General features: G+C 46.0%; 4 protein-coding genes, 2 long non-coding RNA genes and 1 other non-coding gene across 22 annotated transcripts; 1 reads left to right on the top strand and 6 right to left on the bottom strand.

Moving 5' to 3' along the window:
* Positions 1-16,494: 16,494 nt before the first annotated feature.
* On the bottom strand, positions 16,495-19,126 carry LOC123179938 (uncharacterized). Its single transcript, XR_006490624.1, has 9 exons — positions 18,817-19,126; positions 18,424-18,699; positions 18,163-18,341; positions 18,004-18,074; positions 17,808-17,891; positions 17,555-17,710; positions 17,351-17,437; positions 17,138-17,266; positions 16,495-17,038 (listed from the first exon to the last, which is right to left on the bottom strand). It is a non-coding gene; the product is annotated as an uncharacterized lncRNA (long non-coding RNA).
* Positions 19,127-20,557: 1,431 nt separating this feature from the next.
* Positions 20,558-24,693, bottom strand: LOC123156977 (putative disease resistance protein RGA4). The gene is made up of 2 exons (XM_044575186.1): positions 24,616-24,693; positions 20,558-23,629 (listed from the first exon to the last, which is right to left on the bottom strand). Exons 1-2 carry the CDS (start codon positions 24,691-24,693, stop codon positions 20,558-20,560), a joined length of 3,150 nt encoding a protein of 1,049 aa, XP_044431121.1.
* A 2,560-nt stretch (positions 24,694-27,253) lies between these two features.
* On the bottom strand, positions 27,254-28,017 carry LOC123179937 (uncharacterized). The gene is made up of 2 exons (XR_006490623.1): positions 27,759-28,017; positions 27,254-27,572 (listed from the first exon to the last, which is right to left on the bottom strand). It is a non-coding gene; the product is annotated as an uncharacterized lncRNA (long non-coding RNA).
* A 5,718-nt stretch (positions 28,018-33,735) lies between these two features.
* On the bottom strand, positions 33,736-48,384 carry LOC123179935 (cysteine-rich receptor-like protein kinase 19). Of its 7 annotated transcripts, none has more exons than XM_044591855.1 (12): positions 48,139-48,384; positions 38,388-38,478; positions 37,814-38,252; positions 36,667-36,762; positions 36,405-36,454; positions 36,129-36,190; positions 35,950-36,047; positions 35,506-35,764; positions 35,159-35,390; positions 34,965-35,091; positions 34,604-34,867; positions 33,736-34,070 (listed from the first exon to the last, which is right to left on the bottom strand). In XM_044591855.1, the coding sequence occupies exons 3-11, from the start codon at positions 38,225-38,227 to the stop codon at positions 34,625-34,627; spliced, it is 1,581 nt and encodes a 526-aa protein (XP_044447790.1). In that variant the 5' UTR covers positions 38,228-38,252; positions 38,388-38,478; positions 48,139-48,384; the 3' UTR covers positions 33,736-34,070; positions 34,604-34,624. The 7 variants fall into 7 exon arrangements, 5 of the variants coding, with proteins under 5 accessions (XP_044447790.1, XP_044447789.1, XP_044447792.1 ...); XM_044591854.1 differs by having other exon boundaries at positions 38,409-38,478; XR_006490621.1 differs by lacking the exon at positions 48,139-48,384 and having other exon boundaries at positions 34,604-34,887; positions 38,409-38,767.
* On the top strand, positions 40,557-47,952 carry LOC123179933 (putative disease resistance protein RGA3). Of its 10 annotated transcripts, XM_044591845.1 has the most exons (16): positions 40,557-43,869; positions 43,965-44,063; positions 44,226-44,310; positions 44,413-44,476; positions 44,568-44,687; positions 44,792-44,942; positions 45,033-45,102; positions 45,214-45,352; positions 45,462-45,571; positions 45,704-45,901; positions 46,085-46,212; positions 46,309-46,388; positions 46,480-46,699; positions 46,780-47,047; positions 47,143-47,206; positions 47,298-47,952. In XM_044591845.1, the coding sequence occupies exon 1, from the start codon at positions 40,654-40,656 to the stop codon at positions 43,861-43,863; it is 3,210 nt and encodes a 1,069-aa protein (XP_044447780.1). In that variant the 5' UTR covers positions 40,557-40,653; the 3' UTR covers positions 43,864-43,869; positions 43,965-44,063; positions 44,226-44,310; positions 44,413-44,476; positions 44,568-44,687; positions 44,792-44,942; positions 45,033-45,102; positions 45,214-45,352; positions 45,462-45,571; positions 45,704-45,901; positions 46,085-46,212; positions 46,309-46,388; positions 46,480-46,699; positions 46,780-47,047; positions 47,143-47,206; positions 47,298-47,952. The 10 variants fall into 10 exon arrangements, with proteins under 10 accessions (XP_044447780.1, XP_044447779.1, XP_044447784.1 ...); XM_044591844.1 differs by having other exon boundaries at positions 44,810-44,942; positions 47,143-47,952; XM_044591849.1 differs by having other exon boundaries at positions 44,810-44,942; positions 45,033-45,106; positions 47,143-47,952.
* Positions 48,385-51,563: 3,179 nt separating the features above from the next.
* On the bottom strand, positions 51,564-51,645 carry TRNAS-UGA (transfer RNA serine (anticodon UGA)). The gene has a single exon. It is a non-coding gene; the product is annotated as a tRNA-Ser (tRNA).
* Positions 51,646-62,291: 10,646 nt separating this feature from the next.
* On the bottom strand, positions 62,292-64,013 carry LOC123162885 (uncharacterized acetyltransferase At3g50280). Its single transcript, XM_044580644.1, has one exon. It carries the CDS (start codon positions 63,959-63,961, stop codon positions 62,531-62,533), a length of 1,431 nt encoding a protein of 476 aa, XP_044436579.1. The 5' UTR covers positions 63,962-64,013; the 3' UTR covers positions 62,292-62,530.
* Positions 64,014-69,824: the final 5,811 nt, after the last annotated feature.

The following is a 69,824-nucleotide window of genomic DNA, read 5'->3' as shown; positions in this document are numbered from 1 at the left end:
TGACACCGTGCGGCGTCGGCAACAGCGGCAGCATCTCGCTCCTGGGCGGCGTCGGGAGCAGCGGCGGCATCTCGCTCCTCGGTGGCGACGGGAGCAGCGGCGGGAGAAGAGCTGCTGCCGCCATTGCTGACGGCTGTTCCTGGATCAGCCGCGACGCCTACGCGCGAGAGGGAGATGTCGATCGGTAGATCCCTTCCCCTTGTTCGATGGAGACGACGATGCGAAGGCCTGGGGCACGTATTTATTGCTGCCCGCTGTGCATGTGTCCTCGTTCCCGACCCGGATCGGGCCTGTCCGAATCCGATGGGTAGGCTAGGAGAAATGATCGAACACACGCGCCAGACCGGAAAAATACACTATTTATTTTGTCGTATCCAATCCGCACTCGGTACTTTGCGATTGGTGATGGATATTTGGTGATACGTACGTACATGTGGAATGGACCCATTCTACCTATAAAACCTCTTTTTTTCTGCGAAGAGAGCCTGAAGCTCATAGTTTTTCCGAAAAATTTCCAATCTATTCATCTTCAATCATGGTAGTACAACGAACACCAGAAAATAATAAAAATTACATCAAGATCCATAGACCACGCACCTAGCAATGACTATAAGCACTGAGGCGAGCCAAAGGCGCGCCGCCATCATCGCCCCTCCCTCGCTGGAGCCGGACAAACCTTGTTGTAGAAAACAGTCGGAAAGTCGTCGTGCTAAGGCCCCATAGGACCAGCGCAGCAGAACATCAACCGCTGTTGAAGGGTAGTATATATCATAAGGATCCAACCTGAAGACGCATGAACATAGACAAACTACGAAAGGATCCGAGCAAATCCACCGGAGACACACTTTCACACGTCCACTGACGATACTAGACGCAACACCGAAACGGGGACTAGGCGGGGAGAACCTTATTCCATCTTCAGAAAGCCGCCGTCGTCTCGTCTTCCTGAACAGGACACAAACCCTAACAAAACTTGAAGGAACATCTAAAGACGGGACACTCCCACCGGCAAGGCCGGGATCTATATCCACCACGCCACCATGGGCCTAAGGCCACCGGAGACGAGGCGGAGCCGACGGGAGACAGAGGAAACCTAGCCTTTTTTTTCAATCACCACCTACAGTACCCCTAATAACAAGAAAAAAATAACAAGTATTAAGGAGGACACCACCCGCAGGATGGGCTGATGGCGCGTCGCCAACACCGTCGTCGCTCCACAGCCAGAGCCAAGCCAAGCATGTATGAACCGCCAGATGGTAAGTCATTGGACTGGAAGTTCACGAGCCGGCCTCGGAGGACCAGCATCCCAAAGAAGGAGACGCCGCTGCATCTGGACCATCACAAACGCATGCATATCCGGGATGCTTCTCACCGGCAACAGAGCCCGTGTTGATGAAGTGGGGAAGAAGCACGGGAGTCAGAATCCTCTACCCGACCACCATCGCCGCCACGCTTCCTGGCCAAGGAACCCTAACCTCGCTGCTCCGCTGGAGCGGCGGGAATCTACCTCCACGAGCCCCACGACCCCGCTGGAAGAGGCAGGAGCTCGGGAACACACATCGCTAGAACGGCGTTGTCACCTACTCCAGAACGATGGCGCGACACACCCATATCCACACCATATATGCACACCAGAGCAGAGATCTGGGGTTCCCCCACTCCAACCCTCCCTGAGCGGCCGTCATTGGGAGAGCGAATGCACGGTTCTGCCGGCGGCTGTAGGAAAAACGAAAGCGTCTCTCTAATCGCCTCAGGGGAAAGTGGTAACCAAGCGAATTGACAAAAAAATATGATATACTTTGTAATAATCTAAATGCTCTTATATTTCTTTACGGAGGAGTACCTATTAAACCTGAAACTACATAGTATTACCCTTCCTTTTTTTGAACAGATTGCATGCGTGGCTAGGAAACCACGTGAGTTTGGGTCAAAGAATACATGGTGCCACATGAAGAACGAAATATTTGTAAACAGAGATTAAAGTTGTTGTATTTTTCTTACAAAAAGTATATTGTTTCTATAAGAAAAGTGACGAAAAACATATTAAATGACCTTGCAAAGCAGTTGGAAGACTATGCGTTCACCACGGGCGACTCCACGGGCGACCGGGGAGGTGACCGCCGGGGCGCGGCCTTACGCCGCGGCGGCTCGCCCGTGCGTTGGCGGCCGTTTCTGGGGGCCTCACCACCGTCGCTGACTCCATCGGATCTGATTTGTGAGTTCGTTCACTCTGGTTATGACGAAGACGAGGTGGCCACAACTGTCGACAAGGTCTTGCCGGTGGATGATCCGGCGAGGGTTGGGCTTCACGCGGACGAGAGGAAGGAGATGGTCAGACGCGTTGTTCACCGGAGAACGGCGGCGACGACGATCAGGCCTTGGAAGGGCCCCCTACCTAAGGTACGTCTTCCGAACCTCACGCTTTTCGATCTAATTCGTCCGGATTCATGGACTGTGGTTAAGAGGAAGAGGCCGGAGCGCCGGAAGGTGGCCGGCTCTCTGCCGGCGGCGGCTGCGGCGACCGTGCCGTCGATCTTCACGATCGGGATCCGGGCGGCTGGTGAAGATCGTTTGAATTTGCTTCTGGGCCGAGTTGGGCCGGTTTCCTCAGTCTCTAAGTCGCAACTGGTTGGGCCGGAGATAGCTGGGTATGAGGCCCAGGCTATACCGAATCCCACCAATTTTGCGTCTGTCGATACATGCAGGGAAGTGATCGATTCTTGCCCTACGTACAATATCGCGCCTGGAGCTAGGGTTCGTCGGAACGGGACGCCGGGGTTCCCTTCTTGCTGTCCTGGTCGTGCGCATCGGAATCTACCCCTTGGTGCCATGGCGGGCCGAGGGTCTGGATTGCCCCCTGCGAAGAAACCCCAGACGGCTGTTGCAAGGGCCCGGTCTGGGGTTGAGCCGCCGCCGCCTGCGGGTGCATGCCGTGGTGCTGCCGGCGCAGGGCTTGGCGCGACCGGTGTTGGGCTTGCTGCTGCCGGCGCTGGGCGGGGCACCGCCGCTCCTACTGCTGCTACGGGGCGGGGTGGCGGCAACGTTGGGGCTCGGCCCCCTGTGCCAGCGGTGGCCAGGCCGCCCGTGGTGCCGGCGGGCGGAGGAGGGCTGGCTGGACCCAGGCCGACGGGGCCGACGCCATCCGTGACTACTGCTGTGGGTCGGGGTGTAGCCAGCGGTCCGAGGCCGGCTGTGGTCAACCCGACACCTGCCGGCGGTCAGCCTCATGCCACGCCACCGCCGCACTACGTCATGCGGCCGGCTCAAAATCGTTCGGGCCCATCGCAGACGAGGCAGAACTCGACCGCTAGAGAGTCCTTTGATCCGCCCCGAGGTCAGTGGGGGGACGATGGTTATGATGCGTATGAAGATGGACAACACCGTGGCTCCTCATCCACGGGAGGCGGTCGTGGATATGTCTGGCAGAGTGATGGGTCTGCTGAGAGACAGTTTCTCGGCCCTCCAGGTGGATTTGTCGAGGGAGCCTCCGGCCCAGATCACCGGTAAAGAGGTGTCTACCGTGGTCACCGTGGCGGTCCGGGTGGTGGTCGTGGGAGGTACCGCAGACAGCCTCCGCCACCGGCAGTGGTTGACCATGCAGCGTCAGCTGCGGTGACCGATCCCGTTATGTCGACTGACCTTCCTAGCCAGGCGATGGATGTTGTGACAGCACTGGCCAACGTGGAGGTTCCTGCGACTGGGGCTGCTGCTGAGGCAGCCGACGGGACTGATTCAGAGAGAGCGTCCAAGTGGGTGCGAAAGAAGGAAAAGATGTTATGCTATCGTTGTGGTGAGAAGGGTCACTTCATTGCTGAGTGTGTGGCGGAGCTGTGCGAGTCGTGTGGTAAGCCAGTACATGCCACGGGGGATTGCCCGTTTCTGCGTGATCAGGCTCCGGCTCTTACAATGTATGGAGTATATTGTGCTGAGTTGATGTTCTTTGAGTCCCCGGCTACCCAGGGTGAGGTGACTGAGGCTCAGATTGTCCAGAGACTTCAGGAGCTGGCTCCAGGTGACTTCCAGTGGGAGTTGGTCAGTCTTGAGGCCAATGTTTTTAAGGTTGACTTCCCAACTGTGGATGATTTACAGAGATTGCTGAGCTTTGGCTTGTGCAGAGTTCCTGGCACTAAATGCATTCTGGAGTTTCACGAGTGGAAGAAGGTGGAGCCTAAGGGCAAGCCCCTTACTCAGGTTTGGTTGCGATTTTCCGGGGCCCCCCTCTAAGCCGTTACAGGATGTTTGAGTTGTGGCTAATATGGGCATCATGGTTGGGAAAACTGATAAAGTGGATATGGCTTTTACCCGTGCTCATGGGGTGGCCCGACTTCTAGTGATAGCGTTCTGGACATTGAGTTCGTCCCTGATGTGGTAAACTAGACTTACAGGGGAGAGGTTTTTCCTCTCGAGATCGAGTTTGAGGATGCAGATCTGTTTGCTGAGGCGATAAATGGGACTGATGTGGATATGCACGAGGGCGACGACAGTGCGAGTGCTAAGGGGGCACCGACTGATGAGGCTAGTCGAGAGGGGTCTAACAGATCAGGCCCTGTTGTTCAGCTGCCCGGGGATGGGGCCGGGGTTGAGCCGGCATCATCCCCCTCGGTGCCTATGACTTCTCTGTGATTTGGGTCTTTTGAGCCAGCCTCTGCTCCTCCCAGACTTTGGAGTGACCGGGTAGATTCTGATGATGTGTTTGAGCGCACGCTTCCTATGTTGGAGTTTGATGCTGCTGACAGGCCCATGATCGGAGGCTTGGTGAGGACGCCCTCGGCGTTGACATTTGCTGGGGGTGGGGAGGTGGAGCCTGTGGTGGCTTCTCTTTCCCCCGCCCTCCCAGCGGTCGAGTTCACGGAGCTGACGATGGAGTCAGAGGTTGTGCTTGGGGGAGGGACTCCGGGCAGGTGGCCTCGACCTCTTCCCTTCCTATCCTGGCGCCGGCGGCGCCGGCGCCGATGACGTCAGCTGGCTGTGGGGGAGGTGGCCCGAGGCAGGTGGCCTCGGCCCCTTCTTCTCCGGCGGTGTCTATGACGGCCACGTCTCCAGTGGCGATGGGGGGGGGGGTCTGGGGCAGGTGGCTACGGTCCTCCCTTCGTCTTCGGCGGTCAGGATGGCTGCATCTCCTTCGACACCGGTGCTACCTATGAGGGTTGGGGCGGGAGGAGGGCTCGGGCAGGAGGCCCCCACACTTCTCTCTCCCGACTTACCTGTGGCCCAGGGCTTCGGGTTGGGACACTCGTCCGTGGGCCATGGGAGCCTACTGCCACCTCCTCCGGTAACTTTGGTTGACCCTTTACAGGATACAGCGCGAGGTTTTACTCGGGAGTAGGTCATTGCTTTTGGTGGGATCCCTAACCCGGTCTCTGCGGGGAGACGGATGAGTGCTCGCATCCAGGAGCACCCGGAGGTTGATGACATCCAGCAGAGGTGCGGTATGAGGGCGGCCAAGCTTCGTGACGCTGAGGTCACTACTGGTATGTCCGTCAACATATCTAATTATTGCATTTTTCTAATGAGGAGATTATAAATAATGCAAACCAATTAGGAGTTTCGCTAGGGACTAATGATAGTGAAATTTCCAACTCTGTGAATGATCTCTTAGATTTGGAAGCGGAGCGTGCTTTAGAAACTATTCGAAATCTAGCAGCGGTGAAACCCATGAATGATGCTGAGATTGATGCGTTGGGGGTCAGAGTGCTCGATAATCTGTGTGCGGATCTTGCACCATCCAATCCTGAGTCTGAGGAAGAAGATGTAACCCTAGAGAATGCAGTAGTTAGACCCGCTGAGCCCGGTTATGAGGACCGGGTGGAAGATCATAGTAAACCCAAACGCAAGTGGAAGCGGAAGATTTATCCCGTTTCTGCAGTTCGTAGGAGTGCTAGGATTCGGACTACCAAAAAATTTCATGATGAATTATGAAAGGAATCTTTTGGAATAGCAGAGGTCTGAAAGACTTGGCTAAAAGAAGGTTTCTTGCTGAGGCGTCCCTGGAGCATAAATTAGATTTTATTGCTCTCTCGGAAACTGGTAGAGATAATTTTGCGCCCAGTTTCTTAGCACTCTTTCGGGTGGTGTTGATTTTGATTGGCATTGCCTTCCTCCGCGAGGAAGATCGGGTGGGATCTTGCTTGGAGTGAGATGCGATTCGCTAGAAGTCCGAACTGTAGTGATGGGTGACTTCGCGGTTAAGTTTCGAGTCAGGTCTAAAGCTGATGGTTTTAACTGGGCTCTTGTGGCGGTATAGGGTGCCGCACAGCCCGAGCTTAAACCGGAGTTTTTGGCGGACCTTGTTCGAATTTGTGGATCCGAGCAGCTCCCAATTTTAGTTGGGGGCGATTTCAATATCATTAGGAGGAGAGAGGAAAAGAATAATGATAATTTTGACGGCAGATGGTCGTTTATGTTCAACACCATTATTGAAAGCTTGGATCTGAGAGAGATAGAGCTTTCCGGTAGAAAGTTTACCTGGGCTAATGCTATGCCAAACCCGACATATGAGAAGCTTGATCGAGTTCTCGCGAGCGTTGAGTGGGAACAGAAGTTCCCTCTCGTACGGTTCAGGCTCTCTCGCGCGAAATCTCTGATCACACACCTTTATTCGTGGACTCAGGTGAGCCAAACCACGTGGGAAACAAAAACACCTTTTCTTTCGAGATGGCCTGGTTTGAACGAGAAGGATTCTTGGATCTGATTGCCAGGGAATGGGCTAAGGATGCAGGAGGTAGGACTTCTGTTGAGCGTTGGCAGAATAAGATTAGGCATTTGAGAAGTTTCTTACGGGGTTGGGCTAAGCATCTTAGTGGAATTTATAAGGTTGAAAAGGAAAGGCTCCTTTCTCTTATTTAGACCCTAGACTTAAAGGTTGAATCCACGATTTTGCAAGCCGCTGAGTTTTAGGTTAAACTAGATGTGGAGATAAGGTTGAAGGAACTTCTCCGCGAAGAAGAATTGAAGTGGGCATTGCGGGCTAAGGTCCGCAAAGTTGTCCAGGGGGACGCGAACACTCAATTCTTTCACTTGATTGCTAATGGTAAGCACAGAAAGAAGAGAATCTTTCAGCTTGAACAAGATGAAGGAACGATTTTAGGACAGGACAACCTGAAACTTTACATAACCGAGTATTATAAGCAGTTATTTGGACCTCCGGAGGATAGTTGTGTGTCCCTCGCTGAGTCCAGGACTGAGGATGTGCCTCAACTAACTGCCACTGATAATGATATTTTGGTAGCCCCGTTCTCGGAGAAGGAGGTGTTTGATTCTATAGCACAAATGAAAAATAATAAGGCTCCCGGGCCTGATGGTTTCCCGGCTGAGTTTTACAAAAAGTGTTGGCATATTATTAAGGGGGATTTGTTACCAATGTTTCATGATCTTTTCTCTGGACAGCTTCAATTATTTCACTTAAATTTTGGAATAATAACACTGCTTCCTAAGAAAACGGATGCTGTGAGAATAGAGCAGTTCAGGCCGATCTGCCTTCTCAATGTTAGTTTCAAAATTTTCACCAAGGTTGGGACAAATAGGCTCACACAGATTGCGCATTCTGTGGTGCAGCATTCCCAAACTGCTTTCATGCCGGTCAAAAACATCGTAGAAGGGGTGGTCGTCCTTCATGAAACGCTCCATGAAATCCATTCAAAAACGTTAGATGGAGTTGTTTTTAAGGTGGATTTCGAGAAAGCGTACGATAAAGTCAAATGGCCATTCCTCCAACAGGCATTGCGTATGAAAGGTTTTGATGAAGCCTGGCGCCGCCAGGTTGAATCGTTTACGCAAAAAGGGAGTGTTGGAATTAAAGTGAATGACGATATCGGTCATTACTTCCAGACACATAAAGGCCTGAGACAAGGGGATCCGATGTCCCCCATCCTGTTTAACATTGTGGTTGATATGTTAGCAATTATGATAGGAAGGGCTAAGGAGGCTGGTCAAGTAGGTGGCTTGGTACCTCATCTTGTTGATGGAGGTGTGTCCATCCTTCAGTACGCTGATGATACAATCATCTTTATGGAGCATGACTTGGCCAAAGCGAGAAATATGAAGCTGGTGTTATGCCTTTTTGAACAATTGACCGGGTTAAAGATTAATTTTCACAAAGCGAGTTATTCTGCTTTGGTAGAGCCAATGACGAACAAGAGGCTTATAGGCAATTGTTTGGGTGCGATTTGGGGGCTTTACCTTTCACTTACTTAGGTATACCAATCCACCACCGTAAGCTGACAAACAGAGAATGGAAGTGCATCAAGGACCGATTTCAAAAGAAACTAAGTTGCTGGAAGGGCAAGCTCATGTCATACGGAGGCCGATTAATCCTGATAAACTCGGTTCTCACGAGCATGCCTATGTTTCTCTTGTCGTTCTTCGAAGTCCCAGTTGGAGTCAGGAAAAGACTGGACTTTTATCGATCGCGATTCTTTTGGCAGGGTGATGAATTAAAAAGAAAATACCGTCTAGCTAAATGGGATATCATCTGTAGACCGAAAGACCAAGGGGGTCTTGGTATTAAGAATCTTGAAGTCAAGAACAGATGCCTTCTCAGTAAGTGGCTGTGGAAGTTATCGAGTGAGACTGGTGCCACTTGGGCACAAATCCTACGTAGCAAGTATCTTGAGACCAAAACTTTGTCTCAGGTGACAGTAAGGCCGACTGACTCGCCTTTCTGGAAAGGGCTTATGAAAGTCAAACAATCCCTGTTTAATAGGACAAAGTTTATTATTGGTAACTGTGCTAGTACGCGATTCTGGGAGGATACTTGGCTCGGAGAGACACCCTTAGCCATTCAATACCCGTCCTTGTATCGTATTGTTCAACGACGCGAGGTGTTCGTTGCAACGGTATTTCAATCTATCCCCCTTAATATTCAGTTCAGAAGGGCGCTAGCGGGCAATCGTTGGGAAGTGTGGCTCCGTCTAGTAAGTAGACTGATGGAGGTTCAGCTTTCTCAACAACCCGATGAATTACGCTGGAAGCTTACTAGGTCTGGAGTTTTTACAGTTAAATCAATGTATATTGATGTTATCAATTCGAGCTTCATTCCTAGATCCAAACATGTTTAGGCTGTCAAAGTTCCATTGAAAATAAAAGTGTTTATGTGGTTTCTCCATAAACAAGTTATTTTAACCGAGGACAACTTGACAAAGCGTAATTGGACAGGTCCTACTAGGTGTAGTTTCTGTGATCGGGATGAGACGATCAAACACCTTTTTCTTGATTGCCCGCTAGCCAAAGTTCTATGGTGGACGGTCCATATTGCTTCCAATATTACTCAACCGAATTCTGTCAACACGTTATTTGGGACGTGGCTTAACGGGATAGAGCCCGACTTAGCGAGACATATTCGCGTAGGAGTCTGCGCCTTGCTGTGGGCTATCTAGAATTGCAGAAATGATTTGGTTTTTAACAAGACAACACGCATTCATTTTTTGCAGGTTATTTTCCGAGCCACGGCGTTGATCCGTTCGTGGTCGCTACTCACTCCAACGGAGGCCAGGGAGCATTTGGTTACTAGATCTATCCGCTGGGAGATGGTAGCTCGGGATATCTTCAACCGGTTTGAATGGCGGTCATGTAATAGGATAGGCAATTAGTTTACCTATCTCTCTTTTTTGCCAGCCGATTGTGGCGTCTTTTTTTTGGCTAGTTTGTATTCTAGCTCTTCTAGCTCTGCGTGAGCTCCTTTTATTGTCTTTTGGAGACTTTTAGACTTTTAGACCTGTTTGGAACCTATTTATTTGCTTAATAAGAGGGTCGTATGCATCGTTCTGATGCAGAGGCCGGGGAATCCCCCCTTTTCGAAAAAAAAGAAAAAAAATAAGAAAAGTGACACTTGCGAGAAACAATGAAAGGAAAGATAAAGGGGAAACGATTAACACCGGCCGACTGGCTATAATTTCAGTCGGCCGCCTCGTCGCAACGCACGCATCCAGTAGGTCCCACAAGTGCAAGCCTCGTGTTACCCTTTCGCTCGTCTACCTTATCTCTTTCTTCTTCCCCCATCACCCCCTTTTTGCCAAAAGAAAACACACGTCTGTCAATCACTAGGCGGCGGCGTGCACAAGTTCATTTCTTGAGGCTTTCCCATGGCGGAGTACGATGAGGAGCGCATGGCCATTGTGGCCGCGAAGATACTTCTCAGCCTCTAGAGCAGGAAGTTGGTGCGGTGACCAGAGTGGTTCCACGACAGTCCAACAACCTCGGCGCGGCGGTAACGTATCTCTAGCGGCCAGAGGAGGAGCCCCCCCTCCCCCCCAAGATGCTGGAACCGGCAAGTCAGGAACCTAGAGACGGCGGCTACTACCAAGAACCGCCGATACTATAAGCGGTGTTGGGACTGGCGTCGGCGACCCATTTTCTTTGCTGGGACTGACCAGATTTTTGGCTGCGATCCAACGACGGCGATCCATTTGTTTTGTTGGAACCATGCATTGTTTTTGCCGGAATCATGTTTCTTTGCTAGAACCATGCATTTTGGTTTGTTGGTCATGCTATTGCTTTTTTGAGAAACAATTTTTTTTCCTGGAACTATGAGTTGTTTTTGTTGGAACCATACTTTTTGTTTGTTCTAACCATGCATTTTTTGTTTTGTTGGGTGCCATTGCTTTGGGTTCCTTGGGGCAAAATCACAACGATGCGAGGAGGAAGAACCCGTGGCATGAATCTAACGACTATGAGGCGTTGCATTGGAGATTAGACGCGTGGTGCACGATCGACCGAAATAAAATGGAAGAAGATACCTTCAAAGCAAAGTTGGTCAAACGGGCCGTGATAGCTAGGCCGACCCGGTAGCACACCGCACGATTACGATGGGCAAGGCTGTGCCGTGCCGAGCCAGCCCATTTGGCCAGCTCTGCTTCAAAGTGCGCCGCCCTGCTCTGTTGCAACTCCGGGACCTCCTATAGGGCGTGTGGACCGCTGGGAGAAGCGGTAGTGCGCACCCCTCGCTCCCCCAGCGCGCCCGTATGGGCCGGCCCATGTCCGAGCGCCCTATTTTTTTTCTTTTTTCCTTTCTTTTCGGGTTTTTGGTTTTCATTTAAATAGTTCGCGATTAAAAAGTTCCAAAACTTAAGATGCGCATTTTGAACAAAAAAAGAGGAATCATGAAAATGTTCAAGAATTCAAAAAATGTTCACGAATTTAAAATTTGTTCATCAAATTTTAAAAATGTTCATAGTTTTAAAAAAATCACGATTTAAAGAAAACTTTTGCAAATTCAAAAATTGTTCACGGTTGAAGGAATGTTCATGAGTTTGAAAAATGTTCATGGTTGAAGGAACGTTCATGAATTTGAAAATTGTTCACTGTTTTGCAAAATTGTTCATAAATTTCAAAAAATGTTCATGATTTAAAAAAATCAAAAATTCAAAAAAATTCATAAATTTTAAAATTGTCATAGTTTCAGAAAATGTACAAGATTTCAGAAAAAAAACTTGTGCAAATTCAAAAAATGTTCACGGTTGAAGGAATGTTTACAAATTTGATTTTCTTTCACTATTTCGAAAAATTGTTCATGAATTTCAAAAAAACACGATATTCAGAAAATGATCATGATTTTGAAAAATGTTTTTGAAATTTATCAAAAATATTTTCACAATTTCGAAAAATGTTCATGATTTGAGAGAATGTTGGCAATTTTGAAACATGTTCACGAATTTAAAATATTTTCGCAAATTGAGGAAACGAAAATGAAAAAAAAGAAAGAAAAAGAAAACAGAAAAATACACATAAAAGAAAAATAATGAGGACGCGCAGGGAGCCGGGGGGTGCGTGCTATGGCGCTTGGGGCGCCCTATGCGCCATATATCAGTAGGTGAAATGAACATGGATTAGATTCAAGTGGAGGCAACATGTGGTGCACATCGAAAGTACTACTAATCCAAACTAGATCAAGTTTGGATTAGTAGTACTTCCTAGTTTGGATTAGTAGTACTTTCGACATGCACCACATGTTGCCTTCACTTGAATCTACTCCACGTTTATTTCACCCACTGTTATATATCATAACTAATCATGATCATAAAATTATATGATGACAGTACTGTATATAAAACCACAATGAAAATAAGTTATATTTTTAAAAATACAGGAAAAGTTAGCAGCAACGCTTTTCTGAAGAAGTGCTACTGCTACTTAGTACTATCAGTAGCGCTTACTATAGAAAATCGCTACTGCTACTAGTTAGCTGTAGCGCCTTAGTGGTAGCGCTTGCACAAGCGCTACTACTAGTTTAAAAACAAGCGCTACTACTAGGGTTTTCCTAGTAGTGCACGAAGAAAGAAATATTTGTAAACAGAGATTAAAGTTGATGTATTTTTCTTTAAAAAGTATATTGTTTCTATAAGATAAGTGACACTTGCCAGAAACAAGGAAAAAGAAAGATAAAGGGAAACGATTAACACCGGCCGACCGCTTCGTCGCAACGCACGTGTCCAGTAGATCCTACTCATGGAAGCCTCGTGTTACCTTATCCTTTCCCCCGTCTGCCTTATCTCTTTCTTCTTCCCCCATCACCCCCTTTCCGCCAAAAGAAAACACACCTCCATCTATCACTAGGCTGCAGTGTGCGCAAGTTTGTTTCTTGAGGCTTTCCCCATGGCGGAGTACGATGAGGAGCGCATGGCCATTGTGGCCGCCAAGATACTTCTCAGCCTCCAGAGCAGGAAGTTGGTGCAGTGACTCGAGTGGTTCTGCAGCAGTCCAATGACAGCGGCCGCTCTACTCCAAGTTTCGTGGTCGCAACTTCTGAGTTGTAGGATATCCCCTCGATGTTGGAACTGGCAAGTCCGGAACCTAGAGACGGCGGCTCCTACCAGCAACCGCGATACTGTCAGCGGTGCTGGGAATGGCATCGACGACCCTTTTTCTTTGCTGGGGCCGACCAGATTTTTTGCTGCGATCCAACGATGGCGATCCATTTGTTTTGCTCCATTTGTTTTGCTGGAACCATGTATTGTTTTTGCTGGAATCATGCTTTTTTGTTAGAACCATGCATTTTGGTTTGTTGGTCATGCCATTGCTTTTTTGAGAAACCGTGTTTTTTTTGCTGGAACCATGAGTTGTTTTCGTTGGAACCATACTTTTTGCTTGTTGTAACCATGCATTTTTGGTTTTTTTGGGCACCATTGCTTTGCGTTCCTGGGGCAAAATCACAATGATGCGAGGAGGAAGAACCCGTGGCCTAAATCTAACGGCTATGAGACGTTGCATTAGAGATTAGGCGTGTGGGGCTGCGACCGACCGAAATAAAAGGGAAGAATACCTTCAAAGCAAAGTTGGTCAAACGGGCCGTGATAGCTAGGCCGACCCGGTAGCACGCCGCACGATTACGATGGGCTAGGCCGTGCCGTGCCGAGCCAGCCCATTTGGCCAGCTCTACTTCAAAGTGCGCCGCCCTGCTCTGTTGCAACTCCGAGACCTCCTATAGGGCGTGTGGAGCGCTGGGAGAAGCGGTAGCGCGCACCCCTCGCTCCCCCAGCGCGCCCGTATGGGCCGACCCATGTCCGAGCGCCCCATTTTTTTTCTTTTTTCCTTTTTCTTTTCGGGTTTTTGGTTTTCTATTTAAATAAAGTTCGCGATTAAAAAGTTCCAAAACTTAAAAGATGCGCATTTTGAAAAAAAAGAGGAATCATGAAAATGTTCAAGAATTCAAAAAATGTTCACGAATTTAAAATTTGTTCATCAAATTTTAAAAATGTTCATAGTTTTCAAAAAACAAAAATCATGATTTAAAGACAACTTTTGCAAATTCAAAAATTGTTCAAGGTTGAAGGAATGTTCATGAATTTGAAAAATGTCCATGGTTGAAGGAACGTTCATGAATTTCAAAATTGTTCACTGTTTTGAAAAATTGTTCATAAATTTCAAAAAATGTTCATGATTTCAAAAAAATCATTCAAAAAATTTCATAAATTTTAAATTGTTCATAGTTTCAGAAAATGTACAAGATTTCAGAAAAAAACTTGTGCAAATTCAAAAAGTGTTCAAGGTTGAAGGAATGTTTACGAATTTGATTTGCTTTCACTATTGCGAAAAAAATTCATGAATTTCAAAAAATGTTCACGATATTCAGAAAATGATCATGATTTCGAAAAAAGTTTTTGAATTTATCAAAAATATTTTCACAATTTCGAAAAATGTTCATGATTTTAGAGAATGTTGGCAATTTTGAAACATGTTCATGAATTTAAAATATTTTCGCAAATTGAGGAAACGAAAATGAAAAAAAAAGAAAGAAAAAGAAAAAGAAAACAGAAAAATAAAGAAGACGCGCAGGGAGGGGGGGGGCGTGTTATGGCGCTTGGGGGCGCCCTATGCGCCATATATTGGTAGGGGAAATGAACATGGATTAGATTCCAGTGGAGGCAACATGTGGTGCACATCGAAAGTACTACTAATCCAAATTAGATCAAGTTTGGATTAGTAGTACTTTCTAGTTTGGATTAGTAGTACTTTCGACATGCACCACATGTTGCCTCCACTTGAATCTACTCCACGTTTATTTCACTCACTGTTATATATAATAATTAATCATGATCATAAAATCATATGATGAAAGTACTGCATATAAAACCACAACGAAAATAAGCTGTATTTTTAAAAATACAAGAAAAGTTAGCAGCAACGCTTTTCTGAAGAAGCGTTACTGCTACTTAGTACTATCAATAGCGCTTACTATAGAAAAGCGCTACTGCTAACTAGGTATAGCAGTAGCGCTTCCTTTCCAGCGCTACTGCTACTAGTTAGCTGTAGCGCCTTAGTGGTAGCGCTTGCACAAGGCTACTACTAGCTTAAAAACAAGCACTACTACTAAGGTTTTCCCTAGTAGTGCACGAAGAAAGAAATATTTGTAAACATAGATTAAAGTTGATGTATTTTTCTTTAAGAAGTATATTGTTTCTATAAGATAAGTGACACTTGCCAGAAAAGGAAAAAGAAAGATAAAGGGAAACGATTAACACCGGCCGACCGCTTCGTCGCAACGCACGTGTCCAGTAGATCCTACTCATGGAAGCCTCGTGTTACCTTATCCTTTCCCCCGTCTGCCTTATCTCTTTCTTCTTCCCCCATCACCCCCTTTCCGCCAAAAGAAAACACACCTCCATCCATCACTAGGCTGCAGTGTGCGCAAGTTTGTTTCTTGAGGCTTTCCCCATGGCGGAGTACGATGAGGAGCGCATGGCCATTGTGGCCGCCAAGATACTTCTCAGCCTCCAGAGCAGGAAGTTGGTGCAGTGACTCGAGTGGTTCTGCAGCAGTCCAATGACAGCGGCAGCTCTACTCCAAGTTTCGTGGTCGCAACATCTGAGTTGTAGGATATCCCCTCGATGTTGGAACTGGCAAGTCCGGAACCTAGAGACGGCGGCTCCTACCAGCAACCGCAATACTGTCAGCGGTGCTGGGAATGGCATCGACGACCCTTTTTCTTTGCTAGGGCCGACCAGATTTTTTGCTGCGATCCAACGATGGCGATCCATTTGTTTTGCTGGAACCACGTATTGTTTTTGCTGGAATCATGTTTTTTTTGTTAGAACCATGCATTTTGGTTTGTTGGTCATGCCATTGCTTTTTTGAGAAACCGTGTTTTTTTTGCTGGAACCATGAGTTGTTTTCGCTGGAACCATACTTTTTGCTTGTTGTAACCATGCATTTTTGGTTTTTTTGGGCACCATTGCTTTGCGTTCCTGGGGCAAAATCACAACGATGCGAGGAGGAAGAACCCGTGGCCTAAATCTAACGGCTATGAGACGTTGCATTAGAGATTAGGTGTGTGGGGCTGCGACAAACCGAAATAAAAGGGAAGAAGATACCTTCAAAGCAAAGCTGGCCAAACGGGCCGTGATAACTAGGCCGACCCGATAGCACGCCTACACGGCACGTGCTAAACGGGCCAGGCCCGGCACGCCAGGGGCCGTGCCTGGGCCTGAAGGCTGAGCACGCGGGGCGGCACGACACAGCCCGCTTATTTATTTTATTCTTATTTAGAATTTTTTAAATATACATGGCCAAAAAAAAATAGATCAATAGGTCAAAAACAGCCTAGCAGGCCGGCAGCCTAACAGGCCTGGCGTGCTTCTGGGCCGTCCCTGGGCTAGTGGGGGCAGCACGTGTTCCGGCACAGCATGGCCCGGCTAATAATCATGCCACGGCGGGCCGGGCCGTGCCAGGCACGATTACGATGGGCTGGGCCGTGCCGAGCCAGCCCATTTGGCCAGCTCTGAAACTCCACCATCCCCATCGACCTCCAAATGAATCCATCTCCCTCCCATTCATCGCCGCCGAAAAAGGTTCTAGTCGCGGCTGCGGGGGAGCTCCGGGGCTGAGGCCGCCGTGGGGCGAAAAGGAAATGTGGTGGAGGCGGCCGGCGATGGCGAGGTCCGGGCGGTTCTGCGTGCAGGGCTATACGGCGCCCAGCTCTTGGCTGCCGGCACCGGGTAGATCTGGAACCAAGCAGCGCTCCGGCAGTTCCTCCCAGTCTCAGGTCAGTCTAGTTTGGATCAGAAAGAGATTTGGCACAAAACATAAGAGACCCCTGTATATCTGCTCAATTTGCAATTTTAAGAAGGCCTAGCTGTCTAGGGACTGGGGACATCAGATTGAGGCCTGCCCTCTTATAGTAGAGTACAACAATCAAATGAGCGAGCCTTACAATTTCTCCCACCCATTCACTCATTACATTCTTCATTAAGTGTTGAATATGAAACAAGGCGCAACCGAATTTGACTAGAAATAACTGGGGGAACATCAACACATCGTCAACATTGCGCCCTTGGGGATTTTTATCTACACCTCTGTGCTCTGCTGAATGCATCACCATCAACTGGTCGAGATGGCTGAGGAAGCTCTTACAGCGAGGGCTGCAGCGGTGCAGCTGACAGTAGATCATCCTGACTGTCTGTGCTCAACTGGATCGGTGGCGAACAAGACAACATTGAGCGTGGACTGTGCCACCGACTGTCGATAACAGTCATGGTAAGCCTTCGAATCATCCTCTGAACCCCTCTGTGTAGGTGTTTGTCTGACAGGGAGCAAACTGAAGGAACACCTGAAGGACGATCATTGCCAATAATATCGCACAAAAACTAAGTGCCAAACAACAAAAGCATATTCAGGAAGCTAATTATCATGCCAAAACCATACGTACCTGCAGACTGGAGTCACAAAAGCAGAACTGGATACCGTTCTGATCTTCAGAATGTCTGGAGAATCGCACAATCTTAGGGACAGCCGCTCCTTGCAGAGGCACTTGATTTAATGATTGATTTCTCTGAACCTTTTAAATAGTGGCCACTGAAATCAATATTCCAAAAAAGTGGTGGCAGAATTTCTGAGAAGATAGCTGCAACTCAATACATACTTCTGTAGTGGATGTTGCCTGCTGGTGGAACATATATTCTGTGGCAGGACTGGACCCCCATAGTTTCAGGAACCATCCGCTTTAATCCTACAAGAATAAATCAGTAAGACACGCAAGAAATCCAAGGTTCAAACAACTCAGCTAGGGACTGTATAAAGGGTAATTAACACAAATGCAGAAAGAATCTCACGGTAGAAGAATTACATTTGTAGCACCATGTAGAAGATCTACACCATTAGCTAATATAGCTGCTCTACTACATGTATTCTATAATCTGGGGCTTGAGGTTGAGGGCGAATTTTGCTGCTTTAGATGTGCACATGACAAAACACAGAAGGATAATAGCAACGCCTGGCAGCCCTGTCAGCATTCAGAAGCGATGAAAAAGTAAGCACAGGCCACAGGGGCATAAAGAAGCAAGCACATTATTTTTCAACCAAAAAGCTGGGTTACTAACATGGTAGAAACTGAGAGTTGGTCGTATTTGCTGTCGTCGCATGTTCCATGTTTTTTTCACAAAGTGAAAGGTCTGCTTCCAGTTCTGAAAGAAGAATACAAAATGTACCACCTTAAAGAAAGGGTGCTGTAGAATAGATATTCACCAGGAGTCATGCAACCGAAAGTAAAGTTTAGAAAATATAATAGATATTCACCATTCTAAGTGTAATACACCATTCTGAAAGTAAGGGTGCTGTAGCCCAGGACAGAACAGAAAGCTACCAAGCTGTCGAAGACATCAATAGTTCTTGTTAGAAAAGGAAGCTGAATTGGATTAATATTTCTGTACTTCAGATAGCAGGATTGGATTGTACCAGGGAGCTTGTCTTTAGTCCTATCAAATAGCGTCTGGCTGAGGATCTTTCTTGGCTTTGTAAGCGCGAGCAGGAGCCCGGATATGTGCACATGGGAAGGTGCAAACACCAACAGGAATCCTCTGTGTAGGTGTTTGTCGACATGGAGCAAACTGAAAGGAACACCTGAAGGACGATCACTGCCATATGGCACAAAAAGGTCAGTGCCAAACAACAAAAGCATATTCTGGAAGCTAATGATCAAGTGAAAACCATACATACCTGCAGACTGGAGTCACAATAGCAGAACTGGATACCATTCTGATCTTCAGAATATCTGGAGAATCGTACAATCTTAAAGATCGCTGCTCCTGATAGGCGTGAGTAAGGTGACACCAGATGCCAACAATCTCAATCACAATCTCTGAAAATTTTCAAATCAATGCCAACAAGTGGCGGCAGAACTTCTGAGAACATATCTGCCACTTAATACATACTTTTGCATTGCCTGCTGGCGGAACATATCTTCTGTAGCAGGAGAAAGCATCCACTTTAATCCTACAAGAACAATTTGGTATGAGACCCGAGAAATCTAAGGTTCAAACAACTCAGCGAGCGCCTGTAGGTAGTGCGATTAACACGAATGCAGAAAAAAATTCACAGTAGAAGAATTACATTGGTATCACTCTGTTGAAGAACGAGGCCCATCTGGTGTCACCTCAGGCTTCAAATTGAGCATCCATCTGTTCCATGCACACTGTAATATGCCATTCTGAAATTAGGGATGCTGTAGTCCAAGACAGAACAGAAAGCTACCAAGCCTGTTGAAGAAATTAATAGTTCTTGTTAGAAAAGGGAAGCTTCACAGAATTATATAGTATCTCTGTCCTTCTGTAGTCAAGCAAAAACAGAAACCATGAATGGACTGTAAATGAATTAACTGACACCTCTATAAAATGTATCTCCAATGCAGGAATAATTTCAGCACAGCAAGACGGATTACCTTTACACCATCCTGAGAAATTCACCACCAGCTAGATATCTTCTCTGCTACAAAGGCAAGGTGCTTGAACTTCTATGTGCTCACAGTATGGCAAAATTTTGTTTCAAGCACTGCTTAATTACAAGCAGCCTGGACATAGAGCAGGATGCCATTCTATGATTCAGAGTGTTCAGGTGTGGTTGATCCTCCCGCAGGGACTGGAAAAAAGAAGACCTGATACCCTTCAGACAAAGGCACTAATTTGATGGAAATAAGAATAATCTAAGGGATAACAGAAAAGGCAAATTGGGTCTAAAGAAAAGAAAATACTGGAGAGCAACAGTATAGCACCTCTGCTTCACGGTTAATAATGCCAATTGTATTGGCCGTAGCGGTTTTACTGTTGACATATTGCTGTGACAAAACACGCAAGCATAATTCCATGATTCTGGCCTCAGTTCCTGCGATACAAAAGACTCTGCTGAAGATATTCTCGTGTTTACAACTGAAGGCATTTTGCTGAACAGTACCATGTGAATTATGTTACCATATTTAGTTGAAGTTAGTGTCTCGTATGTCCTTTATTTGACATTGAGAGCTGAAGCATGATGAGGATGGTGATGGCACCAATCATCAACACAAAGCTAACAGCAGAGAAGGAGTGAAGAAAGTGCCCATAGCAGCTCTGTCAAAATTCAGAAGCGATGAAAAAAGTAAGCATTGGAGCATAACGAAGCAAGCACATTAATATTCAAACAAAAAGCTTGTAAATTGGCATGGCCAGAAGCTACCACCATTGCAGAATGGAGAGTTGGTTACATCTGTGGTCGCGAATGTCCATTATTCGTAAGGTCTGCTTCCAGTCCTGAAAGAAGATATCGCCTTAAGTTTTCCACACGCTTGCAAATTGTTTACTTGATGAGATTCTTTCAGAAAGTTAAAATTTAAAAATATAAGAGATATTCACCTCTAGGTCCATATGGTGTCACCTTAGCCTTCAAATTTAGCATGCAGCCGCTCTATTCAAATTCCAAAAGTAAATGCGCTGTAGTCTGCGACTGAACAAGAGCTACGAAGCCTGTTGAAGAAATTAATAGTTCTTGTTAGAAAATGGTAAGCTGCATAAGAATTAACTAATAGTATCTCTGTAATTTTTGTAGACAAGGAAACACAGGAATCAGCTACGGACTGTGAATGAAATCATATAAGTGAAGGAGCTGGAGTCAGCTTTCCATGTACTAACCAGCTGATTTGTGTGCAAATGCAGATTTACGGTGCATAGCAGCCTGCTAGATTTCACAACTTCTGTACACATTGCAACAGTGGTAGTGGAACTTGCTAGCCTGTAAGAGATGAGAAGTTGAGATAAAGCAGGGTGAAGAAGCAAGCCGCACTTACGTAAAAGAAGAGGTAGGTGACAAGTGTTACCTTGGGTTACTCGTACTGTACAGATAAATCCGGGTTTGTTATTCTGATTTTCTCAATTTGCTCCTTAACCTCGGTCCTGCAAGGCCTTATGCGTAGGTTTTGCAGTGAAACAGGGAAGCCCTCCTTGGGTATGGATTGGACTTCACAACACCAAAGGACCTCTAAGTTCTCCAGTGAATAAAGGCGATGCAACCCTCGTGGGAGGGACTGCAGAGCCCCACAACCATCAAATCCGAGGTGTCGGAGTGATGTGAGGAGCTGAAGCGCCTTTTCTTGCTCTTCCGTGAAGCTTTTGACCCGGTGATCATGGCAGAAGATCACTGTGTGGATGGTAGTGGCAATGAGGTTGCAGATGGGAGCGACAAGCACTGCCGAGATGCTCTCCACCTTGAGCTGTTCCAATTGGAAGGATCCTGCAGGCATTACTCTGCTACTTGCCACCTCTGAGAGCAGATCCGCTGCTATAGATTCAGGACAACTTCTGTCCCATCTGCAGTTAAATACCACCAATACCTTCAGGTTTACTGTGATCAGCGGATTGAATCCATCCACTGTTAACTTGACACAATCTTTTAGTGTCAGATGGGTGAGAGACGTGAGGTTTGAGAGCAGAGCCATTGACTGTATGCTTGACTCAGTTGAAATACCAAGCTTCTTGAGGGAAGCAGGGAAAGGCTTCATTGTCCCAGTTCCTCCTCCTGCTTCTTCCACGGAACACCCAGAGAAGAAGTTGCCACATCTACATATCATCAATGACTCCAGCGATGCCATGTCCTGTATTCTCAACTGACGCACTCCAGAAATCTTCTTCAAAACGAGTTTGGTGAGGTATGGTAGCTGCCCAAAAGGTGGAAGAGTGTCCCAAGACAACCCTTCCAGATGGAGAGCCCCTAGCTGTTTCAGCAAAATGTCAACACACAACCAGCTGGGACCAACAGCACCACCATGATTTGCAATGCAAAGCTCTCTAAGATCAGGATGTGGTTGAAGACCATCAAGAACATCACCATCTACAGTCCGTTCTTCACTGCCCCAAACTAATGTTAACTTCTTCAGATTCCTTTTGGACTTCAGTTTGGCTTCACTAGCTTCTTCTTTGGTTGCTACCTTTTCGAGATTGCATATTCTGAGTTCTCCTCCAAGCTCTGTCATTTCCCCCAGCTCTCTTAATTCAAATCCAACACTCTCTTTCTTAACACAGAATTCTTTTAGTTCCCGTAGATACTTCATCTTTCCAACCTCAGGAACACTGGAGTGGAGTTCTTTCTTAGCAATGAAGTCTTGCAAATTCACAAGGCGGTTAATGTCTTTTGGAACATTAGAACTACCATGCCAATCTTCTAGGTCTAAGAATTTCAAGTGATAAAATCTTGATAGTGTGCTAGGTAATGCCATCTCTATGCCATAAGGTGATCCAAGTTTGAGGTACTGGAGGTGGATAAGTTTTGAAAAGCCTTTTGGCAAATCATCCAGGGATTTCACAACTATAAATAGGACATGCAGACTATCTACTTCCTCAAACGTATCTTTTAAAATACCAGCAAAATTTCCTTGATATTCACAGAAAATCATCAAAGTCCGTAAATTTGCAATGTCTATCCTAGTTTTTAGTTTACTCACTTCTTCAAGAAAATTTTCATCATATGTATCTTTCAAAGTGATAGACAGGTGTCGAATAGATTGTGGAACTGTGTCAGATTTAAAATCTGATCCACTTATGTTGAGGCATTCTTGTACTGAAACCTTTTGAGATAGGTCATGCAATAACTTATGCATTATATAGTTTTGACCAATCAAATCATCTGCCTTAAGAAGAAAACCATTGTCCACTAGTTCTTCCAAATAATTTGTATCGTCTTGGTGAGTAGAGTCTATGATGCCTACCGCAGTCAAAAAACGATTCATTTCTAAATGACTAAACCTATGACCTTTTGGGAAAAGGGCACAGTAGGAAAAGCATTTTTGCAGGAGAAAAGGGAGGTAGTCGTAGCTAGTGTACAGTGATGACATAATATCGTCACCGTCTTTACTACATTCCCATTCCTTGTGTTCAAGAACTGCCATCCAATGTTCCTGAGACATGTTTTTCCTCAATAGTCGACTGGCTGTTTTGGCTGCTAGAGGGTCACCCATTAACTTATATGCAATTTCTCTTGCGATACCACTCAAAATGTCAATGTAACCTTCAGGTCTGTCGAGTTCACCAAAGATACGTTCTTCAAAGAATGCGAAGAAGTCATTAGGCTCCAAACCTTGCAGTTCTAGTGGTAGTTGATCAACTGTTTTCATCATATCTGCTAGTTTTGGAAACCGAGTTGTGACAATTATCATGCTGCCTTTGGCTTCCCCCTTTGTGAACGGAGCTAACAGACTTTTCCATTCAGACATATTATCACATTTCCATACATCATCCAAGACAACTAAAAACCTTTTAGATCTCAGTCTCTGTGCAATGTATTCTTGAATGCTGCTTAAGCTATTTGTTTCATGTGTAGTTTTGCTTTCTTCTTCTTCAGTAGCAGGCATGCAGCTTAGGATTTGCTGGTTTAGCTTAAGCACATCGAAATCAGTGGATACAGATATCCAGACCCTGGCACTAAAGTGTTCTCGGGTCCTTGTGTCATTATACAGGTGTTGAGTAAGTGTTGATTTTCCAATACCGCCTGGTCCAACTATGGGAAGAATAGAAAGGGTTTCACAGCAGCTGGTGATACAATTTATGGTTTTCTCAAAAATGTCCTCTCTACCATACAGTCTATCTTGTGAAATCGTTGATCCTACAAGAGGCCGTGTTAGGGTTACAGTTGTGCTGCTATGGGGTGTAACACTGAGCAATTTGGAGAGCATATCGCACAATGCATGTATATCCTTGGTCACTAACTTAATTTTCTTGGACATAGACACTCTATCAAATGTCAACTCATCAACATGACTGGCACTATCAGACTTGGTGCCAGTTTGTGGCTTATTGATACATGAACATGAAAATAGTGGAAGCCACTTGTTACCGATGGTGTGGCGAGCTGCATGGCCTTGGTTGCCAGTTTGTGGCTTATTGATACATGAACATGAAAATAGCTAATTTGTCTGGCACCTCAGTTTTATCTGTTCCACACGCTAGAAAATCGGAACAGATTAGCCACATGCGCTTTGTCTGACACGGCAAAAAGTTTAGTCCTCCCTAATCTCAATTAGAATTAGCGAGTTCACTAGACGTCTTGCATCAGCTTTGCGTCGCGCAGTGTGGTTCACTTTCCACCGTCTCCTCTCTGCATTAAATTCGACTGTTCCTGTCCATGGCAGACTACCCGTCCTCATTTACTGCGACGCCTGCCCAAAGCATGCTAGGTGCAGGTGTTGTCAACTCACTAGCTGTAGCTACAGCGTGCACTGCTAGGCATGGGCACTCACACTTCTCTCCACCACGAACCAATTTTCTAATCGAACGACCAAGCCAAAACCTTGGCAGCATGAGAACCCGGCACGAAACTACCCTAAACCTCAACCCGGCAAAAGAACACGTATGATGTCTGCAAAAGAACACGTATGATGTCTGGTAGACAGACTGATAGCACCCCTCTCCCACAAAGGAGGGCAGTATAACATCACAATTCGGTACATGAACAAATGCAGAGCCAAAATACAAAATAAAAATAAAATGCAAATGGTAAATTCAATTGAAACATAACAATCCGCCTCACAACAATGATATCAACAAACACAATTTTTCACCCAACTGGCAGTCTTCAACAAAATGGTCCATTCAATAGGAGTAAATAGCATAAAACTATTAGTTTACAGGCTATGGCTTCAAAAAACTATCACTTTTTAATTTTTCTCAGATAACTACCAAATCAGGGGTTGGCTGTTTCAAAAAAACCCCAAATTCTCTTTGTTAAAAAATTAAACATGTTTATGACAGGTCGGGCCCGCACCTAAACGATCTGTCTATTTGACCGTGTGTTTGACCGCATGTGGGTCCCACATGACAGTGTCGGTAAACTTTTCAAAAATGTCATCAGGTCCCTGCAAACTTTTCAAAACGCAATCGGGTCCCTGCAAACTTTTGAAAAAATGCAATCGGGTCCCTCCCCGTGGCTGTGCGCCAGCAGCCGGCGTGAGGGCCGCCGGCCAGCAGCCATGGCACCACCGTGGAGCTCCCTTCCGTCCCGGGCGATGCGTGGAGCTCCCTTCTCCTGGGCGCGGGACGGCAACGTCACCGACGGCCTCAGGCGCTACCTGGCGCGCTTCGGCTACGCGTCCACGCCTGACGACGCCGACGGCCAGCTCGTGGTGCGGCTCTACCAGTCCACCCTCGGCCTCCCCGTCACCGGCCGCCTCGACGCCCGCACGCTCGACCTCCTCGCCACCCCGCGCTGCGGCGTCCCGGACCTCCAGACGAACGCCACCGCCCGCTTCGCCTTCTTCGCCGGCCAGCCGCGCTGGGCGCGCGCGCCGGGCCACTTCCTGCTCACCTACGCCGACGCGTGGAACAACACCGGCGACTAGGTTGCGGGCCAGGCGGAAGGAGGCGGCTCGACGGGCTGGGTGCAGGCGGAGCTCCTTACCGGCCGCTGCCGCTTCTCCTGGGGGCGGCGCGCGGCTCGCGGCAGCCTGTGCTCCTGGGCGCGGCGGCCCTTGCCCCTGGGCGCGGCGGCTCGCGGCGGCCTTTGCTCCTGGGGGCGGCTCGCGGCGGCCCTTGCTCCTGGGCGCAGCGGCCCTTGCCCCTGGGCGCGGCGGCTCGCGGCGGCCGGCCCTTGCTCCTGGGCGCGGGGCGTGGTGGGGGTGGCCGTGGTCGGGCCTTTGCCGGGAGGAGGAGACGGGAGAGAAGAAATGGTAGGAGGAAGAAGAGACATCTTACACGTGGGTCCCACAATAAATTAACGGTCAAACAAAACGGTCAACTAACGGATCGTTTAGGTGCGGGCCCGACCTGTCATAAACTTGTTTAATTTTTTAACAACGAAGATTTTGGGTTTTTTGAAACAGCGAACCGCGCGACTGATAGGTTTTTGGGAAAAATTTAAAACCGGTAGTTTTTTGGAACCATAGCCTGTAAAGTAGTAGTTTTATGCTATTTACTCATCCAATAGTAAAGTCAGATTACACAATTCGCAGTTACATGAAACGGCACATACATAAGGATTTCATGAGTTGGAAACTCTTTGGCTAACAACAACAACCATCCAAAGAAAGTTAGCTTCAAATGGTCCAGTGTCCTTACCACACACAATTCGGAACACCAAATTCAAACATTTTGGCAATTTCCTTGGCTCGTTCGGAAAATCTCCACTATCAAGACATGTTGTGCTTTTGCACTCCACAAATCTTGCCAAAACGGACCTCTTCAAATGTTGCTCATAAGGCGGTTTATCCTAACCCTGTATCATTTTTTGAACAAACAGGCAAACGAATCAAAAGTGGGGCCATGACTTGTTGCCAACTGAACAAAACGACAGCCTAATCATAAAAAGAGACCCAATCTACATCAGGGTCTAGTATTCAGGCCACATCATTTCTAGTCTGATAATCAACAAAACAAAAATAAATGGCCTGAATCCTAAACCCTAATGTATGTTCATGGGTGTTCCAATCATCATCATCTACTGAGAAAATGAAAAAATATATACTATGGCTAATCATAAAAACATAACTAGGACACAAGATACCCGCCAAAAAAAAACTAGAATACAAGATAAAAATGAGGCGACTAAAAACAGAATAGAGCTAAAAGATAGCTTCATTTTTTTTACTCTGAAGATGTGCAGAACAAAAAGAAACGGCCTGCACACTAAACTCTATTGTGCGTTCATTTATTTTCCATTCATCATAGGCTAGCGATGAAGGAAAAACGGTTCATCTTAAACACTGCCTTTTCCCAATTAAGATAAATCTAACCTTTTTTAGTTCCAAATACACAACCAACTACCCATGATTAATTCAACAATGAGAGGGTGGACGGAACAATAGATCAAACTTCTCTAGATATACTACACATGACCGGTGAATCTAAGGCATAAGAAAGTGTTTCTAACACAAAGCAATTCAATACGGTCATGATCAAGGCATAATAAAGTGTTTCTAACACAACCGCAATGCATCATGCCTAATGACAACTAGCTTGAGATCCACTTCAGGTGTCCAAGACCGCTCTAAAATCAGTGCGCCACCGACCATTTCATCATACATCATGTACAAAATAAAACAAAATCTATCATGCAATACCTCTCATAAAACATATGACCTAGATAAGGATCTCCTTTTTCCATGAACAATAAATAATAACTGCAAGGCAGAAAATAAAAACAGAACAACACTGAATTTTACTGAGCATGGAGCATGGAGCAAATAGTGCCAAGTCACAAATATCCTTCCATATCACAAGTCGGTACACAAAATTCCATCAAAAACAACAGAGCATGGAGCAGCGCTAAGAGAATGGTAACCAATATGAATGATTAGCCCCTGAATTTTACTGAAGCATGCCACGCTGTTATGACTATGGAGTTATCTATATCATGCTACACCGACCGTACACGATGAGATCATGAGAAGTAATAGCATTGCAGTTTTCGGCAAAAAAAACAACAGTTGCATTTCTGAATTTACTAAGAACAGTTCCTAGGGTCGATGAACTTGCAGTAGCAGGTAAATAGCAGAACGGTACAGGATGAGAGCAATCGATCTGACCAAGACACGACAAGGCTATTAATTCTGCATTTTTTTCTTCAGACATGCCAAAAACTGAATCGCGTGGTAAAGCAACAATCAACCCACCAAGAATAAAAAAAATCCGCAATTATTGGTTTTGGCCAAGAAAAGTTTGTGTCTCAGAAACAGGAACGTCTAGCATTATCCGGGAAAGCAAACTACATCATTTTTTTTCGATGATCAAACTACATCATATGTACATGTCAAACCGCTGGTGGCCTCAGAGCAAACGTCAAAGCCGATGATGATGGAATCCCGCGACTACATGGGGAAGACATCAGAAATCGGCTTTGCCATCCCAACACGGATCCTGCAGAAAAGGGGATGGTGAGGCAAACAAACTCAAATCGATAGAATGGGACGCAGATCTAAGCCCGGCGGGCGGTCAACAAGAAAACGCACGCATGGCACTCAATACGAATGGAGCACATCTCGCTGGTGATGAACAATAACTAGAAGAAAAGCAAAGTACAGGATGTGATCCAGCCTCACTGACGGAAACAATGGAGAAAATGATTTCCCTCGACCAGATCCACGGACGAGGACCGGGTCCTCTGCAGATCCGGTGTTGCCCAGTCTTAGGTGATCTGGCCGCCGGAGTGGAAGATGACGCGGGATACGGGTAAACCGAAAATTAATTGAAATTTAATGTCCGCTTTTGTTTGGATATTACTCAAGCTGCCTTGAAGATGCCTCTGTACAAAGTGAAAAAAGAGGGAGAGGGGAAATGGCCGACAGACCACACTAGTCGCAGCTGGCTCCTGCTGTATGGAGTGGACAAGCGATGATACGAGAGACATGCTGGTGGGTGGCGAGTTAAATCGTGTCCCCACACCCGTCCCCATGACAGCCACCCAATGCCCGTCCCCATCCTATACCCGCTCGGATAAAAGTTTTTCCGGCCCCATCTCTGTTGACTTTTCATCCTCATTAATAAACTCATACACGTAATCAACAACAACCTTCAATAGCATTTCAATATAAAAAAACATTTCTGCATAATAAACAATATGTTGTGGCTAGGTTAGGAGTTTCTTAGGTCCTTTTTGTTGGAAATATGCCCTAGAAGAGAAGACCCAATCCTAAGCATAGCACAAAGATCGTGTAGTCCGTTTACTAGAGCTTTTCCAATGTCAAGTATCATTTCCTTAGACCATGAGATCGTGTAACTCCCGGATGCCGTAGGAGTGCTTTGGGTGTACCAAACTATAAAGGTACACTACAGATCCCGCTGTTGGTTATTGACCGGACAGTCGTCTCGGTCATGTCTGCGTGTCTCCCGAACCCGTAGGGTCTACACACTTAAGGTTCGGTGACGCTAGGGTTGTAGAGATATTAGTATGCGGAAACCTGAAAGTTGTTCGGAGTCCCGGATGAGATCCCGGACGTCACGAGGAGTTCCGGAATGGTCCGGAGGTGAAGAATTATATATAGGAAGTCCAGTTTCGGCCACCGAAAAAGTTTCGGGGGTTATCGGTATTGTACCGGGACCACCGGAAGGGTCCCGGGGGTCCACCGGGTGGGGCCACCTGTCCCGGAGGGCCCCATGGGCTGAAGTGGGGAGGGGAACCAGCCACTGGTGGGCTGGTGTGCCCCCTTTGGGCCTCCCCTGCGCCTAGGGGTGGGGGGCGCCCCACTTGGCTTGGGGGGCAAGCCACCCCCTTGCCCCCCCTCCTCAGATGGGACCCCTATATATAGTGGGGGGAGGGAGGGCAGCAGTACCCTAGCCCCTGGCGCCTCCCTCTCCCTCCCGTGACACCTCTCCCTCCCGCTTGTGCTTGGCGAAGCCCTGCCGGGGTCCCCGCTACTTCCACCACCACGCCGTCGTGCTGCTGGATCTCCATCAACCTCTCTTCCCCCCTTGCTGGATCAAGAAGGAGGAGACGTCGCTGCTCCGTACGTGTGTTGAACGCGGAGGTGCCGTCCGTTCGGCGCTCGGTCATCGGTGATTTGGATCACGACGAGTACGAATCCATCAACCCCGTTCACTTCAACGCTTCCGCTCGCGATCTACAAGGGTATGTAGATGCACTCCTTCCTTCTCGTTGCTAGTAAACTCCATAGATGGATGTTGGTGATGCGTAGAAATTTTTTGATTTCTGCTACGATCCCCAACAATTTCGCCGTACTTATTTCTTCTATGTGCTGAGGGATTCTCAGCATTGTTACACCAAGCTGAAAGGGAGGGACACATCCGAGGCATCCAGTTGGCCTCAATGGCACCCCGGGTCAATCATCTTCTTTTCGCGGATGACTCTCTTCTGGTTATGCAGGCTACTGTTCAAGGAGTACAGGCAATTAAATCTATTTTGCAAGCATATGAGGAAAGCTCAGGACAAGTTATTAACAGAGAAAAGTCCTCGGTGATGTTTAGTGCTAATGCAAAACAAGGGATTAAAAATATGTTGCTGCAGGAATTACAATTGGGGGCTAAGACCAATGAAGGAAAATATTTGGGATTGCCCACTTACATTGGCAAGTCGGTGAAGAAGTGCTTTGCATATTTGAAGGATAGTATTTTGAGCAGATTGCAGGGAGGGATGAAAAGATGCTTGTCCATGGCAGGTAAAGAAGTCTATGTTAAAGCTATCGCTCAAGCTATCCCGACCTACGCAATGGCTTGTTTTGATCTATCTAAGTCTCTCTGTGATGAGATCAGCCGATTTATATGCCGATATTGGTGGAGTCAGCAAGCCGATGAAAGGAAGATGCATTGGATTGGATGGGAGAAAATGAAGTTATCAAAAGAGGAAGGTGGACTGGGCTTCCGTGATCTGCACTCTTTCAATATGGCCATGTTAGCACGGCAGGGGTGGAGACTCATACAAGCCCCGGATTCACTTTGTGCACAAGTGCTACGAGCCAAGTATTACCCTTCTGGCAATGTTCTAGCTGCTGAACCTATCATTGAAATGAGTTATGTGTGGCGCAGTATTCTCAAAGGTTTAGAGGTGCTGAAGGAAGGGATAATCTGGCGTATTGGTGACGGGACGAAGGTGAGGATCTGGGAGGATCCGTGGATCCCCAGAGGTGCAACTCGTATGCCTGCATCGTACCAAGGTGCAAATCTTCTGTCAAGGGTTTCAGAATTGATGGACCCGGACACTGGAAGCTGGGACCGCGGCCTAGTTGAGGGATGTTTTCATGCTGATGATGTCCAGGCATTTTTAAGCATACCAATCTGTGACCAAGCTGATGATTTTGTGGCGTGGCATTTCAATAGTAAAGGTTGTTTTTCAGTTAAATCTGCTTATAAAGTACTCCCTCTGTTCGGAATTACCTGTCTCGGAAATAGATGTATCTAGAACTAAAATACGTCTAGATACATCCATTTCTTCGACAACTAATTCCGAACAGAGGGAGTACATGTACAGATGCTGAAAAATGAAGCTAACAGGCAGCGGGGACAGAGTTCAGGAAATACGGAACACAATTCTCAAATTTTTCAGACTATTTGGAAGACCCACTACCCACCAAGAGTTCATCATTTTCTCTGGAGATTTGCTCATAATAGTCACCCAATGTATATGAATATCAGCAGGCGCGGCGTGGAGCTCGACACCCGATGTGAAGTCTGCGGCAAGTAATTTGAGGATGGGGGCCATTTGTTTATCAAATGCAAGAGTGTCAAGCAACGATGGCGTGCTCTGCTTCTAGAGGACGTCCGAGTCAAGCTGCTAGATTGTGCTTCACCCAAAGAGTGCTTGTCAGTAATCTTTAGCCTCCCGAAGGAACGTATGCTTCTAGCAGTGGCGTTGCTGTGGTGCTGGTGGACCGAGTGAAACAAAGGTAACCATGGCGAGAAAAGACTAGAGGTTGAGGCCTTCAGGTATACTGTCAAGCACCATGTTGATGAATGGTTTGAATTCCTGGTGCCAAAACCCAAACCAGAAATAGTGTAGCAATGTAGATGGGAGAAACCATCGAATGACTTGGTCAAGATCAACACGGATGCATCCTTTTGTGCACAAACAGTAGCAGGTGGCTGGGGTATTATCTGCAGAGATGAAACGCCGGATGTCCGGTTTGTAGCAGCTGGCGGGAAACATGACTACTCGGATGCTCTTCACGCTGAAGCTTATGCTCTTCTACAGGCCATCTCTCTGGCTGATCGTTTGGGTGTTGGACGTGTTGTTTTTGAAACAGACTGCCTCGTGCTCAAACAAGCTATGACATCTACAGCCTATGACCCGGCGCCCTTAGGAATCATGTTCAGCGATATTAAGTTCAAGCTTAGCACTCTTTTTATAGAGGCCTCTGTAGTCTATGTTCCAAGATCTTGTAACAAGCCAGCACATGTGTTGGCTTCTATGGGTGCAGGTTTAGCTCATGATGAACACTGCGAATGGTTCACAAGCTATCCTGAAGATGTAATCAGTGCGGTGACCGGCGATTTGCCCGTGTCGTAATGGAATACAAGTGTTCCATTTCAAAAAAAAAAACGGACTCGACAAAAGTAATTAAATAGGACACGGCTGGAGCAAAACTAATACTACTAGTAAACTTTCCATATAACTAGGAGATCTTCCCATCGCTGTCCTTCTTAGGGATTCAAGCTTTTCGAACTCTTCCAAATTCCAATGAAAAGTGTGATATATCTGCAATGCTCATGTGCTCAGCTTTATCCAGATTGTGGAAGTCCAAAGCACCGTTATACCCACAAACAATCAATACCTTCTGACTGTAAATCAACTTTCTTGAACCAGATTCCACAACAGAAAAATCTTGAAGTGTTGAAAGCAGAGGCATGGAGTGCAGAGATAGCTGGGGGCAGTCATCAATATGAAGACTACACAAATTGGCATGAGAAAGCTTCGAGAAGGGCATCACACACAGATCGGGACAGTCTCTGCATTGGATGGTTTGAAGCACCGGAAGAAACTGGGAATCAGGTTCCACAACCCATTCCACAAGTTCTGGCATGTCATCAGAAATAATTTTCTTCAGATGCCTGAAAATTTTGCCTTTAACTTCACCATAGTCAGGTCCTACCTCGAGATTGTATGTGAATGAGTTGGCCTATACGGTATAATCCCCTCGGCTTATATAGGCACCGAAGGTACCTAGGGTTATAGATATGTTGGTTACATTTGGAGATAAACGTGCCGAAGATTGCATTCGTGCCTTAAGAGTATGCGCCAAGTCTTTGTAGTATTCCATCTTGAGTATTTCATGGGGCGTGACAAATGCAGCCCACTGGTTGGTTGTTTGGGGGGTCCTCGGCCTAACCCATCTCGGAGAGCCGACGTGGTTGGCACCCCCTATGCAAGACACCATCACCACCCACTTCACGGCACACCCACCGCGGTAGGAAGAGCGAAGGCCTCTCCATCTATTCCTAGCCCGACATCAACCATCGATTCTGGGTCGACGCCTCCACCATAGGAAGCGCCCATGGCTTTATCCCCATCTAGCCCCGATGGATGCCAGGGTGGACACAAGCTGGTGACTGCCAACAACCATTACTAAGCAAGCCTCGGCCCTAGCCTCTAGCCTTGGCCAAGATGAGCTCGCACAATGCCACATCCGTGGCCTTCGGCGCCAATCCAACAGCTAGAGTAACGATGTCACGACCACCACCAATGCCCACCGCGCCCGTGGGAGGAACATTAGTACCACGAGCACCTCCTGCCCCATGCCCAACATCTCCTACCCGGAGCGAGAGTCCTGCCTCGCGTCAGACCCAGCTCTGGCCCCGCCCGAATGCGAGCCCTAGGTCGGAGCCACCCTCATCGCGCGTGCAACTAGTGTCGCTTCTAGCACCCGCCCCGCCCCAGCTCTTCCAGCTCAAACCCAGGCAAAGAGATGTTGCCACCACACCTTGAGGCACCGTCATTAGATAAGGTGGTCGTCAATATTGTACTCACGCATTGTACTTCATAAAGAGCTTGCTCGGATGCATGGCTGGAGAACCGGTCCAGAATTAATCAAGCCCACATACACCGATTTAACAAAAAAACACGTCTAAAACATATAGGGTCCATCGGAATGAATCAGGCTCATTAGATAAGGTTATGGTCATCAATCTTCAAACTAAATGCAGCCACACATCCCATCTTCCCCCAACTAGAGCTCGCCTGAAATAGATTTAGGGGAACCGGCCCCAATATTGTACTCACATATTGTTCTTCATAATCAGCTTGCTCGATGAATGGCCGGAGAACCGATGCAGAATTAATCAAGTCCACACACATCGTTTTAACGGAAAACACACCTGAAGCAGATAAGGGCTGGCAGAATGAATCAGGATCATTAGATAAGGTAATCGTCATCAACCTTTGAACTAAATGCAGCCACGCATCCCATCTTTCCCCAACCAGAGCTCATGTGAAATGGATATTTTGAGGAACCGGCCCCAATATTGTACTCCATAAAGAGCTCGCTCGATGCATGGGCCGGAGAACTGGTCCAGAATTAATCAAGTCCACGTACACTGATTTAACAGAAAGCACGCCAGAAGCAAATAGGGTCCATCGAAATGAATCGGACTTATTAGATAAGGTGTGATCGTCATCAACTTTCAAACTAAATGCAGTCACGCATCCCATCCTTTTCCAACCAGAGCTCACTTGAAATGGATATTTAGGGGAACCAGCCCCAGTATTGTACTTCATAAAGAGCTAGCTCGATGCATGGCCAGAGAACCGGTCCAGAATTAATCAAGTCCACTTACATGAAATTAACGGAAAACACGTCTGAAGCAAATAGGGTCCATCCGAATGAATCAGGCTCATTAGATAAGGTGGTTGTCATCGACCTTCAAACTAAATGCAGCCACATGTCCCATCTTTACCCAACTAGAGTTAGCCTGAAATAGATATTTAGGGGAACCGGTCTCAATATTGTACTCACATATGTCATATGTGGTTTGGGCACATCAAAAAATCTTAGTAACCCTCTTTATAAAATCCTATTTTTTGAATCAAATAATCATATATATTTGAGGCAAGTTATCGATCTTTAGCTTGGAGTTTTTACAAGTAGGTGCAAATCAAGAAAATAAAATAATACTTATACTGAAAGAGAAAATACATGTATTTATTGTATTTAAGTGTATCTAATAATTAATATAAAACATTCCTAATCCTAACTATGATAAGCTCCTTCAGATATTCTAAGTAGGGATATGACAAAGGCTGGATATGAACTCTTTTCTGTGGGTTATATTATCATCTCGAAGAAGCTAGGAATAAATTTTTTTTACCAAAATTAAATCTGAAAAAACACAGCAACCTTGACAAAGCATAAAAAACAGGACGAAATGATGCACACATATGAATTATGAAAACTCATCAAACTTTAATACAATCTGAAAACTCATTTGTTTAACACATCACAAACCTATTGTGCACTTTTGGGAGATCATGTCTTGCCTTTCTTCTTAAACGACGAAACCTTATTCCTCAGGGCGGGCTTTGGGAGCTGTTCCTTTCCGTCTAGCATGTCAATAACATCCCACATGGTGGGTCTGTCTGTCCGCTCCTTCACGGTGCACTGCAGCCCTATGTCCATACATCTTTTTATTTCCTTTAGCTCGGACTCGTCACGCGATGATGGACCTAATAAGCTATCCACGTCATCTTCTCCTTTAAGTGCATTCGGAATCTGAGAAATATGTCATCGTACTTTATAGGGTTTAATTGTTCTAGTTATCGGTGGCCAAAAACACATGCCAGCATCCATAATGTGTTGAAAATCTTACCCAATCAGTTGAATCTTGCAGAAGTCCTGACTTGCTAATGGTATGGAGGAGGAGAATGCCGAAGCTGAAGACATCATGTTTAAACGAAAAAATACCATCTGCAATATACTCCGGAGGTAAATAGCCCCTGAAAAAGAAATAAAGATCTCAGTAAAATTGAAAAGAAAAAGGAAACAAGAAATACTAGCTCTTACAGTGTTCCCGCCAACTCTTGTGTCACTCTCTCAGCGACATCTTCATCCTTTTGATTCAGTATTTTAGACCTCTCAAAGTCACAGATCTTAGGGTTCATGTCTGAATCCAAGAGGATGTTGGCTGGTTTCAGATCCAAGTGGACAGCGCCTTTGGTGTGGATGTGAGCTACGCCCTGTGCAATGCCTCGAATGATTCGAAATGCAGAGGTCCAATCCAGCTGCCGCGATGACCCTGCAAAAGTGCAAACCAACCAAAAAATTAAGTTATTATAGGAAATTTCGTTCTAGGATAAATTAGCTGTGACCAATGTATACTACTCCAGTACAAATTTCAGAGAAAAACATACCATCGATAATGTCGGACAAGCTTCCGTTGGGCATGTACTCTTCCACCACCAACATATGACGCCTTTCAGCAGCCACACATTTGCCTTCGATTGGAACCATTTGAATCTTTGTTTCTTGGCAGTATCCCAGAAATTTAACTACATTCTCATGCTGTCGTAGCACTGAGAAAACTTCAGCGTAACGCACTACGTGTTCATGTTGCGAAGCATCCACACAGAAACTCTTGATGGCAACCACTGCTCCATCGGCCAATACACCCTGAAAAGCGGGCACACATAGTACATACACACCGTTTAGTTAGTTAAATTTAGCTATCTCTGGTATATATCTGAATTTGACTTGACCTAGCTAGACTTAACGATTAGTTGTGTTATGCTTATATCGCACAATATGTGCTGGAAAAGGAAATCATGGCAAACCAAGCCCACAAGTATCGAGAGTACCTTGTAAACGACAGCAGAACCACCTTTGCCAATCACATGTTGATTTGAAAAGTTTTTTGTAACCGCCTTCAGTTCCGATGAACTGAAATTTCTGAATTCTGCCGTGAAACAACACGCAAGTGCATAGAGAGAATGTTATTAATATTCTAAAAAGCTAGATATAGGAGGTATGATCTTACGGGATATAGTATCCTCCAAGCTTCCTGCTGGAAAACTTTCTTTCTCACCATGAATTTCAGATCTGCCATGGTAGTGCGAATGCTTTTTTTATTTAGGATAAAATAAACAATACAATGGCATATTTGTATTTTTATGTCACGTAATGGTATATGGATGAGTAAACAAACTGAACAACACTGGTTTTTTGTAAAGGTTTTTCTGATCATGTTTTGAGGAGTTGTCAGTCAGATATCCAATTAATCCTTGATGGCAAGAATGCATCGTCCAAGTCTGACCTTGTAACATCGTTTGGGTAACTGGCATGTTCGTCCTCCAGCTGATCGCCCTGAAATAGACGAGTAAATTATCCCGTTATGATACAAAAACTGAAACTTTTGTGCATCTGAAAAAACTGATGCAGAGGCCAGGTTTTCCCCTTTCCGAAAAAAATACTGAAACTTGTGTGCATCTGAAAAAACTGATGCAGAGGCCAGGGCTTTCCCCTTTCCAAAAAAAAACTGAAACTTTTGTCAAGAACTAATTTAATTTCAGTAATACCTCAGCAATACGAATATCTGTGTCCTGGCATACCAAGCGGCTACCAACCACCTGCATTTCTTGCTCCCCTTGCATCGACAGAACTTTGAAATATTTCTATATCCAAGAAAGAAACAGTCTATGTGTTAAAATGATGAATAAAATACCTGGGTTATCTGCAAACTTAATTTGATCTATTCCTAAACTAAAAGCTACATTCATTCAAACCAAATATTTCCTAGATTTAGGCAATAACATGTGTTTCACATGTGAGCAATTTAAGCATGAATTAGTAACTATAGTATGTAACTATGCATACTTCCTCTGTTTCAACTGTAAGGTTTATCTTGAGCATTAAAATACATATTTTAATTTGTACTCTCTCCGTTCGGGTTTATTAGGCCTCCCGCATTTTGCGTCAAAGTTTGACCATTGATTTAACTAGCAAAATATAATTTGTATGTAACAAAAATAATATTATTGGAAACTTCTTTCAAATACGAATCTAGCAATATAAGTTTGATGACATCTAAATTTATATTTTGCTAATGAATCTAAGGTCATAATTTAGCACAAAATACAAAAGGTACTAATTAATAAGCCCGGACAGAGGAAGTAATTAGTTAACAACATGGGGTTCATGTCAAACTGAATAGAAAACAATGGACTCCTGCTTGAATGCACTTTATGCGATTGTGATTTTGCGACCGTTGACAATATATTGGACATGCATGTACACGTTGTCTCCTTTGTCTATTAAAACTGGAGGTGTTTTAAACTTGATGACGATAACCGAATAGTAGTATGAATTTCCTAAAACACAAGCAAATATATATCATTTTCTCCTAGATCCCACACACACTTGAACATATCAAATCCTTCTTGACGGATAGATATTCCCAAATTACTATGAAAATCTGTTGTCGCAAGAAAGACAAAAAAAATACATCTGTATATATGCCGGGAAGTCATAAGAATCTACACTGAAATAGCGACTAGAGCAATGGAATTTGCAAAAGCAGGCCACAAGGAAAAATAATATTTCCTTAGCACGCAAGTGTACATGAGTATCGACCAATAACCAGTGATATAAGTATTTCCCAAAAAAGAAAAAAAGAAACAGTGAAACAGTGAAACCTTCTTCTCTAAGAAAAGAGTTGATATATACCTTTGGATTCACCGCGGGATCTCTAATAAATGCTTCGGTGATAATAACAGTTTGCTGGGCGCAGTTGCCGAAGTTGGCAATGTGCATATGGTCCATCATCTCGTCCTTGACCTCACGCAGCTGTTTGGAAACGTTCCCGGCCCTGAGGAAGAGCCACACTTTGTTCTTGGTCTGGCAGGCCTTGACGAGCTTGAGGGCCTGAAGGAACGTCTCCTCCAGGTCGTTGAGCGCGTCGATCATGGTTTTCTCACTGGTGACATCCGTGCTGTTGAGGCGTTCCACGATTGCGCGAAGCCTCCCCACGCGTTTGGCGATCTTCTTGCAGTCCTCCTTGTTCTGGTAAGCCGTCTCCACCAGCTCCTGTATCTGGAGGGCAATTTTGACGATCTGGGCGACGCTGCCCACTAGATCCATCCAGCTTACCCAAGAGGAGTACAATCTACACATGGAATGAACGACGAATTTGCACGATATGACTTATAAGCTGATAGATGGTGAACTGGAGAGAGGAAGGCCCTTCCTTTCTAATTATCTAGCTTTCCCATAGCAATGGAATTAAGCAAAGCACACCAACCTGCAGCTTCTAGCTTCTTACCTGTCCTCCTTTGCTTCACTCCCAGCTGGCCTCTTGCTTCCTCTCCAGAGCGGCCAAGCAAAATCTTGATCTATCTAACGTAAACAATGATTGAGCACTAGCTTATTGGGATTCAACAGCTACACCTAACGCCATTATTGACGTACAAAGCGACTGGTTGTCTGTGGCGCAGAGCCAGATTTTTTAACATGGGTATACGCAGAGTTACCATTTTCCTTCATGGCACAATAAATAAGACATGCAAGTTCAAGATGGCCATAGTGAAACCATAGCGAAACTACAATTTTTTTCCAGCGATAAAGTCTCCAATAATATATTCCCTCCGTCCCATAATGTATGTAAAATATTTTTTAGCATTACACTAGTGTCAAAAGACGTCTTATATTATAGGACAGAGGGAGCAGTAACTTTTCTAAAGTAAGAGGAAACTTACAATTTAACGATACAATCTGACTTAGATCTACTGCACTACCACCTACTGCCAAGTCTATTAGCTCCTTTCAAGTCTTACAAAGCCTTCTCGAAAGAAAAAGAAAAAAAAGGCTTAACTGAACCAATGCAAGTTGCTGCTTAAACTCGACTGAATGCTACACATTACAATAAATGTGTTCTAAAAATAAATAAATAAATCAATAAAGGGTCAAGTTATATTATTGAAAATCCAAAATGAGAAAGATTGAAAGTTGAAAAGCTCACAAAGTCACGGTGGAGCGTATTGCATAAGCCGTGCTTGCGGAGGACAAGGTGACCGTCAGAGCAGACAACATGATGGGGTCGTGCGCCGGTGCCGCCGCCGCGCTATGGGCCGCGGGGCATAGTGTCCCCTCCTCTCGGCTTCGGTAAAGAAGCTAGGTTGCTTTCCCAGTTAGAAACGGGGTCGGCCTTCCCATTTGGAGGAAGGGATCTTGTGTAATCTTTTTGGCTCTAAACACATTTTTTTGGGACTCGCGTCTTTTTTTTGTGAGAATTTTGAAAAAAAAAACTTTGCGAGAACTTTTGGACTCGCGTCTTGTGCTTATCTAGAACACACAACCGGCACGGAGCCATACCTATAGTCAGGAGGAAAGGCCCGCCATGTGAGAATGATAGACCTAGTACATGCTACACAGGCTTGCCTAGCTAGTACACGATGATGTGACAAAACACCGGCCGTTCCACAACTTTGTGGTAGTCTTTGATTGATGTGTAAGCATGTGCCAGCTGCATGCATCAATTATTGACGCTTTACTCGCCAGCTACCACCGTGTCGCGCATACATCATCGATCCTCCGCTCGACAGCAGGAGCCAGCTCTGCGGCCAGTGTGATCCATATCGTCCTTGGCTTCCTCTTTTTTTTTATTCCCTCATTTTTCATAAGAAAAATCTTGATTTTTACACAAATTTAAACTAAAACCACGAAAAAAATTATGAAATGAAGTGGAGTAGTTTGTGGTAAGACTACATGGGACCAGCGTAGTAGAACAACAACTGCTGCCGGTGAAGAGTAGTGTAGATCGGATGGATCCAACCCGAAGACACACAAATGTAGTCGAACTACGACCAGATCCGAGCGAATCCACCAATAACAGATCCGCCGGAGACACACCTCGACACGTCCACCGACGATGCTAGAGACACCATCGCAACGGGGGCTAGGTTGGGAGATTCCATCTTCAGGGAGCCGCCGCCGTCTCGTCTCCCTACACAAACCCTAACAAAACTCGAAGGAACATCTGAAAACAGAGCCCTCCCACCGGCAAGGGTTGGGATCCATCATGCCGCCATGGCCATAAGGCCACTGGAGACGAGGCGGCGCCAGCGGGAGGCAAAGAAACCCTAGGCTTTTCTAGGGGAGGAGGCGGAGTTGAACGGTTCGTGCTAGCTTCTTCAGACCCACTTCGAATGTTGCGTCTGTGTATGCTGTGTGTAGTCACTGGACAAACAGGCAATAGGACTACTTTATTAGCTAGGAGAATCTAAAAAGGTACACGCTCTTTTTTGATCTGTAACTGAGAACTACGACTAGAGACGAGTTGCTTGATTTTCCACTTTGTTTCCTGTGGAGTTTGGAGGATACATGCTGGCCGGCGATAGGCAATTCTACAGTTAGCAGCCAGCTCACCAGAGCGTTATAAAAGGAGCCCTCAAGACCACTTCTCCACAAGCCTAACTTCCCTACCCTCTACTGTCCATCGCACTACCGCAGTGTTCCCCCAGCTAAAACTCCAACCACTCAAACAAATTATCCCCTCGCCGCCGGAGAAGATGGCGGCGGCTCTTGGTGCGGCGCAGTTGCTCCTCGGCAAGGTGCTCACGAAGCTCTCGGATGAGCGTATGGCCTCGTATGTGGCTAGCTCCGAGCTTGGCCTCGACTCCCAGAAGATCAAAGATGACATTATGTACACGGTTGGCCTGCTGCAGCAGGCCCAGGGGAGGGGCACCAGCGACATTCCTGGCCTCACGGACTTGCTGGTGAAGCTAAGCCAGAAGGCCGATGAGGCTGAGAAAGTGCTGAACGAGCTCCGGTACTTCATGATCCGGGACCAGATTAACGGCACCCAGCTAGTCAAGCCAGATCTGGGCGCTTGCCTCAAGACCAAGAAAGGTCATGCTCGTCACACTATTGGTAACTGTCTGCCATTCATTTTTCGTCCATGTACCAGTAGCCAACAAGATGGAACCATGTCTGATGGCCATGACCATGTTGATGAGTTGCCATTTGATAGTGTGTCCATATCCATCAAAATCAAGTCGGTGTTAGAGGAGACACACTCCATATGTGTTCATGTCTCCGACTTGCTCAAGTTGATTCCAAACCACGGCAGCAGCTCTACGACAGCCACAACTGTCACCCGCATACGGCCTACTAGAGGATCAATGGTTGCACAGGATACAATGTATGGTAGGCGGGACATCTTTGAGAAAACTATACATGCCATCACCAGTTGCGGCGAAATCCTTTCTGTTCTCCCTGTAGTTGGGCCAGGGGGCATTGGAAAAACAACTTTAATCCAACACCTGTATAATGATAAAAGGATTGAAGAACACTTTGATGTCAGAATATGGGTATGTGTATCAATTGATTTTGCTGTGCTTAAGCTCACCCGGGAGATCTTTAGATGCATAATTGCAACTGAAGAAGAAGGAAGAAATAGTGCTCCCAGTGAAACAGCCAGTATAGAACAGCTTCAGGAGTCTATTGCACAGAGGCTCCAGTCCAAAAGGTTTTTAATTGTTCTGGATGATGTGTGGCAACTCAATAGTGAAGATGAGTGGCATACCCTATTAGCTCCATTCAAAAAGGGAGGAGCCAAGGGCAACATGGTACTTGTCACAACCCGGTTCCCATCTATAGCAGGCAGGGTGAAGACAGTTGATCCAGTCGAGCTGCAAGGTTTAGACACTGATGATTTCTTCGCATTCTTTGAAGAGTGTATATTTGGTGGACTCGATAAGCCTATGCATTACAGAGATGAGTTAACTGATATTGCAAGAGATATTGTAGATAAGTTAAAGGGTTCACCTTTAGCAGCCAAAACAGTCGGCCGCCTATTAAGGAAAGACCTATCCTGGGAACACTGGACAAGAGTTCTTGAAAGCATGGAATGGGAAAATAAGCAGAGCGATAATGATACTATGCCAGCTTTGTACCTTAGCTACGATTACCTCCCTTTCCTCCTGCAAAAATGTTTTTCCTATCTTTCTCTTTTTCCTGAAGATCATAGGTTTAGTCATTCAGAAATTAATCGCTTTTGGATTGCAGTAGGCATCATAGACTCTAATCATCCAGGAAATAACAATTGCTTGGAAGAACTAGTGGACCGTGGTTTTCTTAGGAGGGTACATGGTTTGTTTGGTGAAGAATACTATGTAATCCATGATTTACTGCATGAACTATCTCGAAGTGTTTCAACACAAGAATGCCTCAATATAAGTGTTTTAGATTTTAAAGCTGACACAGTCCCACCATCTATTCAACACTTATCTATCACCCTAGAAAATAAATATGATGGAATTTTTTTGGAAGAAATAAGTAAACTGAAAATAAAGATAGACATTGCAAATTTACGGACTTTAATGATTTTTAGTGCATATGAAGAAAGAATTGCTGGTATTTTAAAAGATACGTTTGAGGAAGTAGATAGTCTGCATGTCCTATTTATAGTTGTGAAATCCCTGGATGATTTGCCAAAAGGCTTTTCAAAACTTATCCACCTCCAGTACCTCAAACTTGGATCACCTATTGGCATAGAAATGGCATTACCTAGCACACTGGCCAGATTTTATCACTTGAAATTCTTAGACCTAAAAGATTGGCATGGTAGTTCTAATGTTCCTAAAGACATTAGTCACCTTGTGAATTTGCAAGACTTCATTGCTAAAAAAGAACTCCACTCCAGTGTTCTTGAGGTTGGAAAGATGAAGTACCTACGGGAACTAAAACAATTCTGTGTTAAGAAAGAGAGTGTTGGGTTTGAATTAAGAGAGCTAGGGGAACTGACAGAGCTTGGGGGAGAACTCAGAATATGTAACCTTGAAAACGTGGCAACCAAGGAAGAAGCTAGTGAGGCCAAACTGATGTCGAAAAGGAATCTGAAGAAGCTGACATTGGTTTGGGGCAGAAAACAATCGACTATAGATGGTGATGTTCTTGATGCTCTTCAACCGCATCCTGATCTTAGAGAGCTTCGAATTGCAAATCATGGTGGTGCTGTTGGTCCCAGTTGGTTGTGTGTTGACATGTTGCTGAAACAGTTAGGTGTTCTCCATCTCGAAGGTTTGTCTTGGGACACTCTTCCACCTTTTGGGCAGCTACCACGCCTCACTAAACTCATTTTGATGAGGATTTCTGGAGTGCATCAGTTGGCTCTGCTCTCAAACCTCACGTCTCTCACCCATCTGACACTGCAAGATTGTGTCAAGTTAACAGTGGATGGATTCAATCCTCTTACCACAGTCAACCTTAAGGTATTGGTGGTATTTAACTGCCGATGGGACAGAAGTTGTCCCGAATCTGTAGCAGCGGATCTTCTCACAAAGGTGGCAAGTAGCAGAGTAATGCCTGCAGGTTCCTTCCGATTAGAACAGCTCAAGGTGGACAGCATCTCGGCAGTGCTTGTCACTCCCATCTGCAACCTTGTCGCCCATACCCTCCAGACTCTGATATTCTGCCATGATCACCGGATCAAGAGTTTCACAGAAGAGCAAGAGAAGGCGCTTCTGCTCCTCACATCACTCCGACACCTCACATTTGATGGTTGTGGGGCTCTGCAGTCCCTCCCGAGAGGGTTGAATCGCCTTTCTTCACTCAAAGACTTAGAGGTCCTCTGGTGCCCTGAAATGGGATCCATACCCAAGGAGGGGTTCCCAGTTTCGCTCGAAATCCTACGCATAAGACCTTGCAGCCCCGAGGTTAGGGAGCAAATTGAGAAACTCAGAAGAACAAGCCCAGGTTTATCTGTACGATACGAGTAACCCGAGGTAACACTGTTGACTCCCTCCTTTTTCCTTTTCAGAAGTGAGGCTTTGCTTCTTCATCCTATTCCAGCTTTATCTTAACTTCTGAAATCTTACAGCCTAGTATGCTCTGCTCCAACATGCTTGCGATGTGTACAGAAGTTGTGAATCCGAAAGGCTGTCAGGCGCCATAAATCAACATTTGCACAAATCAGCTGGTTAGTATATAGAAGTTCCACTTCTGCTCTTTCATTTATATGATTTCATTCACAGTCCATACCTGATTCCTATGTTTCCTTGTCTACAGAAATTACAGCAATGCTGTTAGTTATTTTTTATGCAGATTACCATCTAACAAGAAATATTCATTTCTTCGACAGGCTTTGTAGCTCTTGTTCAGTCACAGACTACAGCGCATTTACTTTTGGAATTTGGAGACTAAGGTGACACCATATGGACCTAGAGGTGAATATCTCCTCTATTTTTAAGTATTAACTTTTTGAAAGAATCTCATAAAGTAAACAATTTGCAAGCATGTGGAAAACTCAAGGCGATATCTTCTTTCAGGACTGGGACCTTACGAATAATGGAACATTAGCGGACAAATGCAACCAACTCTCCATTCTGCAATGTTGGTAGCTTCTGGCCCTGCCAATTTACAAGCTTTTTGTTTAAAAACTAATGTGCTTGCTTCTTTATGCTCATATGATTACTTTTTTCAGGAAGTGTGGAAGACTTGAAAAAGTACATTCTACAATCTTCTTCCAGGACTGGAAGCACACAATCTTCTGTTGCGAAGTGTACAGAAGTTGTGAAATCTGTATTTGCACACAAATCACCTGGTTAGTACATAGGAGTCCCACTTCTCCTCCTTCATTTATAATGATTTCCTGTGTTTCATTGTCTACAAAAATTACAGGTATAATATTAGTTGACTCTTATGCAGCTTGCCATTATCTCACAGGGACTGTAAATTTCTTCGACGGGCTTTGTTGCTTTTGTTCAGTCACAGACTACAGTGCGGTTATTTTTGGAATTTGAATAGAGCGGCTACATGCTAAATTGGAAGACTAAGGTGACAACATATGGACCTAGAGGTGAATATCTCTTTCATTTTTAAATTTCAACTTTTTGAAGGAATCTCAATTTGTAGTGTCTGGAAAACTTAAGGTGGTATCTTCTTTCAGGACTGGAAGCAGACCTTATGAATAATGGACATTTGCGACCGCAGACGTAACCAAGTATCGATTCTGCAATGTTGGTAGCTTCTGGCCATGCCAATTTACAAGATTTTTGGTTGGAAAATTAATGTGCTTGCTTCTTTATGCTCCTATGCTTACTTATTTCATCGCTTCTAAATTCTGACAGGGCTGCTATGGGCACTTTCTTCACTCCTTCTCTGCTGTTAGGTTTGACTTTGATGATTGGTGCCATCACCATCATGGCGCATACTATGTATGCAATTTTCCACATCATACTTTAGCTCTCAATGCCAAATAAACCAGAGGTACGAGATACTAACTATAAATGGCAACATAATTCACATGGTACTGTTCAGCAAAATGACTTCAGTCGTAAACACGAGAATATCTTCAGCAGAGTCTTTCGTATTGCAGGAACTAAGGCCGGAATCATGGAATTGTGCTTGCATGTTTTTTCACACCAATATGTCAACAGTAAAACCGCAACGGCCAATACAGTTGGCATTATTAACCGTGAAGCAGAGGTACTATACTGTTGCTCTGCAGTATTTTCTTTTCTTTAGACCCAATTTGCCTTTTCTGTTATCCCTTAGATTATTCTTATTTCCATCAAAATAGTGCCTTTGTCTAAAGAGTATCAGGTCTTGTTTTTGCAGTCCCTGCGGGAGGATCAACCACACCTGAACATTCTGAATTGTAGAATGGCACCCTGCTCTATGTCCAGGCTGCTTGTAATGAAGCATTGCTTGACGCACAACTTTGCCATTTTGTTGGCACATAGAAGTTCAAGCACCTTGCATTTGTAGCAGAGAAGATATCTAGCTGGTGGTGAATTTCTCAGGATGGTGTGAAAGGTAATCCATCTTGCTGTGCAGAAATTATTCCTGCATTTGATATACATTCTGTACAAGTGTCAGTTAATTCATTCACAATCCATTCACGATTCCTGTTTTTTACTTGACAACTAAGTACAGAAATATGACATGGTTCTTATGCAGCTTCCCTTTTCTAACAAGAACTCTTAATGTCTTCGACAGGCATGGTAGCTTTTTGTTCCGTCTTGGACTACAGCGCCCTTACTTTCAGAATTGCAGCATATTGCAGTTTGCATATCGCGGGGGCATGCTCAATTTGAAGGCCAAGGTGACACCAGATGGACCTGGAGGTGAATATCTATTCTATTTTCTAATTTTAACTTCTTAAAAGAACCGCATGACTACTGTAGGGAAAATTTAAGGCGATACATTCTGCATTCTTTCAGAGCTGGAAGCAGAGCTTTCAATTTGTGAACAATGGAACATTAGAGGACACCAGATACAGCCAATTCTCAGTTCCTGTGATGTTAGTAAATCCAGCTTTTTGGTGGAAAAATAATGTGCTTGCTTCTTTACGCCCCTGTGCTTACTTTCTCATCACTTCTGAATCCTGACAGAGCTGCCAGGCATTGCTATTATCCTTCTACATTTTGTCACATGCACATCTTCAGCAGCAAAATTCGAAAGAGTCAATGCAGTTGGCATCAGTCAACCTCAACCTCAAGCCCCAGATATAGAACACATGTAGCAGAGCACCTATATTAGCTAATGGTGTAGCTCTTCTACAGGGTACTACAAATGTAATTCTTCTACCGTGAGATTCTTTCTGCATTCGTGGTAATTAGCCTCTCTACAGTCCCTCGCTGAGTTGTTTGAACCTTGGATTTCTTTGGTTTCTTACTGAATTATTCTCGTAGGATTAAAGCGGAAGCTTCCTGAAACTATGGGGGTCCAGTCCTGCTAAACAATATATGTTCCGCCAGGAGGCAACATAAGTTGCAGCTATCTTCTCACAAATTCTGCCACCAGCTTTTGGAATATTGATTTCACTGGCACCATTTAAAAAAAGTTCAGAGAAATCAAGCGCCTCCACCAGGAGCGGCTGTCCCTAGGATTGTGCGATTCTGCAGACATTCTGAAGATCAGAACGGTACCCTGGTCTGCTTTTGTGACTCCAGTCTGCGGGTATGTATAGTGTTAGCATGATCATTAGCTTCCTGGATATGCTTTTGTTGTTTGGCACTGACTTTCTGTGCCGTCTGGCAATGATCCTCCAACAGTTCCTTTCAGTTTGCCCCCTGCAGACAAACACCTGCACAGAGGGGTTCAGAGGATGATTCAAAGGTGCAGTCCATGCTCAATCTTTTCTTGTTCACCACTGAGCCAGTTGAGCACAGACAGTTGGCATGATCTATTGCCGGCTGCATCGCTGCAGCCCTCGCTGTAGGAGCTTCCTCAGCCATATTGACAAGGTGATGGCGCTGCACTCAGGAGAGCAGGGAAGTGCGGATAAAAATTCCCAAAGAGCACAATGTTCAGTTCTGCCTGATGTTCCCTGCTGGTGTTTGCGTCATCACATGTACATATCTGGTCCTCCTGCTCGCACTTACAAAGGCAAGACAGGTCCTCATGAAGTACAAGCCAATCATGCTATCTGCTCGGTCTGCTCCATGATTTTTCGGGTGTACCACCTAATCCTCATATTCATCAGACTTCCTGGCATGGGTCATCAATCACATTGGTGAGTATCGTCGCACGGTTGGCTTGCGGCGGCGCGCAATGCTTTTTTAACTAGGACACCATCTTCTGCCCTAAATCCCGTGCGGGGCTCGTGATTTCTACTACTCAAATTGGTTGTGCCTTGTTTCATATTTAATTCATGTAGAATGTAATCAGTGATTTGGGTGGGACAAATTGTAAGGTTCACTCATTTGATTACTTCTAGTAAAAATAGGCTAGGCAGGCCAATCCATGGGAAAAGGACCGAACCAATTAATCTTGACTCAACTAGTCAGCAATTTTGTAAGATTGAGGCAAATCCCACCGGACAAAGACCGAACCAATCAATCTTGAACCATATTATGATAATACTGCCTCTGTCCAAATATAGATGACAGTTTCTAGACAAAGACATCTTTTGAAATGTGCTATAACTATGCCCATTATGTGTTTGTGTGAAATCTCTATCTGATCCAAAGTAAAGGTAGATTTCGGATCCAAATCTCAGGTGATACTAGAGATCAATCAATGTTTGTTAGGTTCAAAGCCGGCCTGACCTGAGATTGAGAAGAGCTGCCGGAGCGTTGCTTGGTTCCAGATCTACCCGATGCCGGCAGCCAAGAGCTGGGCGCAGTATAATCCGCGGCGCCCAACCGCGCTCTGCACGCAGAACCGCCGGATCTTGCCATCGCCGGCCGCCTCCATCCCTTTTTTCCCCACGGCGGCCTCAGCCCCGGAGCTCCCACGCAGCCTGGACTAGAAGAAAAAAAAAATCGATAGCTTGGCGCGATGGCGGGGATGAATGGGAGATCGATTCATTTCGAGGTCGTCCATGGTGGAGTTTTTTTTCCTCCTTTTTTGCGAGGAGGTCCATGGTGGAGTTGCAACAACAGCGCATTCCAAGGTCTCTTTCTTTCTTCCATTTTCGTTTCATTTTCTTCTTCTCTTTGGCCAGTGTTATTTTTTATCTTTCTTGAGATGTGTATTTTTTCGTCACTGCACAGAGATTATGTATCATTGCATTGATAGGAGAGTGGAAAAGTACAACGAACGGTTATACAATACACGTCCGCAAATTGACGTTAAGATGATGACGAGAGCAAGACATGGGGTGCTCATAAAGAATGCAACCATTGCGGTGTTTCCAAAGCCACCAGACATGTGGATGATGATAGAAGATAGCCCTCATCGGAGAGACGATGGTGACTGTGAGCAGGGGATGGCCCACAAGTCAGCGAAGGTCATCATCAATGAAGGAAAAACTTTCGTGGAGCGACACCAGGCAAGCACGTCGTGCCAAATCTGGTGGGAGAATGAGCAACTGATGAGGAGGCGCTAGAGATCCTCGGGGACCTGATCATAGAGGTTACAAACATCTCCATGCGGGAGGACCCGAAGGGCCAAGCGGTTGGCCGTCCAGCACCCATCTTGGATAGCAAGCCAGGCAAAGAGCATGGGCAGCAAGGGCGCCCACGTCTTTCACATGATCCGCTAGTACTTGCGAGTATTGGCTCGAGTCCGCCCACCTCCATCGTAGCTCGTCGGGGCCATCAGAGATGTCGAAGAGGCGCACACGGCACCAGAGTTGTACTGCACCGCACCAGGGTAGTCGGGCCGAGTGCGTCGTGGATGTCACGCACCCAAGCACGACCATGTAGGTCATCCCGCGCAATGCGGACACGACGTTGGCGCTTGGGGATCGACGAGGGCGAAGAAAGAGTGATGATGTTGTTGATGGTTCACTCGTCGATCCAATGGCCAGTCCAAAACCTGCGTGAGTCGTCGTCACGCAAGATCCATGATGTAGATGCACGAAAGATATGGCAGGCCTCGGGGCCGGAGGGGAGGTGAAGGTGGCTCCAAGAGCATGATGGGTGAGTAGCTAAAATTGAAGCCAACGCTTGCGCAAGGCAATGCCACTATCCTGAATGTCGAGCCGGCCCAACGAAATGGGGCGGCAAACTAGAAAGAGTGTTATTTTTCTTGTTATGTGCAAAGATTTATATTTACCGGCAATTCACACATTAGTACGGGCTTAGTAATTTATAGTTGGAATCCGAGATGCTCGAGTTTATAAGGAGGGTGCAAAATTTCATGATGAAACGATTCTCGAGGAGCTCTACACACAAAAAGTTTGGGCCTTCGAAATGCCCTTTTGCAAAGTTACTTTGAGAGCCGAATTTTGTTTTGGCCGATTACACATGTATGAACAGTGAAAACAAATGGCGTAGACACCCCGCAAAAAAAAAACAAATGGAGTACACGGTGAAAAAGCATTCGACAGTTGGCGTGATGGATCGTCGGCTGCAGCCCTCGGCCGTCACAGCTAGGTAGTGCCTCGCCACTGTCCACGGAAGAGTTGCCTCTGGACTTCATGGCTGTTCCACCCTCGACGACAATCACGGCAAGTGGCCGAGCTTGCACATCTCTTCAGCTTTCCTTTCTTTTTTTGCGAATGACCATATCTTTCTTCAGAGTTCATTCGCTTCGCTTCAGACTTCAGGCTACACGACCCGCTTTTCTGCATCTGTCGTTTCTTCAGACTTCCAAGCTGCACGAACTGCTTTCCTTCACCCGTTGTTTTTCTTCAGAGTTCTGGCTCGCGCCAACTGCTTCGCGTCGATCGCCTTTGGTTTTTCCACATACGGGGTGCAATTTTCATCGATTGAAATTTGCAAAAATTTCTACTGAGAATCGGCAAGACTGAAGAAAAGTATATAATGTTTTCAGCTGAGCTGTCAACCTTTTCGTCTTGTGTTAAGACTAGTAGCCTGTAGCCGTCAGGAACGAGGGTGATGTTGGTTCAGAGTTGTAATGCTTACTTAGGCGCCCGAAAATCACAATTATATATGGGTCACTCACCTGTGTTGACGATGATTGCGAGATGAACACAGACTTCCAAGCTACGCGTACGGATTGCTTCTCTATATTTTTCTTCTTCTTCTTCAGATTTCCGAGTTGTACGAATTACAATGCTTCTCTGTATCTGTTAGCAGTTTTTCTTCAAAGCTCAGGCTGCATGAGCTGCTGCACCATGATCACTCTTGCCGCTCAGAATTGGTCAACCGACATATTGCGAATTTCGTGTGGAGATCCGTACGTAGTACCAGATCATTCCTTTGTTACATCACCAACCGTGAATAATCCAGTAAAGAAATAGGGAAATGTATGAATGCTATTTGTCTCATTGACAACCATAGGGTCAAAAGGCAAAATGCAGTGATCATTCTTTTCACAAAGTTGCCAGCATACAAAATGACTAATGGTCCATATTCACAGGAAAAGAAATTATTTATATTTAAAACTGAACATTTTCTTTGGCTGTGCGCCTCCATATATTTTATGACTTGGAAGATAAAAGAGTACCTTAGCATGTGGATTTTTTTTTCTTAAGAGGACAATTAGATCATCAACAGCTCAGGAAACGGAGGGGAAACCTTGCGAGGCAGGCAGACACATGGCAACAGCCAACCATTGTCACTGTAAATTTATTTGTTCAATCTCTCTTTTCTACTGTAAATGGCAGTTCTGTTATCAGTTCAGTGCCGCTGTTTAAGAGTATATCGGACCTTGCTTCTCCGGTCCCTATGGGACGATACAGCGTCTGAAAAGAATTCTGAATCTTAGCATGGCAAGTGCCAATAAAGCTGGTCCGTGTATGTCTTTGACGCAAAAATTTCTATGCCGTGGGTTTTGGTGTATGTCTTTGGGGAGTAAAGCTGAAGTGAAGACCGTTTACAGTTGACAGGAATGCACCGTTCACCCAACAATCGAAATGTTGCTTGCTTCCACAAAAATGATGTATCTAGAACAAAAATACATCTACATACATCAATTTCTGCGACAAGTAATTCCGAATGGAGGGAATATATAATAGCAATGCGAAAAATGCATCCTTAACAATTTTATTTCCTCATGCAAATCATAAAAGAAAAAAAATACATAAGAGGAACACTGGCAAGGAAAAAAGAAGGAGGAAAAACGTCGACAGCAGGGATCGAACCTGCGCGGGCGTAGCCCAACAGATTTCAAGTCTGTCTCCTTAACCACTCGGACATATCGACCATGCTTGTGTTAATTTATTCCTGCTGACCTTAAATTAATACAGGTCAGTGACCAGATTTGTATGTCATGGAAGGAGTACGTGTCGTTGATTTTTTATTTTATAAAGGACACTTTATTATCTCGAAATGTAGCGGCATTAAGAGTACCACCCAGCCACTGCATAATTAGAATGCACACAGCCAAACACCAGCAGTCTGACAAATAGAAAGGTAAAAGACCGATAATTTGGCAACAGTAGAGTCCATAGACCGACACTATGCCTATGTCGAAAGAGATGGTGGACCGATCCAGAGATTATGCTGCCACCCATGTTGGGGAAAAACCTCTGTAGCCATCTATTCCAACAACGTGCACACCACCTTGAACAACGGTTGGTACTCCGCTCGTTGTAGCGTAGACCACGTAGGAAGCGAGTGCGTACAACGGAAAACAACCTTCAAAGAAGAAGCATTTTTGTCATTGAAAACAACATCATTTCTACATAGTCAAAGCTACCATAGTAAGACATAACCTCCCACCCTTATAAGCGTTTTGTACCTATTTGAAATACCGTCCAGCCAATGACCAAAAATATTGATAACACTTGTAGGCGGACACAAATTTGACGCTATTTGGATGACTGACCACGTAGAACACGCAAACTTACATTCGAAAAAGAGGTGTTTAATTGTCTCATCATGAGTACAAAAACAACACTTCATACTTCCTGACCAGTTGCATCGTGTGAAGTTGTCTTTGGTTAGTACAACTCTATGGAGATACCACATGAATATTTTAACTTTAAGTGGTACCTTTGCTTTCCAATTATTTTTGTTATTACTCACCGTACCTCAGAATGTGTGAGTGCACGATACACTGAGTCTACTGTGAAAGACCCCGGGGTGTCGGCTCTGGTTACTCGGGTGACGAAGCTGGCGTCTCGCTGGAGCACGGCCTCAGGGTTGATGGCTCGCCTGGTGCGCGGCCTTGGGGTTGGTGTGGATGTTGGAGCGGCGGCTTCAGTTCTGGTTGTAGAGTGTCGGCTTTGGGTTGCTCTCATGACGGAGCTGGCGGCTCGCCTGGTGCACGGCCTCGGGGTCGGTGTGGGTTGATGGTGCCCTTTTGGGGGCATGTTGTAACAGTTTTCGCTCGGTTTTCCGTTAATTAACCGGGCAATTCTCTTCGTCTTAATGAATCGGGCCCTAAGGGACGGCGTTTCAAAAAAAAAACTGCGAAAGACCCCGATGTAATAAGGTTCCAGCGAAACATATATATTCCAACCTTGTGTCAGGTTAATCGAATCCAGACAGGACAAGAGATTATTCCATGACATAAGTCGGGTGCCAATCAAATCATGTCTGAACGAAATATTTGGCGGGAATGAGCTGAGCACCCACGCAATAGTATTATTCTTATTGTGTGCAATGTTGTATAAGGCTGGGTATTGTTCTCAGAGACTGACATTGCCTAGCCAGATGTCTTCCCAAAAATGAATCTCCGACCCGTCCTTTATCGTGAAAGAGCCAAAGCGATGTTTCTTTGCCGCCATTAGGCCAGGTCAAAAGTGTGAGTCTCCAGGTTTCGAATATATCTGAGACACCGCCTTTTGGCCTATATACTTGTTGCGCATCATAGTTTGCCAAACATCATCCTCAGTAAGAAGTTTGAACAACCATTTATTAAGTAGGGACTCATTCTTGACCTGCAGGTCAAAGAATACCAAGGCCACCTTGGCCTTTCGGCCTACGAACCACGCCCCACGTGGCATTCATCTAGAATCATTAGTTTTATTTACTAGACATGATCACATGCGTTCACATGGGCTAGAAAATGTTGCATGTCTCTTGACCTAAGCCATTTGCTTTCTTCACATAATTACATTAAGAATATAAAAATATTGTGCGTAGTGTTGAGAAAAAGAATGTGCATATCAACATATGTTAATATGCTCTTTCCTCCCAAGAATACATTCCTCCAAGCAATTGGTCACGCTGGTCCTTTTACTATTCGTAGCGTGATGATAAAATTTACCTACTTACGTGCAAGTGAATACATTAATGTTTCCTAAAGAAAAGAATACATTAATGTTGCAGCAACAAATCCTTAGCTGACTGCAACAGAGGGTGTGTAAATACGAACGTTTAACGTCAACATATATGTGTTCCGTCACTTCATTAGAAGAACTGTGTACGCAAATTTATATGATTTCTAGCTCCAAAATGTAGTTCATATGATTTCTCGGGCTGATGAGCTACCGAGGACTCTTCCTAGAACCGGTATATATACCAAGTAAAAGTTGAGAAATTATAACTTGACTAAAATGTAGCTTAACCATGATGCGCATGAAGATTCATTCCCCTAATTAAATAGCTCCATTATTCACTGGATGATCCAACGGCGGAAGCACTGGCATTGAAGAAACAATCGTTCTTTCAACAGGTACACACACTTCTGGATTTTATGTAATGGAAAATTTTCACTTCTGTCCATGTTCCATGATTTCATTATTGTTTCATAGGAAACTACAAGGTCCTATAAATGTTCACAACCTGTGTTTAGTACTATTGGTCATGTTGTGTTTTACTAGTTACCAACGCATAATGTAATGCATGCCATCATTCTTTGTTTAGTACTGTTGAATTAGAATAATAATCTGCATCTGCAGGACAGTCATAAAACTGCCTTTTTGTTCATTGCCATTTTTTTCGCATTGCTATTTCTGCTCTTACGTGGTCTTTGAAACATGTAATCTGCTTGAGGCTATGTTAAAATTTCATCAAGTGTGAACATATGACACTTGCATGGACCTGTGCTAACTGAACTGTATTTGTTAGGTTTGATCTCTCCCAGCACAAGAAGCTTGATGAGCAAGAAGCACTAGAGTTGGAGGCAAAAGGCTGTAGCTCTTCTGTTTTGTAACATCATTCTAGCCAATTAGATGCAGTTTCTAATGGCACTGCTTGTTGAGCTGTGATTTATTTTCCTCGTTCATAGCCAGTCTTGCCCATGATGTACCACAAATGATCCTCTAATGCAATGTAACACCTGATATGTACGTATGTCTCTTCCGCTGGTTCATGATTGTGATCGTGCAGTTAGAAATCTATGTTGCTTGAAGTGGATGAATTAATTCTCATGTACTAGAAGATATTTCTGATGATGCTCACAAACTTTTTAGTGACCAACATGTTTGGATTTCTTGCATGGTTCCTGATGTAACACAAGTTACTGATGAAATTAGATACACAGAACCTTCACGCAGTACATATGTGCAGATATTTTATAAATCTAAGACGAGAGGGCATCTGTACAGATCTGAAAAGTAGTCTTTTTAATAAAGAATTGTATGATTGATATATGAGAGCCTTGAGGTGGTTACTACCAAAGTTATCTTCTATATGTAACTAGTTGTAGGGGGGTTTCTTGAAATGTACATTAAGAAACCTCCACCTCAATCTGTACCCATGCTGCTGCATCTAATGGATAAGGTTTGTTTTTCTATTTTTGCACCCTAGGCTCATTTTCTATACTAGTTGCTCCCTGGAGATAGCCGGACGTTTTTGGCTGCTCACTGGCCTGGGCATTTGGTTACCGAACTGAAGAACCGAACCGGAACCGAATAAACGGTTAATATCATTAGTGGTTAACGGTACGGTCGCTGCGTGTGCAAATGTACTGTCGCTGCATGACAGCCGTACTGGGCGTACTGCCTACTTGTTTTGTTTTTCATATACACAAGGAAGATGACATACTCACTTACAAACATTTTTCCAACTAAACACACTACAGTCTACACGTCACATAATTAAAAACACAGAGTAACCTGTGTTGGTTCAGCTATTGCTAACTTGCTATGCTACTGTCTAACTTGATGTAAATTACTAAAAAAAAATATGTGTTGAGTGTTGACTTGTCATGTGGCGTGTAGTCGTCTGGCCAATTCAAAAATTCGCGTCAACTTTGGCTTGTGTGGTATTTACCGAAACCGTACTGAAATATTTTAGTAAATACCAAAACCGAACTGTATAATTTCATACCATATTTACCAAATAACCATACTTATCAAACCATATTAACCGAACGCCCAGGGCTACTCACACTGGAGTCCTGACTGCCTAGAGATTGTTCAAACATGTAGGACGTGTTTGGTTGCCTGCATTATGCCCAACCAGACCCGCGCGGGGAAAAACTGGGTTGTTTGGTTCTCTGTGTTTACTGTTGGGCATGCATAGCACAAAATTCAAAGCATCTTTGGGTCTGTCTCGCTGGGAACGTTCAGATCGACGGTTTCCAGTGAGCCAGGCTGAGCTGAGCCACAGCGAGTGCACATGGGTGGGCCCGTTGCACGAGAGGAGGCTGCGGACGCGAGCTAGTACACAGTCTGTACGGGCTATCTTCTTCTACCTCCACTAAGCTCCTCCCTAATCTCCTTTCTTCCTTCTCCCTTTCAATCTACACAACAATGCTTCGATTTCAGATAAGTCAACACTCAACAATGCTTCGATTTCAGATAAGCTCTGCACGAAAAAGATGCACATCGATGTTCACTACACCACGACACGAGTTTAAGTGCAATTAACTGCCGGGGAAAATATGAGATACAGGGCAATGTATCTGCCAGGAATGATCTAACTGCCGGAAAAAGCAATTTAGGTCAAGATATCTGCCGGGACAACTTCTACAACTAGGGCAGTCAGTCTGTCGGGACAGGTGTTTACTTACTACGTCAGATAAACCGCCGGTAACCGTTGCGCGGGGCAGAAAATATGCCGGCACCTGCAGACAGCGAGGGTGCAGCGAGGCCTCGCGTCCCAGATCTCCCTGCGTCTACACCCACACCGGCGCCGGCGTGGCGCACCTCCCAAATCCTTCCCTGGCTCGACCCGCCTCCTCCTGTCTCCTCTATCCACCATCCAACTAAGAGCCGTTCCCGTCATCTCCACTTCCCCAAGCCACCCCTATCGCTGGCGCTTCCACCGCGATGCTCAAGATGACGGCCGGCTGAGGGATCCGTCGGAGGTCAGCGGCGAGCTCGGAGGCAACCTCCGCGAACCGCCTGGCGATTTCTCCTCCTTCCAGAGCACGCCGTCGACGCTGGCGCTGGCAAGTTCGTTCACCATGGCGACCGCGCTGGTGGGCTGCGCCAGACCTTCGGTGCCCTCTAAGCTCTGCCCGCCTTTCACCTATATCGTTGCCTATGGTGTGCCCCTGCCATGTCAGGTAATCCTGCAGGTCCGGCGCCCACAACCTCTCTGTTCTTCTGCTTTCCTCAACATGTGTCCGTATGCTGCTCCCTCTTCTACCTTTTCGTTCCTCTGCTCTGCTTCTTACTGTTAGGAGTAATCTTGAGTCATGTACGAGTTGCTAGAAAAGTGCTTGCTATTTCAGCTAGGTTCATTAACGCAAAAGTGAGTTACTACAACTTGCTCACCCTAGTATGTCTTCAGGTGTCCACGCGTGGAAGAGTACTAGTTGTATCAGAGTAGATTTAGGCTAATTGTGTTCAATGTGGCCGGTGATTAAGAGTCCTGGTAGTACTAGGACGGCCAGGAACGAGTTGGTTTCAAGATCAAGAACAAGCAGGTCCTTGGTCGGTTGTCTCATGCATATATATATACATATGCAGGTGCATGACATTGTACCACAGGAAGCTGAGAAGAAAAAAAGAGGGCACGCATACAAGCCCTTGGCTACAAGTTTTTTGTTTGTGCGCGTGTTCGTCGTCTTTGATGTGATTGATCCATGGGCGGAATTCCAACACTTACAAATAGTAACTGAATGGTCCAGATAAAGTTTATTGTTGAGAGTTTTGCTGCATGATAAGTCTACTAAATATGTTCTGTTTTAGTCTCTCTTTCCCTCTTGTTGAAAGCAAATCATCACTACAAAGCTAGCTTAATCAATCAAATTCATATGTGCTGTTTAGAATTTCTGCATTGAAACAAGCTCTTTTGATTCTAGCGTTGTTGCCTTAGAACAAATTATCATTCTAGCTGTTGTTCAGATATTTTCTTTACAGTTCTGCATATATAGGGAGCCAATAGAAGTGACAAAACATGGGCTTTTGTGGGTTTGCTGTTCTTGGTTGTTCAAAAATGTGGCCAGATGACATTGTGTCAATTGATTTTGAGTTTGCTAGCATACATATTGTCTGAAATGCAGTTCTGTAGTTATACTTAATGCCACGTTTTGTGCCCTGGTGTGTTTGTGAGATACTGAGATGTCTTTCTGCTTTCATTGCGTATGTAAGATGGTTGGGAGCTTGTAAAACTGCATGTCATATCTGATGGTTGGATATATGATTTTGTTGTTCGCCCCCTTCCCTGAAAGTACACGGTCTAATTAAATTATCTACATTTAACATGAAAAGTTCTGGAATAAGCGTGATGAATAGATGTATCTTGCTATGAAGAAAGTGATGATGTTTTTTAATGAAGTGATGCAGCTGCAGCAGCGTGTAACATGTATTCATTGCAATATTGTCTTATTTGTGGAGATTGGTTAGTATTTTGCGGTTGATGGCTGTAGCTGGCTTTTCCTCCTAAAATTTACATGTGGTGGGACCAGAATACATGTGCCATGAAATTCACTTTTCCTCCTAACATACTTATACTTAGCACTCTGATCTTTGTAGAAAAAACCTTGCTGGGTCTGAAGTTGTCCAGATGCATGGTGAATGGTGCGAAATGGGGTAGAAAGAAAATTCATGTGCTTGCACGGAGTGGAAGCGAATGTGATCGGGGGGTCACTGTCAAGAGAGTGCTTCCTTGGCTCGCTACCTAAGGAAAATGGTGAGTAGCTACTTGAAACTATCATCTTTGTTCTTAATTGTTTTTAGCAAAGGCAAAAATATTCTAGGTTCTGCTCTTCATTCAGAATATTCACAAGTAAATGATTTCCTTGCTGGTATATCTGACATTTCAGCCAGTATCATGGAAATAATAGAGCTGGTCATTTGATTAGGCTCACAAGTAGCTGGATTTTTTGATGTGAAGATGCATCAGTGCATTTTAGGACTCAACGAGTTGTGTGGCCTCGCAGAAAATTGGCTTCCTCGCGTGGATGTGCTGCTTGCTTTCTTTTGTGTATTTGCTCAAGGTGAAGGTTTGGTGACTGATATGATTGGTATGTGCATGCTATCCTGGGACACGTCAAGGATTAACTGTTGTTCATAAAACATGTTTGGCATGTGTAGATGGTCCTCGTGTCCGTATAATTTTCCGGGGAATAACTGTTGTACTCTCTACTAATTAACTTTGAACTGACCCAGCGTTAATTAATATGGATCGGAAGGAGTAATATAATTCTGACTATCTCTTGCTTTCAGGTGGTTGTCAAAATGCAGTCTCGAACTTAAATACTTGTGAGATGCTGTAAATGGTTTGCTTCCTTTTTCAGGTCACTAGTATACTACTCTTGCACTCACAAGTTCGTAGATGTGCGTTCTGTGACCTAAAGGATCTATTTGTAGCATCTAAAGAAGTTATGAACATTTTAGTATCTATCTGATGGAGTAGCACTCTGCGATGGATCGGTTTCTAACTAAAACCAGATGGTATATATCTAGTTATTACGTACTGGACATATGAACCTACAAATGTATGTCTATGTATGTATGTACACAGGATGGATTGTTGTCCTTTTGCATGTGATGTACTGGACTTATGAAAGGTGTATACCAATGTATGTATGCAGACATGATATGTCGCAGTTCATGCAACTTTAATTACTGTACAAAAAGTGGAGAGAAGTGATATCGGTTGAACTGGAAGGGGATTTGTGTGTTGGCAGTGTACTTGATTAAGAGCACATCGATTGCCGGGAATTGTTCTAACTGCCCCGCATTGTCAGCCTGCCGGTAAAAATCTATGTGCCGGGAATTGTGCTAACTGCCGGCAAAGCTGCCATGCAGGTCAAAGTAACTACCGGGATTTCTAGTAAGTGCCGGGAATTGTCTTTCCCGACGGGACTTTCCAGGGCAGTTTCCAATTGCCGGCAAAAGGCATTCCCGGCAGTTATTCTGCCTCTACTAGCTAGTTTTCCCGGCAGATAAAGTGACCCCCTAAGTTTTGTCATGGTGTAGTGGTTACGGTTCGATTTTTGTGATCGGTTTGTAGTTTCATCCTCCACTAAGTTTCTCAATTTTGTGTTTATGTTTGGAGCTATTTTGGAAAAAATAATTGTCAAATTCGTCGCGCACGATCGACAGTTGGAAATTTTCTTTGGCCAGTAGCCTAATCTCGCAGTTCCACACGACATTCATGATGCAAGTTTTCTGTTTCGATGATCGTAAACGAGAAGATCTACATCTTCCTCCTGATTGTACATATACATATGTGTGGTATGATTTAAGACACTACTTAATCATTCCTCTAGGCTGGCATGGTTTCTCTCGATCTCCTCTTTTGCGTCTTCCTGCAATGGCGTCATCGTCGCTGTTGTTCATCTCGGCCTTCTCTCCATGATCCTACTGCACTGATACCGCCATGGCACGCACACTGTATTTTTTCTCCTTTGTTCTTTGCCTCAGAGCCCTCCTATTCGTGCCTCTCACGCCGGCGCCATTTCTCTTGACCTCCTTGCCCGCGTCCTATTACACTGGAGTCATTTCTGGCGTCGGTCATCTCGGCCTCCTCTCTCTCGTCTTACCGCACTGAAACTGCCATGGCGCAAGCACTGCATTTCTCCTCCTCTATCCTCTGTCTCCGTGCGAACATTCTCTACGGCTACGAGGCTAGCATCTAGTTCGCCGCGCCGCTGTCAGGTCGCTCGCGCACGACTACGTGCTCGTTGTGTCGGACACCGAGCCACGGCCACTATCCACTGCAGTCGTCATGGTCCGACACACACTTCATTTCTCCTCCCCCATCCTATGCCTGAGCGCTCCTCTGCACGGACTTTCTCCATGGAGGCAACGCTAGCAACTAGTTCGCCTCGGGGCCGCGGTCGGGCCGCGGTCACCGTCCATCGTAGTCGCAAGGCATAGTATGTGTGTTAAGTGCACATGTTAGCTCTTAATCATATCTCGTGTATACAACCAAACACCGTGTAGTTGCATGATCTTAGCCAATGCGGGAAACCAAACGCTAACCCAAAATTGTTCCCCTAATGCAAAAAGACTAGATGCGAGCAACCAAACAATATGCAGATGCTAGTTTTCGCCCGTATTTCCTCAACCAGCCTCCGTTGAGTCCGACTGAGCTGGCCAGGTTACAACGAGAAAGCAACCAAACACGCCCGTAATGGTGATACAGAGATCTGGAGCCCATATTCAGTGATCCTCGCTGATTGCCGAAAGGCCCAAGGTAACAAGGGCCATGGCCCAGAGTGTGCCAGCAATATCCTTTGTTGACTGTAGACATAGTAACCGACTATTCGTCACTGTTGAACACTGTAGCACCACAGTTTGCCCGGCAGGACCATTGGCTGGCTACGCAACTACTTTCAGGTAGCTGCCGGATTTGCATCAGTATCATTCACACATTGTCCAGAGTAAATTGCACAAAACCACCACTTTGAAGGTTAGGTTTACAGAAAACACTACGTTACATTTTTTGCAGAAAACACCGTGTCTATCGTATTTTTTTTCCAAATAACACTGATCGGCGTATTTGCCTTGACTGAGCACGTTTATGACAGATGGGGCCCACTAGTCAGGCTGATGTGGCATCAATTTCTAACACCGTTACGTTGAACCGTCCTTTTGCTGGACATGGGCCCACTTGTCAGCATTTCATCCTAGTTTCTCTCTCTCCCTCCCTCGAACCAGTAGAGCAGCATGCAGGAGCGCCACCGCCGCCGCCGCCCACTGCCATGGCCCTGAGCTCCACAAAATTCGTCGCAATTAACCAGCTCTCGCGTTGGATCCAGCAAGAATCGAGCCGCAGCCCCCTCTGCATCTCGGATTCCTGCTCCTCTGTCACGAGCGACGGCCGCGAGCACCAGCGGGACCTGGATGAGGTAGGCGACCCCATCAATGCAGTCGTCCTGGAGTGCGCGCACGGCGTCCTCGGCGCGTGGCGGAAGGGCGCTCCTCAGCCGGGGGCGGGACGGGCGGCGTCCTCTGCTTTCCCCTCGGTGCGGCAAAGGCGATGGCGTCCTCGGCGCGTGGCGGAAGGCTGCCCCTCGGCCGGGGGCGGGACGGGCGGCATCCTCTGCTCCCCCCTCGGTGCGGCAAGGGCGACGGCGGCGCCTGCCTCGGCCGGGGTCGGGACGGGCGACGATAGCCCCTGCCACGGCCTGGGTTAGGACGGGCGACGGCAGCCCCTGCCACGAACAGACGGGCAACGACCTTTGCGTGCACCTGGGCACAGCGCCGGCGACGGCGGACTTTGCCTCGGCCGGCGGCGGGACGGGCGGCGGCGGCTTGGTGAACTGAGATTTGGGGCGATTTGGGGGTACAGTGATAAGATGAACTGAATTTTTCTTCTTCTTTTGTTTCAATGACAGGTGGACCCCACAGTCTCACTCATGATGTTATCGTTACCAATTGTCGCCGTTACATGTAAAATGTTAAGTGTTGCCACCTCAGCCTGACTAGCGGCCCCCACCTGTCATAAACAAGCTTAACTGAGCCCGATCCGCCGATCAGTGTCTTCTGCAAAAAGATTACCGAAGACATGGTGTTTTCTGCAAAAAAAAGGTATTGTAGTGATTTTCGCAAAGCTAACCTTCAAAGTGGTGGTTTTGTGCAATTTACTCCATTGTCCAAGATAAGTAAATGGTGTGGCACACGCCTTAGCTAGAAGTTCTTGTGATTCTAAATAAATCGTGCAGCTGCATGGCCATGGAGAAAAATACTCGTAGAGGATACACGAGAGGATGTTTTGACGTGATGACATGGCCATGCATACGCACACGCGACACTACACCGCAAGTCGAGCAATCCCTCATCAGCTGGAAGGGTCACACGCGCGCGGGAAGGGTCACGGCGTCCATGAACTCGTGGTCCGCGACCAGCCTCTCCAGCGCGTCCGGCGCCAGGCACACCTCCAGCGACATGCTCCCTCCCCGCTCCGGCCCCTCGAACACCGTCGCCTTCCCGTCCGTCTTGTCGCCGAGGCCGCTCCGCACGCCCACCGGCCGTCCCCACCCGAAGTCGTTCCCGAACACGTCGAACCGCGGCGAGCTCTCGGTCTCCAGCCCCGCGCCCCCCGCCGCCGACGACAGGTCCCCGGTGAACGAGAACGTCGGTTCCCGGACCCAGCGTTCCAGGAACCCCCTCAGCGCCGCCTCGTCGAACGACGCCACGGCGCGGTTCAGCTGCCACGCCGTCCAGCCCAGCCCTTTCTCCAGGACCTCGCCGGCCGCGCAGACCGCCCTGCCGGGCACCACGGCGTTGCCCACGTAGCCCGGCGGGATGCCGCGCACGCGCCCCCGGCACCCGATGATGACGGCGTAGAACGTCTCCTGCCCCGGTGCGAGGCGCCGGGCTCGGCACACTGCCCGCCAGAGGTGCGCGAGCAAGGCCTGCAGCGACGAGATGGGCGCGGTGGCGACGCCCGCCATCTCGGCGTTCGCCCTCGCCTTGAGCTTCTTCACGCTCGCGGCGGAGAAGGTGAAGAAGCCTTCTCGCACCGGCGGGAGCTCGAACCGCCGCAGGACGTGCTGCAGCTTGCTGAACGGTAAGGGGATTGGCACGGGGCTCGTCTCCACGAACCACCTCGCGAGCACCGGCGCCGGCGTCGAGACCATCTTCATCTTGTTTAGGCCGTTGTCTGTGATGACGCCATTGACGTCGGCTCGGTGTCGGTGGATCTCCGACCATGCATTGAAGAACTCCCAGAAGGAGGTGCCGTCGCCGACGGAGTGGTTCATGGACACGGCGACGAAGACGCCGTCGGCGAGCTCAGTGACCTGCGCAGACAGCACGGGGAGTGACTCGATGGCCGCGTCCGCGTCAAGCACACCGTTCAGCGAGAACAAGTCCCAGACCACCGGCGATGGGGTGTGCACCGAGCCGACGAGGTCCGCGACGGCCACGCCGGGCGCCGCCGCGTGGACGAGCTCGGCGCCATCCCCTGTGCAGCGCAGAGCGACGGTGACGGTCCTGTCGCCGAGCTCCTCGACGGCGAGCCGGCCGGCAAAGTAGCAGTACCGGTCCAGGGCGCACGCCAAGGAGGACGCGAGGGCGTCTACGAGGCGCTTGCCGCCGACGGGGGGCTTGGGCAGGAGGATGCCCTTCTGGATGTGGTCTATGGTGAGGAGGCGGAGGTCCCATGGCGTTAGGTGGATGACCTCCGACGGCGGCGTGCCGCCACCGCTGGACGGCCGGACCATGCGCCGGGATACGATCCGGACAGTGCCGGCAGCTTCCATGTGCTCGATGCTGCCCATTGGCTCACTCGCGATCAAGATTTCTTGGGACTCGTATGAGGCTAAGAGCTGTTGCTTGCATATATATAGTAGCATCCATCCTAACACGATGGTGTTCAATCTTTGTCGCACACTAGCATTAGATTTAGACCTGGGCATGGACAGCCCGGCCCGAAAAACCCGGGCCAGGCTTGGGCCTTGTTTTGCAGCTAGGAAGGTATTTTGGGCCGGGCTTGGGCTTCTTGTTTTCTGTATTTTGGGCCGGGCTTCGGGTCAGCCTTGCATGTGTGTACACTAGAAAACAGCGTTTCAATCGGCCTTTTGGGCTTCGGGCTTGATCCGGGCTCGGGCTTGAAAATAGAGTGTATTTTGGGCTTAAGGCCGGGCTGGCGTTTGCACGGGTTTAACTAGCAAAACCTGTTTTGGGAAAGCTTTCCCTTCCCCGCGCTTTCCTCTTTTGGTTTTTTTTCTGTTTTCTAACTTTCAAAAATTGTATTTCAGGCTTTCAAGAAATGATGTGACTACTATGTGATTGTACGCGCTATAGGAATCCAGTGCGACGGACCGCTAGCCTGGTGAGTCCGAGTGATGACACCCATGAGTGATGTCGAGTCGCCAGTTTCTCGCAGAAAACACAAGTCTAGCGCGCTAGCTTGGGGCGGACATGCTCAAAAACATCTTGTATCTGAGGTCGCAATCGATCGAGGCGCCGCCGCTTCCGTTGAACAGGATCTGCACGGAACAAATTCGAACCAAGATCATCTTAGCCTCCGGGCAGCCAATCAATGAACCTCCGATTGAAGAGATTTTTGGTGGAGTTACGAGTCATACCCTCAAGCATATGCCTACAAAATTTGAGACGACTTCGAGGGATCTACCTCACCGCTCTAAGGGTTCCGCTTCGCACCTGAGGGTTCTACCTCGCTGCTCCGAGGCTTCTGCATCCCGTCCGAGGGATCTACATGGTCGATGGGTATTGGTTTTAAGATTGTCCACTTCGGATGTCCTCAGAGTTCGATTTAAAATAAGTGGTGATTCTTTTTTTGTTATGGTCCATCCTCTACACTTTGGCTCAAATGATATGTTGTCCCAGTCCAAAGTAATTTGCGAAGTTGTGAGAGTAATTTTCCTGGGGCTCTTTTCCGATCTTTGCTTTGCAGGAAAACACTATTGCCGGCCTATTTTTTAAACTAATATTAAGAGCTGCTATATAATCTTTCAAGCACTCCCAAATTTTTTTCACCTGCGAAACTTGTAAGTGTGGAGTTTGATGGTAATCCCATGGTGGTGGTAGTACCTTATGTGGCAAGCTATGCCATCAGTTTGTCAAAGATGATGTTGTAGTGGCTCTACATTTTCACTAACTTTATATATGTACAATGGATGGGTATCATGGTTTCCTCTCCTTTTTGGTTTTGAGCAAAGCACGTCTCATGGTAGTATCAGCCAACATTTAATGTGATATTATCTAGGGGTCTTCTTGGATGACTCACTCTAAACCTCTAGATTGTGATGAAGTTGCTTTGGTTTATGAACCTATATGTATTGCATTTTAATGTGTCAAAGGACTAGAGAGAGAAGAAAAAGGTTAGATGCAAATCTTCGAAAATACTCTAAAAAGGCTAGGTTTTTTTCCCTGTTCTGTTGGGTGTCGGTCGAACGATGACGTTAGTTGTCTCAGGGAGTGCTACATACTAAACTTTATATTGTGTTTGTGTGCGACGGACGTGGCGTTTTGGCTCTCGGGTGCATCTGCACCAAAGGTGAATAGTAAATTCATTCAAAATAGTAAAAGACTTTAAAAAATCCGAACTGTTTTGCGATGCTATATTCTCATGTGTGTGAAATCCGTTCCAAATTTCGTGGAGTTCGGACATTTCAGTAGCTCTCAGCAAAAAAGACAAATTTTGGGGTTGTAAAAAAATTAATATTCACGTACTATTTTGATCGTTTTTTGTCTTTTTGCCATGAGCTCCTCAGATATTTGAACAAGCTGAAATTTGGCACGAACACCACCGCATTGGAACTTACCCAAAAAAATCATTTTTTAATTTACTGTTCACCGGGTGCAGATGAGTCTGGGCAACGAATTGAATATTTATTTAGTTTTTCTATACAGTATACTAGTAGAATAATTAATTACATGAAGTAGGACTCTGAATGATTTTCTTTTCTTTTGGCCCCCATTTGAAGTGACACGAGAACTGATGACCTTGTTGTACAAAAGTATCCGTGATTAAATAGTACTCCATCTGTCCTAAAATAAATGTAATATAGTTAGTATGAAGCTAAGACGCTTATTTTAGGAGGGAGGGAGTGCGTGGTAGGCCAGGCTTCCTTACACTGATCTGCACGTGGTGTGCCAAATTTTAGCTATGGTTCCTTGAGTACTACTCCCTCCGTTCCTAAATATAAGTCTTTGTAGAGATTGCACTATACACATACAGAACAAAATGAGTGAATCTATATTCTAAAGTATGTCTATATACATCCGTATGTGGTCCATAGTGCAATCTCTATAAAGACTTATATTTAGGAACGGAGGGAGTAGCTACTAGTCGATCGAGCCCTGAATCGCGTGGCATGCTGCCGTCTACTGTAGCAGCCGTACGTGTTAGCCATCACGAAATCTTGTCCTGCCTATCAGTGTGTTTCCTCGTGTATCACGCGCCACAGCATGCATGCATGTGCCCATGTACGCCCCTGGGTATGTGCATGTGCCGATGTTCATGAGTAGAATAAACGTTCTCCTGGATTTCATGTGTGTGGACAAATCTAACCCTCAAACGCCCGCGAACGGCCAGGCGCTACCCGGTGAGGGGTCGCCGCTGCCACTGGACGCCATAGTTGCTGACGGGAAGAGAGAAGAGAGCAATGGTTTATATTCCAACACTTGGAATATTAGAGGAGGGGATGATTGATGATCTAAAAGAAAAGGGATCACTCCAGTCTCGAGGGGAAGGCTGACAAGAAAAACGAAGATAAAAATGGAAAGAGGTAAAAAAACTGGGAGAAGAAAAAACGTCGACAGCAGAGTACATGCATGTGTGTCATGTCTCTGTACATGCATGGGGCGTATTGGGCATGGTGGACATGGATTGCTGGCACTGATTGTAGACTACCAACACATGTCCATCGCCAACCAATGCATGTGCCTGATAAATAAATAAACAAAAACTCATGATTCTAGATGAACGACACGTATCCTTCCATGACAAGTTGAAAAAGTGATCCACACAAATCTGTGTCACTGACAGGTACGGATGCTATAGATGAACGCAGGAAGAAAATAAAACAAAGAATGCCCAATACGCCCCATGCATGTACAGAGACATGACACACATGCATGTACTCTGCTTTGATTCTCAAAATAAAAATGCATGTACTGTGTTTCTATTGATTGCACGCGTAAATATGTAATCAGATGATCGTGCACTCTGCTGCAAGATTTCCTGTAGATCATCTACATGTTTTCTCTTGTCTACACTTTATAGATGTTGATGCTGATGAATAGTTATCTATCCAAAAAATCAAAGCAATTAGTAATGGCACCTCCACTATATAAACGTACCTTGTCCTTCGCCACAGCAGCAGCAATCTGCATCCATCTCAAAAAGAGAGAAGAAAAGGAAACAATCTGCATCCGGGGGGGATTATTAGCATGAAGACCACACAGGCCCTGCTCCTGGCCTCCCTAGCCCTCATGCTGCTATCATCAGGTGGTACACGACGCACGGCGTCTGCGGCAGAAGGTGACGGCGTCGTGGTGCCGGCGGCGGACTGCTCGGGGACGGTGATCGGGCGGGGCGAGGCGTGTGAGCCCCGGAACTGCGAGGCGGAGTGCCGGAGGCAGTACGGCGGGTTGGGCGCGTGCGCCGCCTTGGGGTGCAGCTGCGCCTTGTGCGTCAAGTACCCTCGGCCTCCCTCCTCCGTCGCACAAGGAAACTGATACCGATAAACTAACTAGTGCTGAAATAGAATTCATACAGTGTAATATGCAATAAAAGAAGGATCTATTACTCCTCGAGTATGCTTGGACATTGTAAGCGAACGTGCTTGAATTCATTCAGAATGGTCAAGGAGTCAAGGGAAATAAAGGAAAGGCCTGAGTGCCTGTCTTCACATGCCAACGAACGTGCTTGGACATTGTACCACACTCGAGGGCTAAGCTACGTTCGAGGACTGCACTGTCCGCCAGTTACGCCACGCTCGGATGCTACGCTCGCTTGAGGATTCACATCTTGATCCGATTCCAGTTCACTTAGTTTTAACATAACTCAAAAGCTACGGGTGTCTCCTCTTTGGCTATACCCAGTGGGTGCAAATCCCTTGTTTGTTCTTATGTCTTTCTTACCAAGAAAGTTTGAGTAAGCCCATTGGATATGCAGGACGAACTTTGTATCTCCAACTTAGTCATAGCTCGTCTACTCGGTTGGCTAAAAGAAATTCACCAATGATATCCAATCGGCGCAAGAACTAATTGTGCAAGAATAAAAGAAAAACAAGTCAAAATAACAACTTAAAACTTGATCTGATTGCAAGTACTTAAGCAAAGTAATTAAAAGGTTCACAGCCTCGCTGCTCAGTCGGACTTAAAGTTTTTACAGTTTCACTCGGCATTCCGAGGCAAATTTAATACTTAAAACTTCTCACTTGTTTTTCTCTTCTTCTTGTATGTGCTCCTTCTCCGAGGTGTCTGGCACTCTAGCCGGCTCAACAAACATGTCCAAGCCGATGAGGGAAGCGATCTGACTGGCGGTTCCGATGAAAGTTTTCATGTGGTCTTCAAAGTTATCACCCTCTGGATTCCCCACGCCAATGTTCTGCAACTTCGCTTCATTTATCTTGGGGAAGTGAACCCGAGTGAGAGCTAGAGCTACATTAGCTCCACAGCGAGCAGCAGATTTCTTACACCTCGATACTCGGTCAGGCACTTGCTCAAGTTGTTGTAAACAAATGGGTAGAGCTTCATCGACCTCTTCTCCAGGATGCAGAGTTGCATTGATGCCCTTCATGGATTTTCTCACTTGGGCTATGACGCTTTTTGCTGCTTCTGCTCGTTCTCCTAGTCGGATTACAGCCTCAGCAACCTGAGTGGATGCCCAAGGAGTTTCTTTGATGTCGATACCATATGCTTCAAGCTCCTTCTGCACTTTATGATCCTCCATGATCGGATCAGGACAAAACACTGCATAACAGAGAAACAAACCAGTCAAAAAAGGAAAGATTAGTCCATGGATTTAGTATTGTGAATTCCACTCGATAAGAGAGTAAATGCTTACCCTCAAGCCTCTGCTTAACCTCATCTAGCTGGCCCACCAAGAAGGTTTCGGTGTCGGACATTCCTTGCTTGAGCTCGCCAAGATCCTTTTCATACTTCATTTTGGTCATTTCTGCAAGATCAGACCTTTTCACATATTTGGTATGCCATTCAGACTCAGATGCTTTTAGAGCTTCGATTTGCTTCTTCATGTCCTCCGCCGCCTTCAAGTAGTTATCGTTCATCTCTCTGACCTCTTGGAGCTCCTCCAACCTATCGTCGGCTTTCTTGGTCATAGCATCAGCTTCCTCCCTGGCTTTGGCAAGAGCAGTGTCTTTCTCTTCCAGGGTTTTCTTCATGAATTCTGCAAAAATAGTTCCACAATCATTTGGTCAATAGGATATTTTGAGCATATGCATATGATTAGGATCAACTTCGTTTCAAATCAGTTAATAGGCAAAGCTCAAGATCATGCAGATTGTAAGATTACCTTCCATAACAGTTTTCTCATTTTCACGCCAAATTGTCTTGGCTTGCTCTTCATCAAGCTCTTGGCGTACCTTCTCCAGCTCCTTCTGCACTTTATGATCCTCCATGATCGGATCGGGACAAAACACTGCATAA

This window comes from Triticum aestivum, chromosome 1D (genome assembly GCF_018294505.1).
Source record: "Triticum aestivum cultivar Chinese Spring chromosome 1D, IWGSC CS RefSeq v2.1, whole genome shotgun sequence".
NCBI lineage: Eukaryota > Viridiplantae > Streptophyta > Magnoliopsida > Poales > Poaceae > Triticum > Triticum aestivum.
The sequence above is the reverse complement of the archived record's forward strand: the minus strand, read 5'-3'. Positions and strand labels throughout refer to the sequence as shown.

Bases quoted from the DNA above. Each gene is read 5' to 3' on its own strand.
- LOC123179935 (XM_044591855.1), bottom strand. From the start codon at position 38,227: ATGGATCTAGTGGGCAGCGTCGCCCAGATCGTCAAAATTGCCCTCCAG. The intron at 36,048-36,128 runs GTAAGATCATAC...GTTTCACGGCAG, and splicing joins CTTGGAGGATACTATATCCC to AATTCAGAAATTTCAGTTCA. The intron at 35,765-35,949 runs GTACTCTCGATA...CCCGCTTTTCAG, and splicing joins GTTCTGCTGTCGTTTACAAG to GGTGTATTGGCCGATGGAGC.
- LOC123162885 (XM_044580644.1), bottom strand. From the start codon at position 63,961: ATGGGCAGCATCGAGCACATGGAAGCTGCCGGCACTGTCCGGATCGTA.
- LOC123179933 (XM_044591844.1), top strand. From the start codon at position 40,654: ATGGCGGCGGCTCTTGGTGCGGCGCAGTTGCTCCTCGGCAAGGTGCTC.
- LOC123156977 (XM_044575186.1), bottom strand. From the start codon at position 24,693: ATGGCTGCTGGCCGGCGGCCCTCACGCCGGCTGCTGGCGCACAGCCAC. The intron at 23,630-24,615 runs GTTTGCAGGGAC...CAGACAAATTAG, and splicing joins CCGATTGCATTTTTTCAAAA to CTATTTTCATGTTCATGTAT.